Consider the following 72,089-nt stretch of genomic DNA (forward strand, 5'->3'; position numbering starts at 1 on the left):
CCTCCTCCATTGCCTGATCTGGCGTTGGACTCGCATTCTGGGTTTCCCACCCGTTTTCCCTAAACCTTCATATATACTTATACACATTGTTCATTTTTTCATATTCATACATGCAGGGTATGCCCTCTTTCAGGCATACCGACAAGCTAGGCCAAGGCACACATTAGGCCTTGGTAGTTAGGGTATCACATTTCCAAGTGAAGGCTCTGACTACAAACTAATGTAGTGCACATTACACTTTATCCGTTTCCTCACCTGGCCATACTGGTTGAGGAAAAGGACCCCAAGTGACGTTGTACAAGTCACTTTTGAGTCAGTAACAGGAAAGGGAAATCAGTGACTCTTCCTAGCAGCACCAACCATGCTGGTCCCGGGTCTGCCGATGGGCATGTGGAGATTCCGAAACATGGCAAAGGCACATGCAAGGAGGGGGGCGCAGTGGAAGTGATCTGGCAGGTGCGCAGCCACTGGATGCCTGTTAGATTTAATAAATTCTAAATGATGGGTCCTATGAAAAATAGTAGCAACTAAATTTAATCCTAAATGTTCAATGATGACATTTAATAGTCACATAAGAGAAAACCCTAACAAAAAGGCATCATGGTGGCTTTGCATTTAGCACTTAAGCCTGGCAGCATTAGGTTTTGAATCCAACCCAGGATACCTCCTGCATGAAGTTTACACGTACTCCCTGTGCTTGCATGGGTTTCCCCTGGGTACACATGTTTACTCCCACAATCCACAGATATGCTGGTAGGTTATTTGGCTCCTGTCTGCACTGGCCCTAGTATGTATGCATGTGAGATAGGCACCTTAGATTGTAAACTCCTTCAGGGCAAGGACTGAATGTATAATATGTAATGTAATACATGTACAGTATGTAAAATGTAATATACAATATATAAACTGCTGTGCAAACTGTTGGTGCTATATAAATACATGTAATAAGTATCGTAAATAAATAGGTAAATGCCATTACATTAAGTAGGCTGGTAGTCTAGAATAGATCAGTGGTGGTCAACTTACTTTATAAAGGGGGTTATTCTATGGGAGATGGTCAGAGGCTAACAACCCCTTGTAGGGGACTGGGTACATGCTTCAGAAGGGAGTCGTTGAGAGGAATCACAATACTTGAGATCATTGTTATTACATCCCCTTTCATATTACATTTCCCATATCAATGCTTCCACATGTGTGCTTCCTACAGCCCATTAAAAGGCCATAATTGATATTTGTCTCAGGAAGTTTCATTATAAAAGATCAGAAAAATAAAATAAAAAGAGAAAATGGATGGACAGCACAAAAAAAGTAGAATAGTGTAAAATATAAAGCAAACCCACTATAAGCCAGTCTAAATTAAGGAAAATTGTTATCCATACTTACCGTAATTTTCCTTTCCTGGATCCTCCCATGTCAGCCTACTATGGGTCAGCTCCTCCCCCTCTGACCCCTCCAGGACCACCTCTTTTCTAGCCCATAAAAGGGCGGCTGTCTGCCCATACCAGTGTTCAAAAAAACCCTGCCTCGCGATGGATAAACTGGGTGGGAATCCTCCGGCTGACATGCGGAGGATCCAGGAAAGGAAAATTACAGTAAGTATAGATAACAATTTTCCTTATTCCTGGACCTCCCCATGTCAGCCTACTATGGGATGTACCAAGCAATATTATGAAGAGAGGGAAAATAAAAAATAAGCCAAACCCTCAATGCAACTCAAAATTTTTAATGGGCAACAGCCGCCGTAATAATCGTAGAGCCAAATGTTTCCTCAGGCGGACAAGCCATATTAAGCCTGTAATGCCTAATAAAAAGGTGTTGGGCGTGCTCTGCAAACTACCTCAGGGGCGACCTTCGTGTATGCCCAGGATGCTGCCATACCCCTCGTCGAATGTCTGGAGGAGGAAGGCCCAGCGTTTTGTATGCAATATGCATGGTCTTGACAAACCAGGAAGACACAACTCTGGATGTTGCTGGCATACCCCTTTTTAGGCCTCATTGGAAAAACCTACAGCTGATCTTGTTTTCCAAAGCTTTTAGTCCATTTCAGGTAGGTTGAAACCACAGAGACCAGGTCTAACCTACTCCACTCATCAGCTGTATCCTCCGGAAAGGCTGGGAGAATGACCTCCCAGTTCATACGAAATTATGTGGCCAGGTAGAAAGCTCGGTAATCAGCCTAAAGACTCTTGTCTGGGAGCACCAAACAATATGGTTCTTTAGATGAGAAGGCGCACAACTCGGAGACTCTTCTGGCCGAGGCCACGGCTAGTAAAAAACAAAAACAAAAAACGTTTAAAAGAAATAATGAACAAGAGAAAGCTTGATCAAACGGAGGAACCAGCAATGTTCCCAAGACTAGTGTTAAGTCCTCTTTTGGAAAAAACTATTTCAATGGAGGTCTGATTTCTATGGCTGCCCCTAAAAATCAGATCACTAATGGATGTAGAGCATATCTTGCTCACGACATAGCCGACAAGGCAGGGATTTGACTCTTCAGGGAATTATAAGCTAACCCTTGGGATCCAAGGTCCCAACCCCTTTCCGTAGTATTCCAGATCCGGCGATAAGCGACATTCGTTCTGACGAGCCTGTAATAATGTCATTAACTTTATCCTCCTACGGTTCGGGTGTCAGGCCCCACTCTGCAGAAGGAGATTTTGACAAGGAGGCAGAGGGATTGGTGAGCCCAACTTTATCCTCCAAGCCAGAGGGAACCACAGCTCCCTGAGCCAGTAAGGTAGGACTACTATTGCTGTGACCCTTTCTCGCCGAATCTTCAGCACGATTTTGAGAGCCAATGGAAGCGGAACACATACACCAAGGGGAAGTTCCAAGACCTGGACAGAGCACCCTGACCCAATGCCCGTTGATGCTAGGTTCGGGAGAATAAGCAAGGCAGTTGACAATTCTCCAATGCCATAAGATCTATCGAAGGCGTCCCCCAGACCCTGAAGAGCTTGCGTAGGTACTTGGGGTTGAGGCCCCATTTGGTGTGATCCGCAAAGCCTCAACTCAAGCGATCTGCTAAAACATTGCCAGGCCCTGGGAGTTAAGATGCTGTAAGAGAGCAGAGATTCTTCTCTGTGCATAGGAAGATTGACATGCCACCTGAAGGAGAGGGCGACTTCTTGTGCCCCCTTGATGAGACACATAAGCCACCGTAGTTTTGTTGTCCAAGACGGTTCCATTGGTCTTGAACCTGCTGTTCCAGGCAGTGTGCGCCGCAGCCTGCCAGACTGGCATTGGTCGACACCACTATTGGTTCTGAGGCCTACAACGGAACTCCGCGGGAAAGATTGCGAGCTACTGACCACCAAACCAGGGACCAGATTATTGGAATTGGCAGACAATCCCACTGAAGAAGAAAGTTGCATTGAAACCTTCTGCGCCACCTGACCCACGGGACTACTGGAACTGTGGCTGATAAAACCCCCAGATACTGCATGCATTCCTTCAGCATCATAGAAGGCCTGGCCATCACTGCTTTGTCTGAGACTGGCTCTCTTGGACCTTCCTCTAAGGAAGAGAAACACGACCCCGATCCGTGTTGAATTGTACTCCTAAATACTCCAAAATTTGGGTCAGATGCATCTGGCCCTTCCGAAAGTTGATCAACCAACCGAAATGAGCTAGTGTTTTGCAGGTGAAATTCACATGAACTAGAAGGAGCTCATTTGATGGACCCGGAAGTAGCATGTCATCTAGATAATGGGATATTTGCACTCCCTTGACCCTGAGAGTCGCAACGACAGCAGACAGTAGCTTTAAAAAACGTTCTCGGAGTCGTGCAGAGACCAAATGGACCACCCTCGTTTTGGATTTTAGGTGTTTACATGTTTAAAACAGTTTTTTTTGCTAGAAAATTACTTAAAACCCCCAAACATTATATATGTTTTTTTTTCTAACACCCTAGAGATTAAAATGGCGGTCATTGCAATACTTTTTTTTGCACCGTATTTGCGCAGCGGTCTTATAAGCGCACTTTTTTTGGAAAAAATTCACTTTTTTGAATAAAAAAAAAAAAAAAAAAAAAAAAAAACCACACGACAACAGTAAACTTAGCCCAATTTTTTTTTTATATTGTGATGCCAAGTAAATTGATACCCAACATGTCACGCTTCAAAATTGCACCCGCTCGTGGAATGGCGTCAAACTTTTACCCTCAAAAATCTCCATAGGCGACGTTTAAAAAATTCTACAGGTTGCATGTTTTGCGTTACAGAGGAGGTCTAGGGCTAGAATTATTGCTCTCGCTCTACCGGTCGCGGCAACACCTAACATGTTTGGTTTGACCACCGTTTTCATATGCGGACACTACTCGCCTATGCGTTCGCTTCTGCGCACGAGCTCGTCAGGACGTGGGGTTTTTAAAAAAAAATATATATTTTTTTGTATTTATTTTACATTATTTTATTTTATTTTTACACGGTTTAAAAAAAAATAAAAAATTGTGTCACTTTTACTCCTATTACAAGGAATGTAAACATCCCTTGTAATGGAAAAAAAGCATGACAGGACCTCTTAAATATGAGATCTGGGGTCAAAAAGACCTCAGATCTCATAATTTACACTAAAATGCAATTAAAAAAAAAAAAAAAAAAAAAAAAAGACATAGAAAAAAATATGCCTTTAAGAGGCGTGGGCGGAAGTGACGTTTTGACGTCGCTTCCGCCCAGCAGTGTCATGGAGACGAGTGGGTGCCATCTTAACCTCACTCGTCTCCAGACACAGGATGGAGACAGATGCGATCACCTCCGCCGACGGCTCCGGTAAGTGGCAGGAGGGGGGCGCCCCTCTCCTGCCACCGATAAAAGTGATCTTGCAACGAATCCACCGCAGGGACCACTTTTATCAGAAAGCCGGCCGCTGCACGAAACGGGGATACCGGGGTTATGGCAGCTAGCTGCTGCCATAACCCCGGTATCCCCCTTCAAAGTTTGGACGTACATCGTCATGCGGTGGTCCGGAAGTGGTTAAAAATGAAAATGAGAGCCTTCAACGGAAGGCCTGAGAAAGCGATGGTGAGATGCGTCTATGGGGACAAGAAGATACGCATCCGCCAGATCGATGGAAACCATCCAGTCTCCTGACTCCACAACCGAAACGATCATTTCCAATGACTCCATTTTGAATGGTGGAACCTTCATGTAAGGATTCAGGACTTTGAGGTCAAAAACTGGTCCGAAACCCCCTGAAGCCACTGGGACCAAAAACAGAGGGGAACATACTCTTTGACCCAATTCGTGCCTTGGAACCAGAAGGATGGCCCTTGCTGCCAACAGCTCCCCTATATATCCTTGCAAACATTGCCTCCTTTCCAAATCCATAGGAAGTCCAGTTACTATGAACAAGGTCTGAGGGGGCCTTGTTCTGAACTCAAGACGATAACGTGATCGAATGACGGCTACAATCCAGGCATCATGTAATTTGTCCGCTCAAACCCCCCCTGAATTGGGCTAGTCTTGCTCCTACTTGAGAGGGTTAAGCGGAGACAGCTTCAGAAGGACTTATTTGAAGCCTTAGGCTCTGTTTCTACTACCGCGAGTTGTGCGACCTGACACATGCAAAGTCGCACGACAAGTCAAAACCCATGTATTTCAATGTCTCCGTTCTAATTGGTGCGACTTAAGTCGCAGCCACTCCAAAAAAGGTTTTTGCATTACTTTGTTCCGACATCTGTGCGACTTGTTCTCACAGGTCGAATGACATCTCATCACAAATCGCACAGCAAAATCGCAGTGTAAATCACACGATCTTGAGGTTGCAGCAGTGGAAACATAGCCCCAGGAGCATAGGCGTGCACACAGGGTGTGCCGGGTGTGCCCAGGCACACCCTAATCCCCCATGCGCATTAGTGTTATTGTTCTGTGTAGCAACAGGAACATGGGAAAGATCTCCCTCTTACCGCCTCTGCCATAAGAGAAGTGTTTATCCTTTTCTCTTTCACTGTGCCAGCAGGGAGATCAATGTGCCAGGGTCATATAGATGTAGATACATACACATGCATGTATGTTTGAGCTTAAGGGTGCACACCCTAATGCATTAGGCTGCGCACACCTATGCCCAGGAGCTTTGTTGGCCCTGGGCTTGGAAGGTTTCTGGAGGGTTGAACCAGCTCCCCTCCACTGTCTGAAAAACTGTCTAAGCCTTGGCCTCTCTGAATCCTTCTTTGGATCCCTTGTTAAACCGAAAGGGCTGCTGTGTCTTTTTCTCTTCTGCGGGATTAGGCCAGATCTGCTGCCGGAAACCCGCTGAATTGCTGATTCTAAGTCTTCCAGAAGAGTAGCTTCCCGTCAAATGGAAGCTAACACAGACGGTGCTGAGAAGCCTTTTCAGCCGACCAATGCTTCAAACATAAGGCTCTGCGGGCTGTGACGGAATGAGCCATTATTTTTGCTGTCATCTTGACCTGGTCGACAGCCACAACTCTACAGCAGTCTTAAAAACTGCAAAGGAAAAGAACTGCCACTTCCCAGACTTTCATCCAAACATCCATCCGCTACCCACACTCTAAGGCTGGATTCACCCCATGCACTCCCCGCATTCCGCAGCAAATCCACAAAACGCATCAAAAAATGCACAGGTGCGAACCCAGCCCAAGTGCTGCTGCCACAGAAGTGACTGCTACCGCCGGTCTGCAGGCTGCTGCTGCCTTTTTAGGTCTGCGTTTATTTTGCGATCCATAGGATCCCTAAAAGACTGAATCCTCCAGTGGAAGCGTAATGTGGCGGGCGAATACACATAATGAAGCATCCACCTTAGGCGTAGTGTCCAAAGGGGTACAGCTTCAATACTCCATTATGCACATTGAGCTTCTTCTCAGCCCCGCCCCCACTAATCGTCAATTACTTTTTTAAATTCAGAAATGAAATGGGAAGGAAGGTAACGATTTCTTGAAGTACAGGTAGTATCTTTGCTGTCTCTTTGAAGGCGACGATTCTTCCTGCCACTTCATTGCATCCTTAACAGCCTCCACCAAGGGGGTACCAGTGCAAAAACAAACTTATGCAATTCTGAGACCATCTCAGCCACAGATGGATCCGAATCGCTATCGACTTCAGAGTTAAAATGCATTGAAAACACACGATCTGAATCTGCAGATGGTGATGATACAGCAGGATGAGCAGGATTCCTTGAAACACTCTTTAACCCTTCCTTGACTGCCTGCTTAATGTAGGATTTAACCTGGCGTGCTTTCACAGCATTGTCCTGAGCTGTCTGATGTCTTGACCTCTCTTGGCTCGGGTCCAAGCGACTAAAGTGAGGTAAGAGCGAGGGAGATCTGGAATGCTGGGACAACAGGCATCTATCCAGCTGCATGCGACTCTGCGATTTGTCATGTCTAGTCCCTTTGTTACTCTTTTGAGGCTGGAATGCTGATTTGGAACCTCTTTGCAGGAGTTTATCTCGCAGTGGGCCCTTCTCTCTGTAAAACACAAAGGATGTGCCCTCTTTTAAAAAATAAACACAATTAAAATAAACTTCTCCATCCAAATCTTCAGTGCTAAAGCAGCTAGGCAGGCAGGCAAAATTCCCCAGTCCTAGAAGGTACAGGATAATAAAAATACTCTGACAGACAAGTAACACAGCAGTAAGTAATGAGAGACCTGGAAGGAGGCTTACCAGAGCAGAGTAGCAGATTGACCAGCTGGAGACTGAGATCAGCCTAGAGGACAGAGCCTGCTGCAATCAGCAGTGAGCATTCTGGTGTTTGCTAGGCAACCCAAAGAGGAAGCTACCTCTGACCTCACCTGCACAACTCTGAGCTGCCTGAAAGGAATACATGTGGAGGCGGTGAACTACAAGTCCCAGCGAGGCAAAAACCACTGCCTGAACACACAAAAACATGGAAGGAGAGAGCATGCCTAACGAATGTATATATAGTAATTTATACTGCCAGTGACCTTTGCCAGAAATACACAGTCATTTATACTGTACCATACAATCCCAGCACCACGGGAACCAACCTCCTCAGGAGATTTACAGCCTATATAGAGGGGTCTTCTGAACCGGGAGAGGCTGAACCCAACAGGATGGATGGAGAAGAAAAAAATAAATTAAAATAAACTTTAAAAGGCATCCAGAGCAAGGACACAAAAAAAAAAAAAAAAAACACTGGTGTGGGCAGACAGCCACCCTTTTATGGGCTAGAAAAGAGGTGGTCCTGGAGGGGTCAGAGGGGGCGGAGCTGACCCATAGTAGGCTGACATAGGGAAGTCCAGGAAAATATTTTCCTTTACAGGCCAGAGTAAGGGCCAAGTTTCTTGGACTACTGCCTGCAGGGGCTCTGAGGGATGCACAATAAATGCCAAAGAGCCGCACACATGGCCTACATGGTCTTGTTGGTAGCACTGCTGCACAAAATGCATTCTGTAGATAACCAATGTCTTTTCTGTCAATGTTTTGAAATAAAACATGCTGGATTCTGGACATGCCTGTGAACAGACTATCTTTCAGATGCCCATATAGTGCTGAACAAAATGCTAAAGTCTGTGGCTGTTGCTGTAAAGGAGGAGGGCCAGGTTAACGCATGCGGTACAAGTAGTTTGTACGGTTCTGTCCATTGTGGAAGCTTTGCAGTTCTATCTTAGTTGTTTTTTTGAGTATCATTGAAGGCCATCCTGTAGTAACCATCTCTACAACCTCAAGCCAGGCATGCCTTATGTTGAATGCATCAAAATATGCAGCCAGTGAAGAACTGTTCAGAAGTGGACTGCTGCTGCTGTTGCATCTTTACTGGGAACAATAATGTGGAAGTTTTTTTTTTTTGTTTCACTGGAAGACAAATCCATTGGCTTCTGCAATGTGTGTGTTAGGTGTGGTTGTGGCTGTGGCTATTTAATGACACGTTTGTTGACTTTAATTGACGATACATCATATACAACACTATTACCTATTAACACTATAAACACACTCAACAAAACCTGCTTTCACTACCTCTGCCTCTAATTTCACCAGCATGTTGCTGATAATGGAACACATATATTAAAGACAAGTTGACAGGTCACACTGCTTCATTGTTCCATCTCATTATCAACACCAGCTGCAAGGCTACACTGGTATTCTACTATTGTCAATCTTCCATTAGAGACCATTTACAAAAGAACATGCACAGAAGAAGCAAAAGCACATTACCACATATCCACTGGCATGTTGACTGAATGCTCTCTAAATTGCTTTAAGCTGCTGGAATCGTGTTCTTTTTACCCGATGGAACTGCGCGTGTCCCTTTTTGCCAGATGCATTTTCCATTGAAATCAATTGTTTTTCATCATACAAATGTCAATGTGCACTCATGCACCTTTTGATGTTTACAATTGTGTCAGTGGAAAATTCATTTTTCAAGTAAGGATGTATGGAAGTGTGGTTTCAGTTTAATTGTGTGGAAAGTAGCCACCAATCACTACTTTTTCACCAAAGCCATCCTATCACTCCGTGTGAAGGTCTACATCTGTCAGCGTATGAAACAGCACAGTCAGGGGCAGCACATATCTTTCAGAGCCTACATAAATAACTTGTAACCACTAATAAGTATTTTTAGAGGAAAGACTTGTTAAATCTCCAGATATTTCCTTCTTCTCCACTTACTCCCTACAGTGTGACTCCCCATCCAGAAAAGCAGAGCCTGTTCACCTACAATAAAGCAGTTACAAAATTAAGCACCACCATGCAGAACTTCACTTCATGAGCTTTGGAGAGAAAAACCACATGATTAATGACCTCTTCTCTTCAACAGCAAATCATTGATTGGCTTTTCCTTCACTGTCTAAAATGAGCATCATCATTAGACAGCTCCCCCAACATTGCAAATGCCCTGCGATTTGGTGATTTTTACACAACCTGTTTTCCCCACATCTGATTACATTCTAATACGGATCTTGCAAATTTCAAGCGTGCAGGAAGTGTTAGTCCTGGTCAGGTCATTTTGCTTACGCTTTGTGGCTATGCAGAGATTTTTTTTTTAAACAGGATGTATATAGCGCCAACGGTTTGTACAGTGCTTTACAAAATAGAAGCCAGTTTGGTTACAGTACAATTTAATACAAAAAGAATTCAGATGGCCCTACTTGTGAGAACTTACAATCTGAAAGGGAGGCCAAAGTGATACACAAGGTAATAACTGTTAGGGATGAGCTGATGGACAAAGTAAGAGTGCAGTTTATTAGGTAAGATAGATCTACCTGAAAAGGCGGAGTAGGAGATAGTAGGAGAGATTATGGTTAGAGGTTCCAAGGGATGGGAGAGACTCTGGAGATATCCTGGAGGCAAGCATTGGAGGAGGAGACAAGGAAGTTCAGTTTCATAGTTGGCAGGGTTGAATAAAGACACCAGTCCATCTAGTTCAACCTGTGTGGGTGTGCGTATGTGTGTGAGTGTGTCTATGTCAATACCATTTTCCATATCCCCTATATTGTGTTTGCTAAGGTACCCATCTAAAAAAAAGTGTTTCAATTATCGACACTTCATGCTGACACCACTGATGGAAGTGTCTAACAGTAAAGAACCCCTATGCAGTTTAAGGTTGAAACGTTTCTCTTCCAATTTAATTGAGTGGCTGTGTGTCTTCTTAAGCTCCCTGCAACTGAATAGTTTCCTCCCTATGCTAGAATCATCATTGAGGTATTTGTATATTGCTATCAAATCCAGTAACGGCTGGTGCTCAAAATTTTTGGGAGGGCGCTTAAGCAAACTGAAAAATTCTGAAAAAAAACCCCATCAATTACAGCCTCACTGTGCCCATCAAACGCAGCCACTGTGCCATCAAACGCAGCCACTCTGCCATCATATGCAGTCACTGTACCCATCAAATGCTTCCACTGTTCCCATCAAACTCTGCCACGGTGCCAAATGCTGCCACTGTGCCATCAAATGCTCCCACTGTGCCCATCAAATGCTGCCTCTGTGCCCATCAAATGCTCCCACTGTGCCCATCAAATGCTGCCTCTGTGCCCATCAAATGCTCCCACCTAGCCATCAAATGCTGCCACTGCGCCCATTGAATGCAGCCACTGTGCCCATCAAATGCTCTCACTGTGCCATCAAATGCTCCCATTGTGCCCATCAAATGCTCCCACTGTGCCATCAAATGCTGCCACTGTGCCTATGGAATGCAGCCACTGTGCCCATCAAATGCCACTGTGCCATCAAATGCTGCCACTGTGCCCATCGAATGCTCCCACTGTGCCATCAAATGCTGCCACTGTGCCCATTGAATGCAGCCACTGTGCCATGAAATGCTCCCACTGTGCCCATCGAATGCAGCCACTGTGCCCATCCAATGCTGCCACTGTGCCCGCCATCTGCCCGGCACTTACAGTGTCTCGGTGGGGCTCCTCGATGTCTTCCCCCCATCCTCTCCTATGAATGGACGCCTGATAGATGTCCAATCACAGCGGCTGTCGTTTCAGCCAATCAGGTGACGGGTAACAGACCCGAGCACCTGATTGGCGGAGAGAAAGTTCAGTGTTAGGAAGGCGAATATTCATTCGCTTTTCTAACACAGCTGGGTGAACTGCGAGCGCCAAGCATGGCACTCGCTGTTTACATTTTTTGATGCCTATTAGAGCCTATGGCGCTAATCACGCGCTTCAAAAACACCCCCCCGCTGCTGTAATTCAGGCACCCGGAACCCTAAGAGAGGCCGGACGCTTGAATAGGGGGTGGCAGCGGCGGCCATTTTTAGATTCATGCAATGCATGAATCTATCTATTGGTGATAGAGGGGGTGGCTGGAGAGACGGGGCGGTGCCCATGCGCCCTTATGAACGCATCTCCACTGATCAAATCTCCTCCCATGCGTCTCTTCTCCAGGGAGAATAAGTTTAGTGCTCTAGTCCCCTTATTTGCATTGTTGTCCTCTGGACTCACTCCAGTTCCAGCACATCCTTCCTGAGGATTGGAAGCTGAAATTCAAAACAAACCATAGATTGCAAAAGATAGTAGGACAAACCCCATCAAATTCTTCAAATGTATTAATAGTAAAAAGGTCAGGTCTGAGCACACATGTGGTATCCCCGTACTCAGGAGAAGCAACAGAATGTATTTTGGGGTGTAATTTCACATATTCCCATGGCATGTTTGAGCAATATATCATTTAGTGACAACTTTGTGCAAAAAAAAAAAAAAAAAATTGTCTCTTTCCCGCAACTTGTGTCACAATATAAAATATTCCATGGACTCGACATGCCTCTCAGCAAATAGCTTGGGGTGTCTACGTTCCAAAATGGGGTCATTTGGGGGGGGGTTTGAACTGTCCTGGCATTTTATGCACAACATTTAGAAGCTTATGTCACACATCACCCACTCTTCTAACCACTTGAAGACAAAACCCTTTCTGACACTTTTTGTTTACATGAAAAAATTATTTTTTTTTGCAAGAAAATTACTTTGAACCCCCAAACATATATATATTTTTTTAAAGCAAATGCCCTACAGATTAAAATGGTGGGTGTTTCATTTTTTCTTTTCACACAGTATTTGCGCAGCGATTTTTCAAATGCATTTTTTTGGGAAAAAAACACACTTTTTTAAATTTTAATGCACTAAAACACACTATATTGCCCAAATGTTTGATGAAATAAAAAAGATGATCTTAGGCCGAGTACATGGATACCAAACATGACATGCTTTAAAATTGGGCAAAAACGTGCAGTGGCAACAAAATAAATACATTTTTAAAAGCCTTTAAAAGCCTTTACAGGTTACCACTTTAGATTTACAGAGGAGGTCCACTGCTAAAATTACTGCCCTCGATCTGACCTTCGCGGTGATACCTCACATGCATGGTGCAATTGCTGTTTACATTTGACGCCAAACCAACGCTAGCGTTCACCTTAGCGCGAGAGCAGGGGGGGACAGGGGTGCTTTTTTTTTTTTGCTTTTTTATCTTATTTTTCAACTGTTACTTTCATTTTTTTTTTTAATCATTTTTATTGTTATCTCAGGGAATGTAAATATCCCCTATGATAGCAATAGGTAGTGACAGGTACTCTTTTTTGAAAAAATTGGGGTCTATTAGACCTTAGATCTCTCCTCTGCCCTCAAAGCATCTGACCACACCAAGATCGGTGTGATAAAATGCTTTCCGAATTTCCCAATGGCGCTGTTTACATCCGGCAAAATCTAAGTCATGAAATGCTCGTGGCTTCCGGTTTCTTAGGCCATATAGATGTTTGGAGCCACTCTGGTCTCTGATCAGCTCTACGGTCAGCTGGCTGAATCACCGGCTGCATTCTCAGGTTCCCTGTTGAGACAGGAGAGCCAGAGAAAGAACACGAAAGATGGTGGGGGGGGGGCATTCCCTCCCACTGCTTGTAAAAGCAGTCTAGGGGCTAATTAGCTGCTAGGATTGCTTTTACATGAAAGCCGACCGCTGGCTGAAAAGAATGATACCAAGATGATACCTAAACCTGCAGGCATCATTCTGGTATAACCACTCAAAGACATGAATGGCGTACCTGAAGACAAAAAAATGGTTACCAATAAAACACAGTAAACGGTAAAGTATAAAAAATTGCATACCTGAAAAGCAAACATGATAAAACATAATAACAATAAAACATTGCAGAATAGAATACAGTAAAAAAGAGCAGAACAATAGAGAGAGAATAGAGAGAGAGAGAACAATAAAACGACAACTATTTTTTTTTTTTTATATATATATATATACTGTATATATATATATTTTTTTTTTTTTTTTTACACTTTTTTTTTGTAGCTAACTTTTATAACTGTAACCGGTTCCAGGTTCGGGTCTCTCAAAATGCGATGGCATCTGTGAAAGTGTGCCTAGTCTGTGCAATGCTGTACCCTACGCTAATACTCAACTAGTGCATGGTAGCGTTCAAAACATTCACCAATGCAAAGACCAGGATTGTCAGGACAGGAGGGACAATAATAGCGGGTGTCACGCCTATATCCGCGCTTGCTGCAGACACGACATCTTTTTTGGGGGGTTCGTTGAGTAGGGGTACTCGGGAGGACATAAAGAAAATGCCTCTCATGCAGCCGACTGCATTTGGTTGGGGATGTGAATGGGGGAACTACGGGCGCTGCAGAAGTGGTGGGTTCCCAATTAGGATTGGCGAATGCAGCAGGAAGGGCATTATGGGCACGACGGGCCTGTGTTTGTCTTCTTGGTGGCAGCGGGACACTACTTGTGCTTGCCACCTCACCAGCTTGAACTGCACTTATGGGACTTGCCACGTCACCAAGTGTTACTGCAGTGCTGGTTTGACTACGACCGGGGTGTACTAGGCCGCTGGTGCTTGCCAGTTCACCAAAACGCTACCAAAAAAACTGTTAGCGATCACAGGGATCAGGCCTGACTCTGCGAACGCTGCAGTTATGCGTTTAGTGTTTTGTAAGTGACAGTGATCGATCGATACTGCACTTGGGTGGGCTGGGCTGGGCCGGGCGGAGGGGCAAAACACAGGTGCTAGCAGGTATCTGGGCTGATCCCGCTAACACTGCGTTTTTGGGAACCCTAAACTGCTGGGGACGCTAGTATAGATCCGATCGGATCAGATATTGATCCGTTCAGATACTACACCACTAAGGGAGGTGTACGGTGCGTGCGTGGGTGTTAGCGGTACTGGCACTAACCTGACGCTGCCTGGGGCTGGTGCTTGCCAGTTCACCAAAACGCTACCAAAAAAACTGTTAGCGATCGCAGGGATCAGGCCTGACACTGCGAACGCTGCAGTTATGCGTTTAGTGTTTTGTAAGTGACAGTGATCGATCAATACTGCACTCGGGTGGGCTGGGCTGGACGGAGGGGCAAAACGCAGGTGCTAGCAGGTATCTGGGCTGATCCCGCTAACACTGCGTTTTTGGGAACCCTAAACTGCTGGGGACGCTAGTATAGATCTGACCGGATCAGATATTGATCCGTTCAGATACTATACCACTAAGGGAGGCGTATGCTGCGTGCGTGGGTGTTAGCTGGCGCTAATCTGACGCTGCCTGGGGCGACGCATCTCACCGCCGGGCAATCAGGGGGCTAAACCTTTATTCGGTAATAAACGGCGGGTTCCCTGACACTATAAAAAATAAACAAACTAACCAGCGTCACCCGTAACAGTTATACGGTGATCAGTGGTGAAAGGGTTAACTAGGGGGCAATCAAGGGGTTAAAACATTTATTAGATAGTATATGGGGGTCCCTGTCGCTATAAAATGCTGACGGCGAACCTAAATATTTACCTCCCTAACTAGCGTCACCAGTGACACTAATACAGCGATCAGAAAAATGATCGCTTAGCGACACTGGCGATGGGGGGGGGTGATCAAGGGGTTAAAACTTTATTGCGGGGGGTTAGGGGGGTATCCTAGACCTAAAGGGGGCTAACACTAACTGCCCTACCACACTAACTGTCACAAACTGACACCAATGCAGTAATCAGAAAAAAAAAAAAACTGCGATTGGGGGGTGATCGGGGGGGGGGGGGGGCGATCGGGGTTGTAATGTATGCCTGCCATGTTCTACTGTATGTGTTGTGTTGGTGCACTCACATTACAGTCTTCTCTCCTCGGCGCCGGAACGGAAAATGCCGAACCAAGGAGAGATGACATCATTTCCTCTGCCTCCGGTCGGCAACTGGTTAAGTGAAAATTTCAAATAACATTCTTTCAGCGAATGTATAAAGATTTTTCATATGAATATTCTTGTCTGAAAATTGATCCATGTGGCCAGCATAAGGCTCGGTACACACCTATGCAGTTTGCTTGTGATCTGTTTCTGCAGTGCTTTTTGATTTTTGCACACGTGATTTTGCTGCAATTTGCGTTTTTGCATTTTTTTGGCCAATTTGTTGTTGGGCAGATTAAAAAACACAAATTGCTGCAAAAACGCATTACATGCTTTTCTGCAGCTTCTCCATTGAAGTATATTGAACAAAAAAAGCACAGTTTTGCATTAAAAAAAAGTCCCTGACCCTTTCCAAACACGCAGTGGCTGAAAAAAGCATAGATGTGAACGTATCCCATAGGAAACCATGTAAATGAACTGTAGTGCGTTTCTGCAAAAAGCACCAAAAAACACACATAGATGTGAACCAGGTCTAAGACGTTTACAAAAATAATGGGGTTAATAAAAATTAGCCCTTTATAGTACAAAAAAAGCAGATAATCACTATTGTAAGGGGTTCATTTTTTTACTGTAGAACTGTGAAAGTAATATTTACAGTAGCGATTATTTGCTCTTTTTGTATTATAAAGGGCTCATTTTAGGGTTTTTTAACCCCATTATGTTACTGGCCGATTAATCGATTATGAAAATAGTAATCGATTATTCTCATAATCGATTAGATGCCGATTAATCGATTAGTTGTTTCAGCCCTAATATTGACACAGCCCCAGATGATCTAATATGGTCCAGAAATATTTAGACAGAATAATGGAGAATAGAGCACCTTGACCAGATGGCATACACCCATGTATTCTAAAAGAATAGAGCTCTGTCATTTCAAAGCCATTGTTTCTAATTTTTGGCACTCTTTAATGACTAGAATAGTACCACTGGATTGACGTAAGGACAATGTGGTGCCTATATTTAAAAAGGGATAAAAATCTTTACCAAGTAACTACAGACCTCTTATGCCGCGTACACACGAGCAGAGTTTCCGGGAGATGGGAGCTTGTCACCGTCGGAACTCCGTCATAAAAACCTTCAGAGTTTATTCCGACGGCAAAACCGGTCGTGTGTACAGGGCATTAGTTTAACTTTCATAGTCGGGAAGATACTGGAGAGTTTAATAAAAGACCACATAGATGAATTCTTGCTGGAAAAAAAATACTGTAATTTAAGCAACAGACAGCATGGATTCATGAAAGACAGAAGTTGTCAGACAAATTTGATTTCATTTTATGAGGGGGTAAGTAAAACCTTGGACAGAGGGGTGTCTGTGGACGTGGTATAATTGGATTTTGCAAAAGCGTTTGACAGTTCCTCACACACGGCTCATGTGTAAGGTAAAGTCTACGAGTTGGGAAAAATCAGTTTGTAAATGAATGGAAAACTAGCTAAAAGACCACATTTAGAGAGTAGTGTTAATCATTCTTACTCTGAATGCTCTAAGGTTATCAGTGGTTTTCCCCCCAAGGTTTAGTGTTGGGACCCTTACTTTTTAATATATTCATCAATTATATTGGGTCTGGGATTAAAAGTACCATTTCAGTCTTTGCAAATGACACTAAGTTATGCAGTGGAATAACGTCCTTACAGGATGTCTCCAAGTTACAAGCCAACCTCAATGCACTGCTTAATTGGGCAACTATGAGGCAGATGAGGTTTAACCACTTGACGCGCTATAGTCGAATGACGGCCACAGCACGGAGCGCGCTGTGATCACGAGTCACTGAGACTCGGGTGATCACCGATCCGAGTAAGGGACCGGTTCCGGCCCCTTACCATGTGATCAGCTGTCAGCCAATGACAGCTGATCACATGATGTAAACAAAAGCTCAGTAATCGTTTTTTTTTTCTCCTCACGCTGACAGCGTGAGGAGAAAAAAAAGCCGATCACCGGCTCATCTGCAAGGGACATCGGTCCCGAAGAGGAAGAGGCAATCATGCCTCATCTGTGCCATCTGCCATTGCCACCTGACAGTGCCCACAGTGCCCACCAGTGCCACCTATCAATGCCCACAAGTGCCACCTATCAATGCCCACCAGTGGTGCCAATCAGTGCCACCTAGCAGTTCTGCCTATCAGTGTAACCGATCAGTGCCCATTATTGCCACCCATCAGTGCCCATCACTGTCACCTATTAGTGCCCATCACTGCCACCTATCAGTGCCCATCAGTGCCGCCTCATCAGCGTACATCAATGAAGGAGAAAAATTACCTGTTTTAAAATTTTTATAACAAAACTAAAAAAAAAAAATTAAATTCGGTCTTTTTACATTTTTTTTAACAAAAAATAAAAACCACAGAGGTGATCAAATACCATCAAAAGAAAGCTCTATTTGTGGGAAAAAAATGATAAAAAATTAATTTGGGTACAGTGTTGTATGACCGCGCAATTGTCATTCATAGTGCGTCAGTGCTGAAAGCTGAAAATTGGTCTGGACAGAAGGGGGGGTTTAAGTGCCCAGTAAGCAAGTGGTTAATGTTGAAAAATGTAAAGTTATGTCCTTGGGGATCAAGAATATGAATGCATCATAGATACTAGGGGGGGTACAACTGGGGGAATCAATGGTGGAGAAGGATCTGGGTGTTTTGGTAGATCATAAGCTCAATAATAGCATGCAATGCCAAGCTGCGGTTTCCAAAGCGAGCAAAGTCCTTTCTTGTATTAAGAGAGGTATGGACTCCAGAGAGAGAGATATAATTTTGCCCCTGTACAAATCATTAGTAAGATCTCATCTGGAATATGCAGTTCAGTTTTGGGCACCAGTTTGCAAAAAGGATATCAGGGAACTGGAGAAAGTGCAGAGAAGGGCAACCAAACTGATAAAAGGCATGGAGGAGCTCAGCTATGAGGAAAGATTAGAGGAACTGAATTTATTCTCTCTTGAGAAGAGGAGATTAAGGTGGGATATGATCAACATGTATAAATACATGAGTGGTCCATATAGTGAACTTGGTGTTGAGTTATTCACTTTAAGTTTATCACAGAGAACAAGGGGATGCTCTTTATGTCTAGAGGAAAAGAGAGTTTCCAAATACAGAAAGGCTTCTTCACAGTAAGAGCTGTGAAAATGTGGAATAGACTCCCTCAAGAGCTGGTTCTGGTCAGCTCAGTAGATTGCTTTAAAAAAGCCTGGATTCTTTCCTAAATTCACATTATATAATCGGGTACTAACATTTATAGGTGAAGTTGATCCAGAGAATATCTGACTGCCTCTCTGGGGATCAGGAAGGATTTTTTTTCCCCTGCTGGAGCAAATTGGTTGATGCTTTGTAGGGGTTTTTGCCTTCCTCTGGATCAACTGTGGGTTTCGGATTGTGTATATAGGATTGTATGTTTTTTCCCCCCTTTATAGGTTTAACTAGATGGACTTGTGTCTTTTTTCAACCGGACTAACTATGTAACTGGACGGTGTATTTATGATGTGGCCAGACCAGAGTTTTGTAAAGTGGTAGAATTATAGTTTTATCCCTTGAGTAAATACCCTTTTTAATGCATGCTGATATTCTGCATGCTTTGTTTGCTGCAGCTTGGCACTGTATGCAACTGCTGAGCCTGTGATCTACTAGAACCCCCAGATCTGTTTCCATCCTGGTGTAGCACCCTCTAGTGTGCTAGATGTAGATAGGTTGGTTGTTAGTGTAAGTAAAAAATAGTTTTAGCTCAGGGCTAAGCCTGAGCTGTGTAATCTGTGTCAGGGCTACTTTAGGTTAGAGCTGGATGACTCATCAGGCAGCTCTCTCTGGCACTTCTCCCTGGTCTGGAAGTTTGCAGAAACTTACAGAGCTGGAGGGTGGGAGTAAGGAGGGGCTGCCTGGAATATTTATGGGGGCCTCAACCAATCTACAGCAAAAAGGGCCTGGAAGGGGGCAGGTTCATAAGCCATAACATAAGCCATGCCAGCAGGGGAGCTGGGTGGCAGATGGAGATGGAGTGCTGAGGAGGCTGTGTCCCTTAAGGGCGCCCCCTAGTCTGGAGGGGGTTGAGCTCAGGGCTGAGGCTTGGGTGCTGGAAGGATCCTACCAAAACACACAGAGGAAGCCCTTCCTGGTGGCACAGGAGCAAGGAGAGAGGAAAGCAGGAGCAGGTGAGCACGTCTGGGAGATCTCCTGAGAGTACACTCAGAGGATGCCCTTCTTGGTGTCACAGGAGCAAGGAGAGAGGAAAGCAGGAGCAGGTTAGCACATCTGGGAGATCTCCGGAGAGTCAGCCGGGAGGCTGGTGAGTGTCAGTCTGGAAGACTGTGGGAGGAAGTTAGCCTGGGGGGCTAGTGAAAGGGGCAGCTGCAGCCTGGAGGGTTGGCAGTGCCTGAAGAGGTGGTGCTGGGATCAGTAACCACAGGAGTATTGTAAGCATCCCATAACTTCCCATCCGTATGCAAGTTATTAGCTTAAAAAACAATACTAAAAAAAAAACAGAGCCACAGACTGTTCTCTGACTCAAGTGTGCCTGTGAAGATTTGGTGTGCACATACACAAGCCTTCCCTTATCTAGATGACAGCTGACTTCCTCATAGAATGTTGGAAGACTGGTCTGGCGAGAATAATCTTTTATAAATCCATGCTGATTACAACTAATGATACTGTTTTCATGTGCAAAATCTTGAATATGGTCCCTTATCATCCCCTCCAATACTTTGCACACTATTGATGTTAGACTGACTGGCCTGTAATTCCCAGGTATGTGTCTTTGCCCTTTTTTGAATATTGGTACTATGTTGGCTTTATGACAATCAGATGGTACTATTTCAGTTCTTAAGCTGTCCAAAAAAAATAGAAATAATGGTCTGGCTATTACCTGGCTAAGTTCTTTGACCACTTCAATACCAGGCACTTTCCCCCCTTTCCGCCCAGGACAATTTTCAGCTTTCAGTGCTGTCACACTTTGAATGACAATTGCGCAGTCATGCAACACTGCACCCAAACTAAATTTTTATCATTTTCTTCCCACAAATAGAGATTTCTTTTGGTGCTATTTGATCACCTCTGGGGTTTTTATTTTTTGCTTAAAAGACTGAAATTTTTGAAAATTTAGTTTCTGTTATAAAATGTTGTTTTCTCCTTCACTGACGGGCACTGATGAGGCAGCACTGATGGGCACTGATGGGACGGTACTTATGGGCACTGATGAGTTGGCACTGATGAGGAGACACTAATATGTAGAACTGATGGGCACTGATAGGCAGCACTGATATGTAGCACTGATGGGCACCAATAGATGGCACTGATGGGCACTGACAGGCGGCACTGATTGGCACTGACAGGCGGCATTGACGGGCACTGACAAGCGGCACTGATGGGCACTGACCGGCGGCACTGATGGGCACTGACCGGCAGCACTGATGGCCACTGATAGGCGGCACTGATTGGCACTGATAGGCAGCACTGATTGGCACTAACAGGTGACATTGATGGACCTTAATAGATGGCACTGATGGGCAGCACTGATTGAACAGGTACTGACAGGTGTTAATGCTGGGCACTGATTGGCACTGTGATGGACACTGATTGGCACTATGGTGGGCACTGATTTGCACTGTGGTGGGTACTGATTGGCACTTTCTTGGGCACTGACAGGAGTTAATGACGGGGCACTGGCTGGCAGCTGCTGGGCACTGAGTGGCAGCTGATGGATACATTTGATGGGGCTGTGCTGATAATCAATGTGCTGATTATCAGCACAGATCCCCCCCCCTCTGACAAGGAGAGCCACCGATCGGCTCTCCCTGTCAGTGCGAACCAAGGAATGCCATTTACCAGACCTTCCTGGTTCACGCAATGTACAGCTGTGATTGGTCACAGCTGATCACGTGGTAAGGAGCCTCCGTCAGAGGGTCCTTATCACAATCGGAGATGCAGTGTGTCAGACTGACATGCCGCACTTGCGATCACCTGATAACTCCTGACAAGTTCTCCTTCATAGTGATTGGGTGTGCACCTTTCCTCCAATCAGCTGTCTTGGCTGTATGCCCAGATTTCACTGCAGTGTTGAACAGGAAGAGAACATCTAACACAATATGAACTTTCTTAACAGTATGTAAAGCTGAAGACAACAGATATACATGTAAAACTTATGTAGGAAGATTTCTTTCATCCCTATGTATCATCTGAGACTGTTCACTGGGTATATGTTAGGGTTTACATCCACTTTAAGGTGGCAAAATTTGGACTAATAGTACAGCCTACCCTTGCTTAGCTAACCTGTGATCTTTTCAATAGTTGGTTGTCCAATCTCTCCATGCATCAAGGCATGGTGCAGCAGAAGGATGGAGGATGAGTCATCAAAGAGGTTGTAAACTCTTTAAAAAAAAAAAGCTAAAAAAAGAAAACCCTGTAAGATAAAGGCATAATGAGCTAGCATGCATCGCATACTAGCTCATTATAAAATACTTACCTTAGAACAAAGCCTTCCAGTGTCACCCACACACCGCTGAGACGGCTGACATTTTTCCCGGAGTTTCTTCCGACTTTGTGGGTCCGGCGCTGTGAGTGGCCAGAGCTGCGAAGGCGCTGCCGTTCATGTCACAGGGCTCAGAAGTAACAGCACCTGTAGCCGCTCCTTCAGAGCGCATGCGCCATTGATGTCACTGGCTGCATATAATGTAAATATCTCCTAGGAGATATTACTACACTACCTATAGGTAAATGTCTGCAGAGGAAGTTTACTTCCTCTCTAATTATTCACATGCATATGTAAATTTCAGCTTAGGATATTTAGCTCTGTAATGGGCTATAAAGAGCTGATAAGATATGTAGGTTATGTGGAAGAGAGCCCAAAGCTCTACCTAATGAATAAAAATGAGAATAGAAATGATTAATTAATAATATTACAAAATTACCTGATTAAAAAAAGGAAAACATTTTTAAATGCCTGATTTTATGTTAGGTAAATAATTCACCATCTCAGACCGTCCTCGGGCATCAAGGTAATATTTATTGCATATGCAAGAGAAAAGGAGAGCCCGGAACAGCAGCATGCAATGCCTAGGTGCAGGGCGTGCATGACTTTGGGAGCAGTAGGGTTAACCAAGCTGGTAGGAGGGGTTGGAGTTAGCTGAGGGGGAGGTATTAAGGGAAGCCTTAAATGGGTAATCCCGCCCTGGCGGAGTAACAGAAGAGTGGAGGAAAGTTCAGAGCAGCATGGCAGAGATGGAGGAAATGATGGAGCAGCTGAAGGCAGAAGCGGCTGTGAGAGGGGCGGCCTGGCTACAGGACACGATCGCGGAGGCCATCCAGAGAGCGGGGCCAGCTCCGAGCGGGGGTGAGATCAGCACCAGCAGGGCGCGGCGTTCACGGCCACCCGAGCGGTTCTCCCCTGAACAGCGGAGGACGGATCAGCGGCAGCCTAGGGGTCCGGCCGGACTCCCGGTGGGCCCACCGGCTAAGCGAATGGCGGGAGGAACAAGCGGAGGAGCGAGGGGGTCCTCAGCACAGCGGCCTGGAAGTGGAGAGGCCCGGGGAGCAGCGGTGCGGCCTAGGACCAGAGCGGAGGCGAGCGCAAGCCCCGCCCCCAGAAAAAGTATGGAGGAAGCACGGAGAGGAGCACATGGAGGGAGGCCTGGGCCTGCAGTTTTCGCGGCAGGGCATCACAGGAGGAGTGATCGGGGTCGGCCTGTTAGGGCAGCTAACCCGAACATCAGCAGGGCTGAGGCACAGTACGCCGGCCCGGAAAAAGCGAAGCAGAAGTCGGATGGCCGGAGAGATGCGCTGAGGCGGGGACAGCAAGGCCAAGCTCCAGCGGCAGCCACGGTGTCCAGGCCGGGTGGGCCCTCATCATCAGAAGAGGAGGTGGAGGAGCGCCATACAGCCCAAGAGTGGTCCGAGTCAGAGGAGGAGCCAAACCCGCCGTCCAGGAACACATCAGCGGTGGACACCAGAGGGTCGGCTGATGAGGTTACGCCCGTGCAGCCGGGTGAGTCACATTTCACACCATTTAATCGTGTTATACCTAGTACGGGGCCCAGTGGGGTAGGTACGAGCGGGGTTCATAGTGTAGAGGGATCGGAGGGAGGCAGGGAGTCCTCTGGTCTACTGGGTTTCCTGGCAGGTATAAAGGAGCTGGTGAAAAGATTTGAGACTCCCGCAGGACCGGTGGCATCCGGGATACCGCCGGTCGGGGGTGCTGGGGCATCAGGAATAGCGGCAGTGGGCACGGGAGCGGTGGCAGCACCCGTGGCGGTTGTACCGGTGAATGAGAGCACGCAAGGGACGGCAAAAACGGCGGCGGTGGTTGAGGCTGCGGGTAGGCAAGACATAACCAGGTTGGCTGACGCCGCAAAATGGGAAGTATATGTGTGCTATGAGGGACCGTTAGGGTCGCATTTGAAACAGGAGGTGCGTGAGAAGTTGTGGAAAGGTGAGTACGTGGAAATTTTTTCGCTGCTACCGTTGGAGAAATTCAACCTGGATAGGGTGAAGCCAGATGACTCCAAAAAGGAGGATGAAGAGAAGAGGAGGTACCGCTTGATACCGAGAACGTTTGCCAACTGGTTGCAGGCGTTTGCGATTATGGCAAGCGTCATCGGGGAAAAGCAACCTGAGCATTGCTCGGCTCTTTTCTGTTACCAGGATGCGATTGGAGAAGCGTATAGGGTCTATGGGGGTACAGCATGGCTAAGGTACGATGAGCAGTTTCGGCAGCGGAGGGCAGTGCGGCCGGCATTACGGTGGGACCATAAGGACATCAGCTTATGGATGAGATTGATGACTACGGCGAGGGCCTCCAATCAGTTTTTTCAAGGGGGGACCGGCGCCCTTCGGCACAGGGACAGTCGGTCGGAAACAAGAAGGGGTTGTGCTGGCAATACAACACAGGGAGCTGCAAGTTTGGCGCCAATTGTAAGTATAAACACGAGTGTTCAGGATGCGGGGGGTCTCACCCAGGATCTAGATGTTTTAAGCAGGGCAAGGGCCGTCCAGGAGAGGCTGCAAGCAAAAGGGAGGACCCCGGTGAGAGTGGAAAAGATGCGACCATTTCTAAGTAGGTATCCTGACAAGAAAGCTGCGCAATTGTTGGAGGAAGGTTTTTTCGGTGGGTTTCAGGATCCCATGCTCATTAACGGTTATCCCCCCAGTGTCACGCAATTTAAAGTCTGCAATGCAACATCCGGAAGTAGTTAGGGAAAAACTGGGGAAGGAGGTTGCATTGGGGCGCATGGGCGGTCCATTCCCGGAGGCGCCATTTAAAGATTTGGTGGTTTCGCCGCTGGGGGTGGTTCCCAAAAAGGAACCGGGCAAATTCAGGCTTATTCACCACCTCTCCTTCCCTAGAGGGGGGTCCGTTAATGATGCCATAGATCAAGGGGAGTGTTCGGTGACTTACACTTCATTCGATGCGGCAGTGGGATGGGTACGGCGATATGGGAAAGGGGCCTTGATGGCTAAAGCGGATGTGGAATCCGCTTTTAGGCTGTTGCCGGTACACCCCGAGAGTTTTCGGTTATTGGGGTGTCATTGGGACAATGAATTCTATGTGGACCAATGCCTACCCATGGGTTGCTCGATATCGTGTGCGATATTTGAGCAATTCAGCTCATTTGTGGAATGGGTGGTACGAGAGGTGTCGGGGGTGAATTCTATAATTCATTACCTCGATGATTTTCTCTGTATGGGTCCGGCTTCTTCGCGCATCTGCGCTGTGCTCCTGGCCACACTGGAACACATTGCAGAAAAATTTGGCATTCCATTGGCTGCTGATAAAACGGAGGGACCTTGCACGGTCATCACGTTTTTGGGCATTGTCCTGGATTCGGAGGCGATGGAATGCAGGCTGCCGGACGATAAATTAGAAGACCTTAAAAGGGAAATAGCAGGGCTTTTGGGATTGCGTAAAGTACAGCTGCGGACGCTGCAATCGGTCCTGGGCAAGCTTAATTTTGCATGCCGCATATTACCCATGGGGAGGGTGTTCAGTCGCCGGCTGGCGGCTAGCACGAGTGGAATCAAATCGCCAAAACATTTTGTGCGTCTAACCGAAGCGCACAGGGCAGATTTGAGGGTGTGGCATTCCTTTTTAGAGTCTTTTAATGGTAGGGCGTTTTGGATGTCGGGTCCAGTCAGCAATTTTGACTTGGAACTGTTCACGGACGCAGCGGGTTCCACGGGTTTTGGGGCATTTTTTCAGGGCCAGTGGAGCGCTGGGCCTTGGCCTCAGTCCTGGGTTGAGGCAGGATTCACAAAGAATTTGGTGCTACTGGAATTGTTTCCAGTAGTACTGGCAGTGGAACTATGGGGTGCATCATTCAGGGATCTGAAGGTGCGATTCCATGGCGACAATATGGGGGTAGTGCAGGTGATTAACAGGAGTACGGCGTCCTCGCCGCCAGTGATTAAGCTGCTGCGGCATTTGGTCTTGCGCTGTCTGCAACTAAATGTGTTTGTGCATGCTGTACATTTACCGGGGGTGGAAAATGTCATCGCTGATGCGTTGTCTCGCTTCCAGTGGGACAGGTTCCGGGAGTTGGCGCCGGATGCGGAACAACAAGGGGTACCCTGTCCCGAATGGCTGTGGGAGATAGCATTTGCACCATAGCAGGATGGATAAAGAAGTCGGTGAGTAGGGCGACATGGGCAGCATACACGAAGGTATGGAAGGAATGGAGTGAGTTTGCAGATAGTGTGGGGGAGGATCCAGCTGGTCAGGACATGCGTTTGCTGGTACTGTACTATATATCGAGAAAAATGGAGGAAGGTGTGTCCGCATTAATGGTTAACAAGAGGGTAGCTGGTTTAGCGTTTCTTTTTAAGCTACAAGGTAGGCCAGATTGGACAAAGGATTTTTGGATAAGGCAGGCACTGAAGGGTTATAGGAAGTCGATTTCTCGACGAGATGCCAGGAGGCCAGTGACGTTTGAAATCCTGCAGGGGATAGTAAATCAGTTGTTTCAGGTGTGTACGTCCAGTTATGAAGTTGTGTTGTTTACGGCAGCCTTTTTATTGGCATTTTTTGGGGCATTTCGGATAGGGGAACTGGTCAGCCCTTCTAAAACCACACCAGGGGGGTGGATGTATCAGGAGATGTCATGGGGTGATGAGGGTTTGAAGTTGTGGCTACGGTGCTCAAAGACTGATCAACTAGGTAGGGGGAGAAGGGTTGAGGTGTATCCAATTGCGGGATCACTATTATGCCCGGTAACAGGGGTCAGGGAAATTTTGAAGGTCCGTCCTGCGATAATGGGCCCCTTGTTGCTCCATAAGGGGGGTGAGTTCTTGTCTAGATTTCAGTTTGTAACGGTTTTTAATAAATGTATTAAGGGGTTGGGGCTGGCAGAGAAGGGTTTTTTCGTCTCACTCCTTTAGGATTGGGGCCGTTACGGAGGCAGCCAGAAATGGTATGGACGTGGAAGCAGTGAAGCGAATTGGGAGGTGGGAATCTAATAGGTTCCGATCATACGTGCGCCCACATATGGTGGTAAACTTGTAGTAGGTTATAGGGGCTTGCGGTTTTGGTAAATGGGGGTAACAAGCAAATGTGGAACAAAACCGGGGCTCACGGTATGGTGTTTTTTCTTTTGTGTTCTTCTATTTTCAGGTGCAGTGCCGGGGATGGTATGGATAATGGGCCATTCCTATGTGGCTTGGGGGGCTCGGAGAGGGGACGCCCGCAAGGAGGGTAGGCAATTGGGTTTTAGCAAAAGGGAGGCCTGTGTTAAGGGGTTGGGGATCCCAGGCATGTTGTGGGGTAGATTGGTGCCGGAAGTGCATCGCTATGCACAAAGGGACAGTCCCCCGGACGTATTAGTCATCCATGTAGGAGGCAACGATTTGGGCTTAAGAGCCTTGGGGGCATGAGGCCTACAAGACGGCATACAGAGAGCACTCCGGGTGTGGAGGGGCACCCATGATTAAGGTGTTATTCCTGGGTGCTGTGGCGGGCGTTGGTCTGTGCAAAAGAAGGAAAATTACTAAAGTAAGAGTTGGTTTGGCAGAAAAAGTTGATATGGGTCCTTATGGTGGTTCCCGGTTAACGGAGGTTAGCCGGGAAGTGATAATGGGGCACTGCGGTCATTGGTTAGTCTCTGTGCCAGCTTGTCGGCTTGAGGCCTATGGTATATATTTGATGGGGCCGCAGTGCAAGTGTGTTATGGACATGTTTTGATTATTAAGAGATTGCGCAGACCAACGCTTGAGATATTCAATTGCAGTTAATGTAAATATGTTTATATTTCTAATTAAAAGATTTATTTGTTTAAATAAAGTAGGCTGCTAAGGCCTTTTATTACTCCAATCTTGGTGTGGTCTTAGTTATTGGGGTAATGGGGTAAAAGATGGGGGTAAGAGGGTATGTTAAGCATATCTGTTATCCAACAGTCAAGGAGAGCCCGGAACAGCAGCATGCAATGCCTAGGTGCAGGGCGTGCATGACTTTGGGAGCAGTAGGGTTAACCAAGCTGGTAGGAGGGGTTGGAGTTAGCTGAGGGGGAGGTATTAAGGGAAGCCTTAAATGGGTAATCCCGCCCTGGGGGAGTAACAGAAGAGTGGAGGAAAGTTCCCGCCCACCCTCCCCTTTTTATCGGTGAAGGGAATTTGCGTTTGGAGGATGGTGTTTTATTCTCTTACAGGTTGAAGACGAGGAGAGATCCTGGTAGAGCGGGCGTTGGTCTGTGCAAAAGAAGGAAAATTACTAAAGTAAGAGTTGGTTTGGCAGAAAAAGTTGATATGGGTCCTTATGGTGGTTCCCGGTTAACGGAGGTTAGCCGGGAAGTGATAATGGGGCACTGCGGTCATTGGTTAGTCTCTGTGCCAGCTTGTCGGCTTGAGGCCTATGGTATATATTTGATGGGGCCGCAGTGCAAGTGTGTTATGGACATGTTTTGATTATTAAGAGATTGCGCAGACCAACGCTTGAGATATTCAATTGCAGTTAATGTAAATATGTTTATATTTCTAATTAAAAGATTTATTTGTTTAAATAAAGTAGGCTGCTAAGGCCTTTTATTACTCCAATCTTGGTGTGGTCTTAGTTATTGGGGTAATGGGGTAAAAGATGGGGGTAAGAGGGTATGTTAAGCATATCTGTTATCCAACAGTCATGAATAGCATTACATCTTCATGCTGTCATCGTCATTTCTAAGGAAAATACTGTGGTACATGTCTTTTTTATAAGCCCTGGACACCCCCCTTTCTTGTCTTAAAACATGCCCAGTCTCATGTATTTTCAACTTTATTCTGGACGTAACAGGAAAGGTGGAAGTGTCTGTTACAGACTGTTATCTTCATCTAACAATGGTTACAGGATACTGACTTGAAAACTCCCCAAGTCAACACAAAAATACAGGATATATGCAAAACTGCAGATCTAGACATATTATATTGCTGAGTCTACATATTGCTGACTCCATATTATCTATAGTTTATTTCTAGGCCATGATAAACAAAATGGCGTCTTTCATAACTGACATTTAAAGTATAATTTCTCTAACATCTCCCCCCTTTTATACTAATAATGTCAATACTTCAAATATCCAGGTTATTTTATTTTACCAGGTATTATCATTTAGACAGATAAGTCTTTAGCGAGAGTTGTAAATTCATCATCAGGTTCCGAGTTTAGTTCCGTGTTGCTCTGATAACCATGTTTTATCAATAGCTTTCCGTACCTCACCATTTTCTTGGGGACCTGTATAGTATATGTGTGTTTTTTGAGGTCCTGTAGCAGCTTCCCTTGCGGTCTTTGTCTGTTAGTGCATTTCCTAGAGTAATTGGATCTGTTCCCTTTCTGTGTGCTGTACATTTACAAATAGCCACTTGTGTTGGTTTCTGTACATTTTCTAGAAGGGCCAGGATAAGATCTCTATGTGAGATTGGTTTACCTGTGGACGTAATCATACCTCTATTTTTCCATTGCTGGGCAAATATGTGTATAGTAGAAAAAGCGTATTGGCTGTCTGTATAAATATTTATTTTCTTCCCTTCCCCTAGACTACAGGCCCAGGATAGGGCAATAATTTCAGCTTGTTGTGTAGAGTAGGAACTGGGAAGGGGTCTGGCTTCAATGACCTGGTCATGTGTTACTATAGCGTATGCCGTTTGATGTACCCCTTTATCGTCCTTTTTACAAGACCCATCAACACAAAAGGTAATGTCAGCATCTAGAAAGGGAACATCCGTGAGAACCCACAATGAGGTGCTTTACCTTCGTAAATGCATCCTCTGCTTGCACATTCCACTGAATGGAATCTTTTGCAGCCATTAATGAACCATAGATGAGATCAGAAAGAGGCTCCACCTCCGTAGCATAATTTGCTATCCATGCTCTACAGACATTTGCCATGCCAAGAAATGACATCATTTCTTTTTTGGTATGTGATTTGGGGACTTGTAGGATGGCCTCTTTTCGGATCTCATGCAAAAAGTCTACCTTCTTGAGATAAAATGTAACCCAGGCATTTCTCCTTTTCTTTCCACAGTTGTAATTTGTCTTTGCTGACCTTTTGACCTAGGTCTGCGAGGAAATGCATCAGAACCATGGTAATTTTACATACATTACTACCAGAATGTCATCCACATACAAGAGAATTTAACTCACACTGGGAGGTACAAACCGAGACAAATTATTGGACATTCTTTGTGAGAAAGTAGTTGGACTTTCACAATATCCCTGGGATAACCTAGTGTATGTGTACCTCTCTTTTTTTTTTTTTTTTTTTCCGTGTACATAAATGCAACCCAGACCTGACTGTCTTTGTGTAAGGGAATGGAAAAGAAGGATTACTGTTATCGATGACAGAAAATACCTTGTTCTCTGGGTAGAGCTCGTTCAGGAGGACATGCATGTCTGGGACCACCGGGGCCCTCGGTAATACGACCCCATTGACTGCCTGTAAATCCTACACGAGTCTCCACTCATCTTTCTCTCCCTTATGCCTCCTATACCTCTGAATCCCTCTGGATTTTAGTTTCTCATCTGTCAGTTGGACCCAGTTCGTGATAAGTTCTCCTAGCTCATGCCATGATACCTTGGGGTTCCAGGTGACCGAAACATGAGGTACAGTATCCTGCCTGTATATTTGCAGAATAGGCTATGGTAGGAGACAAGTAGCCACGCTATTTCCTTCCTTATCACAGTACAGACATTTTAATAGAACTTCAGTGTTACTGAGACTCATTAACTGTTTCTCATAGGACTTATCGGGCCCAGAGGTCTTTCTGTAGTACATGGTGCAATAGAGGTTTGTCTGGACCTTATACCTTTTCCTCACAGACTCTTCATCAATTATTTCTGCCAGGGTTTTGGGTATATTTAATCCCTCAGTTTGCAAATTCCAGGCTGTACCAGTATCAGGGCTCATTATCCACGGCTGTGATTTGTTTTTCACACAGCCGATGGGCTCTGAGACCTCCCTCCACTGGTACGACAGAAATATCAAGAGCGTGCAACATGTCTCTACCCAACAAATTAACAGGACATTTAGTCAAAATGACAATTTTACACTGATCCTTTTTACCTGTCTGTGGATCTTCCACAGTAAGGCCTTCAGACATGACCTCCTGGTGCATCAACCCATTTTGCAGATTTTACATATACTACACCTTTTTCTTTATTTTTTTCATATCCAGCGGGTGTATTAGGGTCCTACAAGCCCCAGTATCACAGAGAAATGTTAGCCATCTACCCTTCACAACCAAGATTATTTCTGACTTGACTTTAGCATGCAAACAAGTTTCAACAGCGCACACATCCAAAATTTCAGATTCTTTCTCATCATTTTCTTCTGTATCTCTCTCTCTGCAGACATACCAACATCTAGTCATGCTTCTTCCTCTCTGTTTGACCTACATTCTTTTACCAAATGACCTCTTTTACCTCACAGGAAACACTCCCCTCTCTTTTTTTTTTTTTTTCATAGTCCTAAATGCGGGGCCTTGTTCAGGTGTTTCCCATCCTTCTGTTCTCTATCCTTGCTATAAGAGCATTTCTCCTGTTTTCTAGTGCTGCATCATCATGAGGCAACACAACTCCCTGGTTGTTTAATCCACTCCAATCTCCCACTAGATGATGCCAGTCGGGACCCAGGATCTGTCTGGTGACCTGCTCTATTTCCCTCCCAATAAGATGATAGTTAGCAATCATTCCCATGATACCATCCCTGATTTGAGCTATGTTGACCTTGGGATGTGGTACCCCTTCAGTAGTTTTTTAACATCCTCAGGGGTCCAGGGGCGATAGACCATCATAGTGTTGGGGACTACTATACCTCCTACATTTTGTCCTGCCCTAGGTTTGGGAACTTCAATTAGTGGAAACTCTTCCTCTCCACATTCTGTTTGTTCCCCTGCTGAGGGGGATATCAATTGGTTCACCAGGTCCCCGAAAAATTTTGTAACAGTTGCTGTAAAGGGGGTCCCTTGTGGACTCCTCTGGACAGCAAGAGTCATCTTGAGAGGGGGTTTAGCTGCAGCCATAGGAGAATCGGTTGCATCTGCGGGTGACCCAGGTGACCACGGGGGAACAAAAAACAGTGGAGAGTCAGGTTGCATTTGGTTTGTTAAGTTTTGTTCAGTCAATACTTGCTGAACTAAACTTCAGAGGACGGTCATATTATTGTCCTCCTCTTTGTTCAAAAACATAGTCTTTTTATGGTTTTCTGAATTTAACCTATGGTTAGCCTCCTCAAGCCATTTCTTTGCCCGGGGAAGGCCTAATTTCTTCTGTTTTCTTATTCTCATGCCGGCATCATTTTTAAGCTTTCTACACAGTATTACACAACAATCCTTATTTAAAAATGCATCAAAATCATACTTTGTTTTCCACATTTTTAAAAAATGTCACATTCTCTTTGTCTAGACTACACATATACTTAACATCTTCATTCATACTAACAGATTTTCCATGGATCATACCTACTTTGTTTATCGTGCACACGGAGCTCTTTTTTTGTTAATGTCTTCTCACAATGACACAACACACGCACACAGTATCTTATCACTTGCAATCACTCACAGACTTTCTAGTCATGATATATCACTTCTAGATTACTGATCTTGTGTATTGCTAAAACACTGGTGTCTTAGAGAATTACAGAATTACGAGGAGACTGAATTCTCCCGACTGTTCTTTTATCGTTACTTCACTAACTTGTAGAGAGCATTTACAGAATTACGAGGAGACTGAATTCTCCCGACTGTTCTTTCATCCTATCAAAACATTTAATATTTCAGTCCTTGATCCAAGGGTATTTATGTGCCTGCTCAGGATTAATACAACATATGAGGCTGGCATGAACACTGCGGTCCGCCAAATGTCCTCTGTTTGTTACCTGGAAATCTATCAGGCCACACCCTTGTATCAACGGAGGGGGGGGGTTTCTTTATCTGGAAGTATTTTTGATCCAAGGGTATTTATATGCCTGGAAATCTATCAGGCCACACCCTTGTATTAACGGGGTGTTCTTTATCTGGAAGTATTTTTGATCCAAGGGTATTTATATGCCTAGAAAGCTATCAGGCCACACCCTTGTATCAACAGGGGCTTCTTTAGGTTTTGATCTAGGAGTATTTATGTGTCCCCAAGGGATTTTCTGCAGTTTACAAGGCTGTCTGGATCTAAGATCCAATCGACAAATTTCCTTTATCTGCACCCGGATATTAGTATGGGACCATACCCCTATATCAAATGACAATTAACCAGAAGAAACAAACAAGAACACACAAGAGAGAACACCCGCAGTGCTCGACTGCCGCCAGGTCGCCCTGAGCACGTCTACCCAAAACGCGGGCTAGTCACTAGGTCTGCCCATCCAGGATGGCCACAGACAGATCTATATGGGGAATACGTGACCACTTATTTCCCCTCAACAAGAGTAAAGCAGATAGGACAGAGACAGATAAACATTCAATCAATCTCTATATTGTATGTATATATTCAAATCCCTTATTCATCAAATTCCTAATCAAGTCTAACACAAAAGGTTAATAATAAAATAAAAATAAAAATCTTACTTTGTCCCGAGAGCGGTCTCTTGTGCTGATCCGGTAAGTCGCTGCCCGGGAGGCACTAGTTCAGCGGACCGGCCTCTTTTTAACATCTAATTTAAGACGGAGGACTTACAGTTTTGCCGTACGGTCATCGGTCACTGTTGGCCAGTGCTTCTCGGGGGACTCCCGGCTCCTCGAAGGACCAAATTGTTAGGTAAATAATTCACCATCTCAGACCGTCCTCGGGCATCAAGGTAATATTTATTGCATATGCAAGAGAAATGAATAGCATTACATCTTCATGCTGTCATCGTCATTTCTAAGGAAAATACTGTGGTACATGTCTTTTTTATAAGCCCTGGACACCCCCCTTTCCTGTCTTAAAACATGCCCAGTCTCATGTATTTTCAACTTTATTCTGGACGTAACAGGAAAGGTGGAAGTGTCTGTTACAGACTGTTATCTTCATCTAACAATGGTTACAGGATACTGACTTGAAAACTCCCCAAGTCAACACAAAAATACAGGATATATGCAAAACTGCAGATCTAGACATATTATATTGCTGAGTCTACATATTGCTGACTCCATATTATCTATAGTTTATTTCTAGGCCATGATAAACAAAATGGCGTCTTTCATAACTGACATTTAAAGTATAATTTCTCTAACATTTTATAGTCCTGATATTAAAGCATTTGTAAAGTCAAGCGTTTTTTCTTTTAAAATGACAAACATGTTATACTTACATGCTTAGTGCAGTGAGAGCGGCCCCGAACCTCCTCTTCTGGGGTCCCCTATTGATGCTCCTGGCTTCTGCTCTTCTCGGTGTGTCACCATGGGAAGCACACCTGTGGCACACCTGCGGGCTCAATATAGACACAGACAGCGAAGCTCGGTCCCACCCCCTGCTCCCTTCTCACAGGATTTGACTGACAGTCAATAGCTCCCACTGCTCTCAGCAGAGCTTGTGAAAGATGGGAGAAGAGGAGAGATCCACTACAAACAGGCACAGTGCTGGATAGAGATCGGGCTCAGATAAGTATAATGGGGGGGACGATACACATACCAAAACATTTTATACCTTAATGCAGGGAATGCATTAAGGTAAAAAATATTCAGGCGTCACAGCTTTAAGTGCAGAAAATCGATAACTTCTGGTAATGGAGTTACTAGAAGTATTACTAAAGGTATAAATTACTTTCCACTGCTATTAAAATCCTTTCAGACATCAAACGGAAAGAATAAAAATGTACTAAATGTTGCCCTCTGCTGAATATGCAATGATTTTAATTATTTATTGTATTATTATTTATCATACTTCATACTTTATCATACTTTATCATACTTCATTACACATAAGTTAGGTCACAATAAAAATAAAGTAAAAACTGTGTTTACATTCTCCCCTCCAATTTCCCACAATGCTTTCCTGCGCATGTACTGCAGTCTGATATAGAGAGAAATAGGTCTCTGGCAACAGCTCATTCAACTCAATGGCACAGCTACAGCTGTCAACTTTCTGCAGATTTGGCCTGTAAGATAGTGTTCCCTTTGTAATATACCTATTCTTTAATATCCTATACCCTCAATCATTTCTGTATTAATATACTGTATATCTTAACTATTTATAGAGCACCAATGAAGCATTTCTCAACCACTTTACCACAAAGGAACCATTTGAATCATTTTTGGTCTCAGGGAAACCCAGCTAAAGTGAAGGCATTGGTGGTAACTAAGTGGAAGGAATTCCCCTTACATTGGTGGTCAGGGAAGAATGCTCCCCTACAGTGGTGATCAGAATGCCACCCTTCTTAACAGCTAAAAAGATTATTGGTGTCATGCAACTGGCTCTGCCATGTGGCATTGTACTCGAGACTATGCAGGCACCATCAGATGGGAGGTCAATCAGCCACAGCTCAAGGGACCTTTAGCACCCTCTGGAGGAACCCTAGGGCTCCAAAAAGCCCTGTTTAAGAATGTTCCAAAGCCAGTGTATGTAAAATCATTTACATCAGTTTCTGCCCTATAAGCAGCTTGCAGCCAGATTTTTCTACCCAGAGCTTTAATTCAGTGGGAACACGGGGAAACTCAGTTCCAGCACCACCAGCACTGAATGTGTTAAAAGGCAAGGGGTGCAAAGGTGTGCTGGGGGTTCTATTCTTGTCTATTGTTGTTAGCTGCTGGAGGATCTATTGTTGTTGGGGAGGTCTATTGTTGCTGGAAGGGATCTACAATTGAGGGAAGGGGTCTATTGTTGTTGGCTACTGGAGGGTCTATTAATGCTGGCTGCTGTGAGATCTATTGTTGCTAGTGGGGTGAACCAAGGTGCGGTGCTCAGAGGTGGGCAGGGGATGGTAAAAAAAGCATTTTTTTTCCTATCTGTGTTACCATCGGTATAGTAAGAGAAAATCTCTCTTACAGAGCCCTGGATAGCAGTAAAAACATGACAGGAGTTTTAATCCTTCCTCACTCTGTCCAAAACAAAACAAAAAGCTTTGGTTTGCCAAACACTTTAGGCCCCTTGCAGATGAGGCGGACTCCGCCAAGTGGATCCAGATGACAGATCTGCATAGCGGAGCTTACACAGACACAGACCGCTCTTCTCTATGGGACGATCGGATGCCCGGCTGTTATCCGATTCAATCCGCCGGATGGATGGGGAACGGATACCGGCGGGTGTCAACGGACACATGTACACTGACATCTGCCGCTCCATAGAGAACTATAAATGGTCTGATCAGGTCCACCTGAAAAACTGACAGGCAGAACCAATCGGTTTGTCAGTGTGAAAGGGGCCTTAAAGAGTAACTCTGCTTTTGTTTGTAGCCAAGGGTTTGCTAATATAAGGCATTACAGTTGTTATGGTTGCAAATGAGTTTGGCTCCCTCTAGTGTCCTTTTAATGCTGTTAGGACTTTCTGTTAATTCTTGAGAAGCAGCGCTGCAAAGCATAGTGGGAGATGTAGTTTGGAAGAGGAAGTGACTCTGTTAGCTGGATCAGCCCTGAACTACAATACAGACAATGCAAAGCGCGCGGCACTGCATGCTGGAAGCAGTAATAAAAGGAACAGTGCGGCCATTTTTTGCTCTCTGGACGCCTTTCAATACCTGCCAGCAGGAGGTCTGTGTGTGACCAGGAGATAGGGCACCTGCCTATTTCAGTAAAGTGCACTGTTTGCTGTTTGCTGAGTGAGTTACTTACAGGCTGCTGGTGAGACTTGTAGTTCCACGGAAGTGATTCTGCTTATTTACAGGCCATTTAAAGCTGAACTCTGGGGTTTGTCATTCCCTGTGCTGTAAAGTTAGTAATGTATTACACTCACACATAAGGAGGAAGTTATAAGTGCCATATTTCTTCCGTCAAACAGTTATCAACGCATCATTTATTCTACAGTTTGCTTTCTTTTCTTTTGCCCTGTTACAAATACTGCAGCTTAAAACTATAGGCTAGCCGAAGATAACTGAAGCCAAGGAACTTTCATCATCTTTTGCAAAGCATCACGGTTCTATTTTGTAGGTTCCACATTGAATTACAACCTAGGGGGAGCCCTTGAGTACAGATTAAATATTGCATTGTATTATTGAATGTAAATAACATTACATTGCAGTTTTGGTGTGTGTATTGAGGCTTCAGTGGGAAGATGTTTAGTATAGGTTTTGGAGTATACTGAGCACTTGTACCATTGTACCCCTGTCTACATATACTCCCTACGGTGATTATTGAAACCACAGTTTCCACATCTATATTGATCGTTATCAACTGTTATTTATTGTTTATGTTTAATCACATTGTTCATTGTGTTTAATATTCAATCCAGTAAACATTCTGAATGGTTCAGTGGCATTGTGTGAGATTCTCATTGATAACATCTTATTACAGCTTGGAACCCAAGGTGTCAGAGGTAAGAGTGGATCTGCAGAGTCGGGGGTGGCCAGTGGGGTATAGAGTCAATCAGCAGCCCTCATGGGGGTACCACTACATTTGGAGGTCCCACCGAGATATCCCATCTCGAGCAGATCAGTTGATGAGTCCAGAGTAGAAGAAGTCATGGACTCAGCTACGGCCATCGAATGGAGCCAGGAGTATGGGAGCCAGTTGGGGAAAATCACAGTTCTGAGGCTACCAGGAGTCCAGTGGTTCGATAAAGAGGTACGGCAGTTGATGAGAAAGGCTGTCCCAGAACAGGGGTCCTACCTCTTGGACATGACCTGGGGGAAGATTTTACCTATGCCCTTCTAGAGTGGAAAGAGGACATTCCAGCAGTTCAAGAAGGCAGTGGTGAGTCTACCAGAAGGCCTGGATGGCCATGTGATAATAATAATAATAATAAGGTAAACAGAGTAAGCATAGTCAAAACAAGCCAGAGTTCAGTAACCGAATCGGGTAGTCAGCCAAGCAAATGTCAGAGAGACAGAGATTAACGTAGTAGTACAGCAAGCAGGATCAGGAGCCAGAAGGAAAATCAGCCGAGCAAGTCTTCAACACGAACGCAGGAGAAAGTCTCTGTGATGTTGACAAAGGCAAAGGCAGAGATCAAGTGAGCTGGACGGCTTTAAGTAGGCGGGACTGACGAGCAGAATCAACAACAGGTAACTGTGGAGAGAGATGGGAGCTGGCAATTAGCCGACAGCTGAGCGGCCAGCTCAGAGAAGGAAGGGCTGAGCCCAGCCCTGACAGTACCCCCTCCTCATTGACCCCTCCCCCTTTGGAGGACCACCGGGCTTGAGGGGAAAACTTCTGTGGAAATCATGGAGGAGGTTAGGGGCATGTACGTCCGAGGATGAGACCCAAGAGCGTTCCTCCAGACCGTACCCCTTCCAATGCACCAGGTACTGTATGCACCTATGGGAGTCAACAATGGATTGTACTTCATACTCCTCATGGTTTTCAACCTGTAAAGGATGAGGATGTGGCACAGAGGTGGTAAAGTGATTGCAGACCAAAGGTTTCAATAAGGAGACATGAAACACATTTGAGATGCGTATACTAGGAGGAAGGTCCAAGGCGTAAGCCACAGGGTTAATCCTGCAAAGGATACAGAAAGGCCCAATAAACCGAGGTGTGAACTTCAAAGAAGGAACACAAAGTCGGAGGTTGCGAGATGACAGCCAGACTCTGTCCCCAACCTGGTGCAGGCAGGCGTCTGCGGTCAGCATGGAGTCTGTACCTATCGTTAGCATGTTGCAAAGCCTCCTGAACTTGTTCCCAAGTGGAACGAAGACCACGGAGATGTTCCTCTAATGCAGGAATACTCTGCGGAACAAGCGAGTCAGGCAACATGGAAGGTTGGAAACCATAATTCACCATAAATGGGGACAATCGGGAAGCAGAGTTCAAGGCACTGTTGTAAGCAAACTCTGCCTACGGTAATAGGTCTGACCAGTTGTTATGATGGTCAGAAATATAGAAACGTAAGAATTGCTCCAAGGACCACTTGGCTCGTTCTGTGGCCCCATTAGACTGTGGGTGATACGTAGAGGAGAAAGCAAGCTGAATTCCCAACTGTGCACAAAAGGCTCGCCAGAACCGGGAGACAAACTGACTAACCCTGTCCGAGACAATCACCTTGGGTAGCCCATGTAAGCAAAAGATCTCCCGAGCAAAAATGGAAGCCAGCTCCTTAGAAGTGGGCAACTTCTTAAGTGGAATACAATGACACATCTTTGAGAACCAGTCAACCACCATAAGGATAACAGTGTTGCCTTGGGAGTTGGGCAACTCCACAATGAAATCCATAGACAGGTGGGTCCAGGGCCTCTCTCCATTGGGTATGGGTTGTAGGAGGCCCATTGGAAGGTGTCGTGGAGTCTTACTCTGAGCACACATGGAACAGGCAGCTATGAAGGCAGTTACATCAGCCTGTAGACTAGGCCACCAGAATTGTTGGGAAATGGCCCAAACGAGTTGATTCTTCCCAGGGTGGCCAGCTGCCTTGGGAGAATGGTAAGTCTGGAGCACAGCAGTACGGAGACTCTCTGGGACAAAGCAGCGGTCACAAGGTTTCTCAGGAGGAGCATAGACCTGAGCAGCAAGAATTTTGTCACCCAAAGGAGAAGTAAGACTGGTGCGAACCGTAGCCAGAATACGATCAGGAGGAATCACAGGAACCGTAACCGACTCCAACTTGGAAGTGGAGTGCCCTTACATTCTTAGTACCGGGTAAGAATGAGACAATGTAATTAAAACTCGACAAGAAAAGAGCTCATCGCGCCCTTCTTGGAGAGAGCCGCTTAGCCCCAGACAAGATTGTGAGATTCTTATGGTCAGTAAGAATGAGAACCGGCACAGTGGTACCTTCAAGGAGATGTTTCCATTCTTTCAGGGCTAAAATGATCGCCAACAGCTCTCTGTCACTGATCTCATAATTGCATTTTGCAGGTGACAATTTCTTGGAAACGTAGCCACACAGATGCATAGCACTCTCAGAGTTAGGATGTTGAGACAGAAGGGCGCCAACTCCAGTCTCAGAAGCATCAACTTCTAGAAAAAAAGGCAATGTAGGATCAGGATGTGCCAACACAGGAGCAGAAACAAAGGCAGCCTTGAGACTCTTAAAGGCCTTAATGGACTTCGGAGACCAACTCTGTGGGTTACCACCCTTTCTGGTCAGGGGCTTGACCAGAGACGAGAAGTTACGAATAAACTTCTGATAATAGTTGGCAAAACCCAGGAAATGCTACAAAGGACATAAACCCACGGGTCGGGGCCACTGTAGGACTGCCAAAAGTTTCCCTGGGTCCATCGAAAAACCAGCAGTGGAAATTGCATAGCCCAGGAATTTAACCTGTTCACGATGGAACTCGCACTGCTCCAGTTTACAGTAGAGATTGTTTTCTCTTAGTTTCTGAAGCACACAACAGACATCTGTGTGATGGCTCTCCAGGGACTTGGAAAATATGAGGATATCATCGAGATAAACCACCACACATAACTGCAACAAATCTCGGAGGACATCATTAATAAATTCCTGGAAAACTGCCAAGGCGTTACAAAGGCCAAAAGGCATTACGAGGTACACATAATGACCTGCTCTGGTAATAAACACAGTTTTCCACTCCTCACCCTCCTTAATCCACACGAGATTGTATGCCCCTCTCAAATCAAGCTTCGTGAAAACCATTACTCCCTTGAGGCGGTCAAATAACTCTGTAATCAATTGAATCGGGTAGGCATTCTTAATCGTGAAACGATTGAGACCCCTATAATCAGGTACAGCAAGCTTTGTTGCAGGTGATGGAAGCACGGGCCACACACCAGGTTGAATTATTCGGAAGTGCTATAAGTGCGGTGTTTCAGGACACTTAAAGAACTAGTGCCCACAAAAGGAAGTGAATGCTGAGCTTCTGCAGGAGTTGGTGAAGATGTTAAAAACATTACTGAAAGATCAACCGGCGGAAAACTCCAGGGGGTCTCAGTGAGGGAGCCAACTGAGAACCCCGATGGGAAACAGAGCTCCAGGAAGCAAAGGAAGAGAGGGGCCAGAACGAGGCCATGGAAAGGAAGAATGGTTCAATCACCTGGGCCATACCGACAGTCAAGTAACCCGGCACCAGGGTCAGGGAGCCAGGCGAAGAGGGTCAATGCTTTACTGTCCCCTAGGACCACAGTTAAGTCCTACCAGAACACTCCTAAGAAAGTTTGTCATACTGGCCCAATTCAAAGAGGTCTAGCGACACCACTCAGGGCCCCAGTCAGGTCCTACCAGAACACCCCTATGAGAGATTACCGGCCTGGTCCTATTGAACGTGGTCTGGCAACACCAGTTAGGGCCACTGTTTAGTCTTCACAGAACAGCAAGAAAAAGGAGAATCATAACCCTAATCGCACTCGGGGTACCTCTGCCAATTTCCCCTGAAAAGCTAGTGGGGCCATCCCCGATTGTAACAGTACAAATTGAGGGAGATTATACCAAAGCTCTACTGGACACAGGGGCGCAGGTCACACTATTGTATCGGGACTTTTATGACAAACACCTGAGTCACATTCCCCTCCGCAAACTGGAAGAGCTTGAGATCTGGGGAATTGGAACCATCAGATGCCCATATGACGGCTACATTCCTATCCAGATATCTTTTGGGCCAGCAGCAGCTGTCGGAAAAGAAGAAGCTTTCAACACTTTGGCTGTCGTGTGCCCCAGACCACCCGGGGCTGGGCGAAATTCCATACTGGTGGGGACTAACACTGACCTAGTGAGAAGACTGCTGTCCTCAGTACTGAACGAAGATGGGTCCACCAAAAATAAGATTCACCCGCAGTTACTGAAAGCTTGTCGGCGAGTGGCAAGAGAGAAGAAGGCCCCGAAAGGAGGAGTGGGGCGGTTGTAGAAGTTGGAGACTAAAGAGAGGGTACCCCAGCCGAGGGAGGTTGCTCATGTAAAGGCCACCATCAAGCTGACTTGGGATCAACCAGGCCCATTTGTGGTGTTGGATGAGCAGGCTGGAGCAGTTGGATTGGAAATGGTTCCTGAGCTGGTTCCTACCCGAGATCTGCACAGAACGGGAAGGAAAGTACCCATCGAGTTGAAGAATGTGACTGATAAGCCCATTAAGCTGGGAGCCCGTATGTTGGTGGGGCAGGTTGAGCGCTGCCACCCCTGTAATCCCTGAAGAAGTTAAGGGCTTGAAGAATGGCCGGCAGTTACAGGCGGAGTTCCAGCGATGTGCAGAGGTCCTGTCTCCTGCTTGGCAGAACAAGATGAAAACACAACTGATGAGATGTGAGAAGCTGTTTTCCAAAGACGATTTCGATGTAGGATGTGCCAAAAGTGCCAAACACAGAATTCGCCTTCAGGAAGACAAACCGTTCTGAGAACGGGCCAGGAGAATACCTCTCAGTGACCTGGAAGACTTAAGAGAGCAGCTGGCAGAGTTGAAAAGGTCAGGAGTCATTCAGGAATCTCTGAGTCCTTATGCATCTCCCATTGTGGTAGTAAGGAAAAAGAATTGGTCGTTGCGCATGTGTATCGAATATCGGACTCTGAATCGACGCACCATCCCAGACCAGTACATCACACCCCGTACTGAAGATGCCCTACACTGCCTTACTGGAGCTAAGTGGTTTAGTGTGCTTGATTTGAAGAGCGGTTATTACCAGATTCCCATGCACCCAGAAGACAAGGAGAAGACGGCATTCATATGCCCATTAGGATTCTACGAGTTTAGTCGAATGCCTCAGGGCCTGTTAGATGAAATATTGAAAAGAAAGGAGGAGGAGAAAAAAGCTTGTGTATCAATGTAATACATTAAAATAAAATCAGATGGTATAAAAGGATTGAATACAGATGTACACATATTAACACACATGCATGTATGCTAAGGGTATGCTGTGGTATGCTGTGATATGCCGTGATATTTTTGCTTGAAGAATTGTTACCAGCAATAGAGTAATCCAACGAAAATGATCAGAGACTGTCTGATAAATAATAAATGATTAACGATCGAATTAGGATTGGAAGGGCTTAAAAACGATTAACTGGAAAAGGATTTTTTTTTTTTTTGTTTTTTTTTTTGTTTGTTCTCTGCATCTATTGGTGGTCTCTTGGAGTTGTGTGTACAGGAGAGGAGAAAAAAGGGAAAAGGATCTTGGTGATATAATTCTAGACATATTTTGAGAGGTGTTCGTTTTTTTTTTTGTTTTTTTTTTTAATGAGGGGTAAAATGGCAAAAAGTGCCGGAGTGATAGCTAAATCACCTCAGACTAGCTTAGGCCCTAGTTCCGGCCCCATGAACAGATATTTATCACAAGGAATTGGGGAGGGAGAAAGACAACCGGGTATAAAGGGCCGACAGACAGACGCTAAGGAGAAGAAGGAGAAAAAAGAGAAAAAGGGTCCAAATAAGACAGCAGTTGAAACCAGCCTACTTTCAGAAATCAGAATGGAACAAGACCTAGAAGTGGAGGGTGAAGGAGAAGGAGGAAGACCAACATGCAGCTCAATTACCAACAAAATCTGATATGGAAAAAATGTTTGCGGCCCTAGAAAACTCTTTGAAGACAGAGATGACAACAATACATAAGGATTTGGGCCATATCCTCTCAAGAGTGGAAGAAGTGGAGATTAAAGTAGATTCCCACTTAAAAATGATAAAAGAGTTGAGAGGTGAAATAAATATATTAAAAAAGGAACAACAGGAACAAATCTATAAAATAGAAGATCAAGAAAATAGAGAATGAAGGAAGAATCTGAGAATCCGAGGCCTCCCTGAGCCTACACAAGCAGAAAATTTAATAGAAACAATGAATACTCACACACAGAGTACTCAAGCGGCCGTGGATTGGGTGGGCATTCCACTCAACGCACACCACACTCTCAAGGGGAGTCTCGCTTTTAATAGCCAAAAATACTCATTTCGAGCTCCAGGACTCAGTGATTGACCCTCTGGGTAGATATGTTTTCTTAAAAGCTAATCTTCACGGGGATCTGATTCTCCTTATGGCATTTTATGTCCCACCACCATTTAACTCTGCTGTTATTGCCTCTGGGTTTGATTTTATGACTCTACATCCTAACACCCCGGCTATATGGTTAGGTGACTTTAATAATATTCTAGATCCAGCCTTAGACAGACTCAGTAACTCATCTGCTGAACCAGTGATATCACACCCTACAAGATTCACTAGGCTTTTATCAGATTTTAACCTAGTAGATACCTGGAGAACTAGGAATCCCACAATTAGACAATACTCCTGCTTCTCCGCATCACACCGCACTATGTCGCGTATCGATCTTATATTAGTCTCCAAAATACTCCTCCCTAGATTATCAGATGTGGGCTTCTCTCCTAGATCCCTCTCGGATCATTGTCCCTACTGGGCCACACTTACTGTCCCGCACAACCGCCCGCCAGCGACATGGAGGTTGAACCCCTTCTGGTTGACTATACTGCCGGAAGATGATGATCTCTCGACGGAATGGGGAAATTATTTTCTAATTAACGAAGGTTCTGCCTCAGTACAGCTGGTGTGGGAAGCATATAAAAAGCATGCCCGTATGATCCTGACCAACAGAATTAACAAACTCAAAAGAGTTTCAGAGACAGCAATAATTAAGGTGGAGGATAACTTCTGAGATTCAGAGAAAGCGTTTCTAGAGGCCCCCACTGCCGATAGAGCTGATAACCTTAAACTATGCTCAAGGGTGTTGACCCAGCTGCAATACGAAAAATCCAAATGCAAACTCTTTTTCCATAGACAGCGGTCATTTGAACATGGAGAGAGGGCAGGGAGACTGTTAGCCTACCTAGTGCACAGCGAGGATAGGCCCCCCGTGGTGATCTCACTGCGTTCCTCTGACGGAGTCATAGAAACTGAACCATATAGAGTAGCAGACCTCTTTAAGGAATTCTTTAGTAAGCTCTACACATCAACAGCCCCGACAGATACCTCCCTAATGGAGTCATTCCTGGGGGAATTAACAATTCCCCAGTTATCCGTAGAACAGGTTGAGGAACTAGAGGCTCCATTGACACCAGACGAGATCTCCAGGGCACTGGCGGAACTCCTCGGTTCTAAATCCCCGGGCTCGGATGGCTTACCGCTGGAGTTTTACTCCACCTATTTGGAAATATTGATCCCTAGACTACTACAGTTGTACGAGGCCATATTTGAAGACTCCAAACTGCCAGCATCCATGAGAGAAGCTACTATAGTGTTAATTCCCAAGCCAGGGAAAGATCCACTCATCCCTGAGTCATATCGCCCTATATCTCTACTCCAAGTAGATATCAAAATCCTTGCAAAAATTTTGGCTATCCGCCTCAACAAAGTAGTCCTCTCCCTAATACATTGTGATCAGGCGGGATTTATGCCAGGCAGAAACACATCCTTCAACCTCAGGAGATTATTCATAAATCTGCAGGCCACCCATGAAAACGTAGGGTCAAGAGTGATTGTTGCTCTGGACACAGCCAAAGCGTTTGACTCGGTGGAATGGGGATATTTATGGATGTGCTTGGGCAGGTTCGGCTTCGGCTTCGACTTTTATACCAATCTCCATTGGCGAGGGTGCTGGCGAACGGGTGGCCATCTGAGCAATTCTCATTATCCAGGGGCACGAGGCAGGGGTGCCCTCTGTCGCCTCTGCTTAATGCCCTGGCGGCAGAGCCCCTAGCCATAGCCATCCGGGCGCACCCGGAGATAAAGGGGCTTCGTAGGGGAGAAGTGACAGAAAAGATCAGTACATATGCAGACGACACCTTACTGTACCTTGATGACTCGGAAAACTCCCTGCCTCTCACACTAGACCTAATAGAACAGTTTGGCACATTCTCCAGCCTCAGGATAAACTGGGACAAATCCCAGATACTATCCCTTGACAGCTTCCCAGAACCCAAAGACAGAGCCATGCTGCCCCTGCAGAGAGTAGATACTATCAAATACTTAGGTGTAAGGACTACAAGGGACCCAGCTGACTATGAGGCACTCAACATAGCTCCATTGTTTGCAATACTCAAGCACAAAACACAGGTGTGGGCTCGCCTCCCGCTGGGGGTGATGGGACGAGTAAACCTAGCTAAAATGGTTCTCCTGCCTAAAATATTATACATGGTTTGGCACTCGCCAATTTACTTGGTGCTTAGGCATTTTAAATTAATGGAAGTTATTATGAAGCCATTTATATGGGGTAACAATAGACATAAAGATAAATAAAAAACACAAAGTGCTGTGATGGTTAATAGCTAATAAATATACACATCAAAAAAGTGAGGCTGCTATCAAAAAAAGTGTTCAGAAATACTATAAAAATATATGGATAAAATGTGTTTGAAGCGCTTCACAATGTGATAAAATTCATGAAAAATTGGCTCTTAAACACTGGTAGCCATATACTAAAAATAATCCAGCAGTGGTAAAAAAATGCAATCTAAAAAATATGTGACACCATGTGCATAAATATATAAATAAATAAATAAATACTAATGTGTTGAATATAGAGTCACTTCTAGTGATAATCCACAAAGCGTGAATAAATAAATCAGACAACCAAAATCACATGACAATTAGCTTTTAGTCCCAAATAGCAAAGTTTTTGAATAGCACACAATTGCTTAATTGGAGTGCTTTTTGGCAGTTTTAGATGACAATGTTACTTTGCTTTAGTCACATCAGATGTAACGATCCCCGTCAGACATCATATGTAAAGCAGATAAAAGAAAGATATCATTGCGCAATGCTCTTAATAACAGGTACACAGGCAAACATGTGTTAGATCCACTCACGTGCGCCCAATAGTGAAAGGCATATGCAGGTGCAGCAGTCAGCCGCCTCGGACACAAGCAGAATCGCTGCAGTACACAGCTAGATACTGACAATCTGCATAGAGCATCCTTGGCTCCTCCTGTGTACCTGTTATTAAGAGCATTGCGCAATGATATCTTTCTTTTATCTGCTTTACATATGATGTCTGACAGGGATCGTTACATCTGATGTGACTAAAGCAAAGGAACATTGTCGTCTAAAACTGCCAAAAAGCACTCCAATTAAGCAATTGTGTGCTATTTAAAAACTTTGCTATTTGGGACTAAAAGCTAATTGTCATGTGATTTTGGTTGTCTGATTTATTTATTCACGCTTTGTGGATTATCACTAGAAGTGACTCTATATTCAACACATTAGTATTTATTTATTTATTTATATATTTATGCACATGGTGTCACATATTTTTTAGATTGCATTTTTTTTTACCACTGCTGGATTATTTTTAGTATATGGCTACCAGTGTTTAAGAGCCAATTTTTCATGAATTTTATCACATTGTGAAGCGCTTCAAACAGATTTTATCCATATAACAATAGACATAAAATCTCCTGGCACAAACTGAAAAATCCTACAGACTTAGCGGGAATGGCTCTACCTGACTTCAACGCTTATTACATCGCAGCTCAGTTGTCCCAAATTTTTCACGTTGACAAGATAGATAGAGAGAGATTTCTGCACTTTCTATGCCCTAGGTGGTCCCAGCTGTCACAAGACCCGTTGGTCGCAATAACAGGGCGAATCACTTGGGAAGACAGAAATGCTAACCGTAAATCATTACTGTACCATTATGGTAAGATCTGGAACTTGGCCATGGATAGACTTCGCTTGCCAGTAATAAACAAATTTACTCCCCTGTGGCACAACATGAATATCCCAGAATTTAAATTAATCCCTAACAGCGAGGTGTGGAGCTCAAGGGGGATCATCTACATGTTGCACATTACTCACAATGGCAGGCTAAAAACCTTTGATAGATTGAAAACGGAGTTTTCACTACCAAACCAGATGTTTTTCAGGTACTTGCAGCTGCGTCACGCCTTTCACTCACAGTTCCCGTCGGGTGAACTTAATCTAGTTAACAACCCATTAATGGAGGCAGTGAAATGTCCTGACCCGAAAAAACTAATTTCTCAATTCTATTTAATGCTGACGCTGCCGCAGGCAGCTTACGCCCTGAAATCTAGATGGGAGGGAGAAGTAGGTACACTGGCAGATGACGAATGGAGTGACGCTCTAGATACATGTAAATTAGTGTCTCCTAAATTGTCCGACCGATTAACTCAAATTTTTCTGATCCATAGATCATACCTTACGCCACTTAAATTATCAAAATACAAGAGCAATCAATCAACAATGTGCCCAATGTGCAATCAAACCATCAGTACTTTTTTTCATTTACTGTGGAAATGTCCTCAGATTCAGGTATTCTGGGCACAAGTGGTACGCTTCCTCCATGACACCATGGGCTCACCTGTAACACTCCAACCTAAACTTTGCCTCCTGGGAATTTTATCAGACCCAGAGATAAATAAATTCCAAAAGATATTTATACATGAAACACTTTTTTCTGCACGAAAGGTAATCGCTAGAGTATGGATGAGGCCTAATCCTCCAGAGATTACACACTGGTTAGCGGAAGTCAACAACACTTTGCCTTATAAGAAACTTGTTTACTTACATAGAGGTTGCCCCTCCAAATATGACCAAATATGGGACAAATGGGCTCAGTCACCAGACACCTGCACATGAGCAAAATAAGGCAATGGGGTGCCCCAGAGGCCAGTACTCCCACACACCACACATGCAGAGCTGCTGCAGCGGGGACTGGCCGGTCTAGTGGGACACAACAAATCAGTTATTGTATGTATACTATGGGAAAAAAATGTGGCATGACATGGGTTGTAATACTGTACACGACTTTATGTGTATATTTTGGGAACTGTTTTTGATGTTTACCTTGTACACAATACTTTTTTTGTTTAATAAAACTTACGTTTAATGGAAAAAAAGAAACAATGAATACGATTTTTAACCCTATCTTAGGAAAAGAAGAAACCAATATAATAAAAATAGAAAGAGTACACAGAATAAGAAGACCCCAAGGGCTCTAAATGGAGAAACCAAGAGATATAATCGTTCGATTTAAGAATTGGGAAGAAAAAATCAAATTTGGATGAATCTGAAGAGAAAATCACCAATTGAATATGCAGAAAATAAGATACAAATTTTTCAAGATTTATCTCAAGAAGCTAAATGGAACTTGAGCTTAAGAAAACAGTGCTATAGATCTATAACGATAACGATTCACTATTATTTAGAGGAGGAGAGGGATGGAGGTGGGAGGGGAGGGAGTGGGATGGGGGAAAGGGGAACGAAAAGAGAAAAGAAAAAGAGAAAAAAGAAGAAAAGGAAAATATGGAAGAGGCAGGGAGGAGAGGCTGGGACCTACGGTGTGTTCAGGGGTCCACTCTTTCTTAATATAGGAGAGAAGGGCCCAGTGCGCCTTATAGATTTCGGCCATAGGAGAGTAGAGGTGGCAAGGGTGCCCCACAAAATAAAAGTTCTCTCTGCTCTGGAGACCATGAGGTCACATTACCAACACCAGGGTGGGGGTGGGGGGAGGAAAGGGGAGGGGGAATGGGGGGGATGAGGAAGGGTGAGGGAGGGAGGAGGTTTATTTGTATAAGTCGATACAGTGCCCAAGTACCCTGGAATAAAATTAAGGTTCCTACACGTGTCGACCCGGGGGGCCCCCCTCCCGGTCCTCTGGTTGGACCGGTTGGGGGGACCCTGGGAAGACACGTGGGGATTAAAAAGGAATGGAAAATACGAACAGTGTAAAAATGTTGTCATATAATGTCAAAGGATTAAACTCCCCAGGGAAGAGAAGCATAATGCTTCGAGAACTGGAAAGAAGTAAGGCTGAAATAATATTTCTACAGGAGACACATATTACCTAAAAGTCAAATATCAAAATTTACACAAGAAATATCCCAACATGGTTCTACGGAGATTCACCAATAAGAAGGGCTAAAGGAGTGGCTATTGGAATGGGGAAAAACCTTTGTTTTACAATAGAACAAAGAAAAGTTGACCCAGAAGCAGGGGCGGACTGACAACTTATGGGGCCTCCGGGCAATAGGAGATTATGGGGCCCCCAGGCAATCAGAGATTATGGGGCCACACAGTATACACACACACATTATACACATACATGTACACACAGTATACACAGACATGTTTCTATTGGCTGAGAAGGTACTGGAGAGGTGGGGCAGCTATAATCTCAGGATTTTTAGACCAAAAGGATGTGGGTAAGGGGCATTTCAGAGACAGATGTAAAAAAAACACAGATTTTTACATATTGTCTCTGGTTTTACTGAGGCTGGCAACCCTGATGGGGCCCCCTAGTGGCCCGGGGCCCTCGGGCAGTGCCCGAGTGGCCGAATAGTCAGTCCGCCCCTGCCCAGAAGGACAATTCCTCTTTCTTATAGGTTCCATACAGTGTATAAAATACACACTTGCTAATGTATATTGCCCCAATATAAACCCTAAAAAATATTTGATGGAAATATTAAAAGATTTAATGGAATTTAAACAAGGTAAAGTAATACTAGCAGGAGACTTCAATTTCCCCATGGACCACAGATTAGATAGTACCTCCAATGCAATAGACAGAGAATTAAGACAACTAAGGAAATTAAAAAAAAACTATATGAATACCAATTAGTAGACCCATGGCGAATACAACACCCAAGTACAAAAGGCTATACTTTTTAACCAACTGCACATGGAACATATTCCAGGCTGGATTATATCATGGTAGAAAATAGAAACTTGGAAGAAACATCAGAAACAAAAATAGGAATAATAACAGTTTCAGATCATTCCCCAGTAGTGTTGAAAATTAAATTGCAAGGAGAATCCTCTGGGAAAGTTACATGGAGAATAAACGAAGATATAATTGAAGACAGGGAAACGGAAAAAATTATAACAGAAGAGATCAAAAATATTTCCAGGAGAACTATACCCCAGAATTATCAAAAGCAATTATTTGGGAGGCACATAAGGCCGTCATCAGGGGTAAATTAATATCTATTGGTGCAGGAAAAAAGAAGGAAAGAAGAAAAAATAAGATGAGAATTATAAAGGAAATACACGAACTGGAACAAAGGCATAAAAAGCAATTAGAAAAGGAAACATATCGGACTCTAATCCTAAAAAGAGAACAATTAAAGGAATGGATGGAACAAGAAGAGAGGAGGGAATATAACAGAGTACTACAGGAGAGATTTAAATGGGGTAACAAGCCAGGAAAATATGTTTCAAAAATGATAAGAAAAAAGAAGTCTCTAAATTACATCGAAAAGATCAAAAATGAGAAAGGAGAAGTGGTAAACAAAACAACGGATATTGCATTAGCCTTTCAAAAATATTTTAGCTCATTATACGCGATAAAAAAACAGGAGACACATCTTGAAGAAGAAATAAGAAAAAAGAAGATACAAGACTATTTAAAAAAAGCAAATTTACCAAAAATACAACTTGAGCAATTAAAAGAACTGGGGAAAAAAATAACGCAAAAGGAGATCAAACTGGTCCTAAAAGAAACTCCAGTAGGAAAAAGCCCAGGACCAGATGGGTTCACGATTAAATATTATAAAAAATTTCAAGAACAACTGATCCCTAAGATGCAAGAATATTTGAATAACATAGGAGATGAAGAGGAAGTAAGACGAGAATCACTATTAGCCTACATTACAATTATACCCAAAGAAGGGAAAGACAGAACCAATTGTTCAAGCTATAGACCTATCGCTCTATTAAATGCTGATACAAAACTCTACACTAAAATTTTAGCCACTAGACTAAAAAAATTAATACCACTTTGGATAAATCCCGACCAGACTGGATTTGTACTGGGGAGAGAAGGAAGGGATAATAGTCTAAAAACAATCTTGATGTTACGCAGGGGTAAACCAAGTGAATCCCCAGCTCTATTCCTGTCAAAAGATGGAGAGAAAGCATTTGACGGGATAGACTGGGGATTCATGATGGACACGTTGCAGCATTTGGGATTGGGACCAAAAATGATGAAGTGGATAACAAACTTATATAATGGTCCAACAGCAATGGTAAAGGTCAATGTTAGCCTCTCACCTTTGTTTGAGATGCAGAACGGAACACAGCAAGGATGTCCGCTTTCCCCATTATTATATGTATTGGCATTGGAACCATTTTTGGCGGCACTCTGAAATAATCATGACGTGAGAGGAGTGAGAGTTTGAGAAAAAGAGCACAAAATCGCGGCATATGCAGATGACATCCTGATGTTTGTAACTAACCCAAGAGTGACTCTACCAAATATAATGAAAGAAGTAAAAGAATAAGGGGAACTATCAAATTTTAAAATAAATCCGATAATAACAGAAATATTAAATATTGGATTAGGGAAAAGGGAAGTCCTGACCCTCCAAAAAGAATTCCCATTTACATGGGTAAAAGAAGAACTAAAATATCTTGGAATTAAACTAACATCAAAGGTTGAAAAAATCTACCCGGCAAATTATATTCCATTAATTAATGAGGTTAAGGAATAAATAAAATTAAGTACACAACCAATATCGTGGATTGGAAGAATAAATATGTTTAAAATGATGATACTACCAAAAATAATATACAAATTTCAGATGTTGCCAATAGGGATTCCACAGAGTTTCTTCAAGATAATAAAAATAATATTGATAAAATACATATAGCATAATAAAAAAAAACGAGAATTGAATTTGCACAAATCACAAGGAAAAGGGAACACGGAGGATTAGCAACTCCAGACATAAATTGATATTATAAAGCAATAGTTCTGTCACGCATGATTGAGTGGACAAATGGAAATAGTGAAAAAAAGTGGGTGGAGATGGAAAACACAATAAGTAAGACCACATTGTACAAAAACGTATGGATACCACGAAAGTTTAGATTAATAGATCGGAAACTCACGAAATAACTAAAAACGTTTTTAAAACTGGGGACACAGTACACGTGAAGAATGATTGGACATACAACTCACCATTAATGGCACTCACGGGAACAAATTTCTTTATACCGGGGAAGGAGATATTCGCCAGACGAGATAAGAAATCCACAATTGAAAGATATTATCACAAAAGGTAGGATAAAAACACGATTAGAACTAGAAGAAATCAAGGGGTGGAAGATAAGTGAATGGAATTTGTATCAATTAAGACATTTAGTAAATACATTACCACATCCACTAAGAGAAGAAGAGAAATTAAGCCCCTTGGAAAAACTCTGTTTTACCCGAACGCCACTGAAAAATGGAATATCAAAAATCTACGGAATATTGACAGACTTAGATGGACAAGGAAGACCCGAATACATTGAACAATGGGAAAAAGAACTGGATTCAAAACTAGAAGATCAAAAAGTGGAAAAGATGATGGGAATGGGATATAATAATGCCTGGGATATGAATACCATTGAAATGAGTTATAAATTCTTAGCAAGGTGGTACTTGACACCAGTGAGAACCCATAGATACCAACAAGAGAAAACATCTTTGTGTTGGAGAAACTGCAATCAAAGAGCAACAATGACACATATATGGTGAGAGTGTCCAACAATAAAGGACTACTGGCAAGAAGTAGTAAAGAATATAAGGGAGATAACTGGCGAGAGAATGGAACAAAATATTGCAGTGGCTTCTATCCTTAAGGCTTCTATCTCTAAGTGATTCTTTCTACAAGTTATATGCACTGCAATCTCTGCTTCAAGTTCTGCCTCACCTGAAAATTCCTTCTCTGTCTCTTTACAGGTATGTGTCAGCTCAACCACATCTTCCACCGTTAAATGAAATTGGGATCTGCTTGCTGTCTTTGGTATGTGTCAGCTCAACCACATCTTCCACCGTTAAATGAAATTGGGATCTGCTTGCTGTCTCTGTATGTGTGTCTTTGGTATGTGTCAGCTCAACCACATCTTACACCGTTAAATGAAATTGGGATCTGCTTGTTGTCTCTGTGTGTGTCTTTGGTATGTGTCAGCTCAACCACATCTTCCACCATTAAATGAAATTGGGATCTGCTTGCTGTCTGTGTGTGTGTGTCTTTGGTATGTGTCAGCTCAACCACATCTTCCACCGTTAAATGAAATTGGGATCTGCTTGCTGTCTTTGGTATGTGTCAGCTCAACCACATCTTCCACCGTTAAATGAAATTGGGATCTGCTTGCTGTCTCTGTATGTGTGTCTTTGGTATGTGTCAGCTCAACCACATCTTCCACCGTTAAATGAAATTGGGATCTGCTTGCTGTCTCTGTGTGTGTGTCTTTGGTATGTGTCAGCTCAACCACATCTTCCACCGTTAAATTAAATTGGAATCTGCTTGCTGTCTCTGTGTGTGTGTCTTTGGTATGTGTCAGCTCAACCACATCTTCCACCGTTAAATGAAATTGGGATCTGCTTGCTGTCTGTGTGTGTGTCTTTGGTATGTGTCAGCTCAACTGCATCTTCCACCGTTAAATGAAATTGGGATCTGCTTGCTGTCTGTGTGTGTGTGTCTTTGGTATGTGGCCTTCTCTATCTGTTGCCCTGTGTGCATAACCATGACGTTGTTTTTTTTTTGCTCTGGACTATCTTACCTAAGTTTTATGTGTTGATCTTATCTTGGCCTCTGGCCTCTTGCTATTCTGACTTTAGAAGCAAAAAGTCCACTTTGATTGTTAGGCATTCTTATATTCACTCATGATTAATTAACGAATTTCAACCCCACTCTTATAACAGTATAAATTTGAGCATCCTTAAGGGGTCAGCACATTGCTGGGGGAGCACATTGCAGTGGCTTCTATCCTTAAGGCTTCTATCTCTAAGTGATTTTTTCTACAAGTGATATGCACTTCAATCTCTGCACTTCAGCGATTGCACAAAGCAAACAAATATAGCAATCTGCACTGGAAAGCACCTAACAGACTGCAGGTGACCCTGTCTCTCTATTAAGCTCTCCTTCCACTCTGTAACATGCACTCTCTACCACTGCTTCTGACACTCGTGTCCTCTCTCCTTAAACTCTCTTACCTTCACCCCCCCTCTCCGCCCGCCTGCTTATACATATCACCCTGCCTTCTGTCCTCTCCCTACTACTGCTCCTACCAACTCTTGCTCATTCTATATCCATATACTGATAAAACCTCCAGTACTCTGAGACATGCCCCTTCACATAAATCACATTCCCACATTACCTCCCTCACCCTCCTGCTTCTCCTAATCTCTGGTGATATATCCCCAAACCCTGGGCCACCATCATCTGTCTTTGCCCAACGCTCCCACCCCCCTACACCCTCTGGCAGGAGCCGCAACCCACAAAACTTGGTCTCTATTCCTCTTTCCAAAACCAGCCCCCCCTTTTCCTGTGCCCTTTGGAATGCACGTTCTGTCTGCAACAAACTCACCGCCCTTCACGACCTCTTTATCACAAATTCCTTTAACCTACTGGCCATTGCTGAAACCTGGCTTCATGAATCAGATACTACTTCGCCTGCTTCCCTCTCCCATGGGGGCCTTCTCTGGACTCACTCCCCCAGACCAAGTGGATGGAAGGGAGGTGGAGTGGGAATCCTTCTAGCCCCATGCAGCACCTATCAGGTACTTCACCCACCTCCCTCTCTGACACTCTCCTCTTTTGAGGCACATTGCATTTGTCTATTTTCGCCCATTTCTCTAAGAATTGCTGTCATCTACCGCCCCCCTGGACCAGTATCAGCCTTCCTTGATGACTTCTCTGCCTGGCTACCCTACTTTCTTTCTGAAATCCCCACAATTATTCTCGGGGACTTCAACACCCCTGTTAACACTAACACTACTATTACTTCTAAACTTCTCAGTCTAACCTCATCGATTGACCTGAAGCAATGGATACAGGCTCCTACCCACTCCAACGGCAACACGCTTGACCTTGTCTTCTCCTATCTGTGCACTCCGTGCAACCTTTCCAACAATCCACTCCCACTCTCTGATCACCACCTTATTAGTTTTGCTCTCTCCCTGTCTTCCACCTCCTCTCCCTCCAACCGCCTAAGAGTTACACATAGAAACCTTCACCACCTCAACCCTTCTCTTCTCTATTCTGCTACTGATCACCTCTATGACAAAATCTCACCTCTGTCCTGCCCCAACCTAGCCACTTTTATCTACAACAGCTCACTGTCTTCCTCCCTAGACAAGCTTGCCCCCCTCACTACACGCAGAATTAGGCCCGACTGCTACCACCCTGGCAAACAGATGACACCAGAAGTCTCAGAAAATGTAGCCGCACTCTTGAGCGCCTGTGGCATAAGACTAAGATCTAGAAAGACTTCATACAATATAAATCTGCCCTCCTAAAATACTATTCCTGCCTTCACACTGCCAAACAGAACTACTTTATCACACTCATTAACACCTTCTCATCCAGTCCACGTCAACTATTCTCTACCTTCAACACTCTACTCTGTCCTCCACTGCCTCCACCCACCAACTCACTCACTGCCCAGGAGATTGCCAATCACTTCAAAACTAAGATTGATACAATTCATGAGGAGATTGCCAATGCGCAAAAACCTCCCCCATGCAACACCCCATGTCCACAGATACAATCATTACTTCCCTCATTCAACCCTGCTACTATTACTGAGGTTGCTAAACTTTTATCTGACACTCATCTAACCACCTGCCCCCTGGATCCTGCTCCCTTGCAAATGCTACGCTCGCCCTCTGACTCAATTCTACACTCTCTAACTCACATTTTCAACCTCTCCCTCTCTTGTGGCATCTTCCCAAACACTCTAAAACATGCGCTAGTCACCCCCATACTTAAAAAGCCCTCACTGGACCCCACCAATCTCAACAACTTATGTCCCATCTCCTTATTCTCCTTCTCCTCCAAACTTCTTGAAAGACAGGTCTACAACCGACTAAGCGACCCTCTGACCATGAATAAACTTCTTGATCCCCTTCAGTCCGGTTTTCGCCCTCAACACTCCATGGAAACTGCTCTCCTTAAACTCTCAAATGACCTACTAATGGCTAAAACCAGTGGACACTATTCTGTACTACTTCTCCTGGATCTCTCTGCTGCCTTTGACACAGTAGACCACCCCCTCCTCCTCAAAAAACTCCACTCCTTTGGTCTCCGTGACTGTACTCTTCACTGGTTCTCATCCTACCTATCCCACGGCTCCTTCAGTGTCACTTACAACTCTACTTCCTCCTCTCCTCTTCCTTTCTCCGTTGGGGTCCCCCAAGGTTCTGTTCTTGGACCTCTCCTTTTCTCAATCTACACCACCTCCTTGGGTCAGTTGATTGCCTCCCACGGCTTTAAATATCATCTCTACGCTGATGACACCCAAATCTATCTCTCCACCCCCCCAGCTCTCTCCATCTGTCTCCTCACGCATTACCAACTTACTAGCAGACATATCAGCCTGGATGTCACATCACTTCCTCAAACCTAACCTATCCAAAACCGAGCTCATAATATTTCCTCCCTCAGGTGCCACTTCCCCTGATTTCTCTGTCAATATTAACGGCTCAACTATCAACCCATCTCCCCACGCCAAGGTCCTAGGTGTAATCCTGGACTCTGAACTAACCTTTCGACCCCACATTCTATCACTATCCAAAACTTGCCGCCTCAATCTCCGCAACATCTCTAAGATACGCCCCTTCCTAACCAATGTCACCACAAAGCTTCTAATCCACTCCCTGGTCATCTTCCGCCTCGACTACTGCAACTCCCTCCTCATTGGTTTACCTCTAAATAGGCTATCCCCACTTCAGTTGTTTCGGAAATATTTATACCACACTTAAACGATTAACGATACAAATATCAGTGATTAAACCTTTGTCTATATAAGAATAAAAACGAGCGATAACAGGGAAAAAAAAATAAACAATTACATTTATTTACACAGAAAAGAAAGTCAGAATAATTACAATTTATCATATATCTCCAGTGATGTCATAAGTACATTGTTACTCTAGGCTGCAAAGTTAATTTAGGCCGAACTCAGAAATGGTTACAATGGTCATACACAGGATATACAATATCATAAGACAAATCCTAGGATACAAAAAGGTTAGAAAGAAAGAAGAACAGAGATTCCAGTATACATTACTCAGACAGCATATCCCCTAGATGGTCTCGGGCTGGACAGTGTAAAACCATTTAGCCCTCTCTCTCTTTTATATGCATTCTTCACCAATCAACAGATGCAACATATTGATTGGGTCAGAGATGTCTCAAAGTCTGGTTGGCTACATTTGAATCCTCTTTGCTAATTGGCTTACAGCTGCCTTAAATTCTGATTGATCACATCTGAAGCTGTCTGAAAGTTCATGCTCGGACATTGCTGGAACATTGCGACCCCTCGGTGCCTAACAGTCTAAGAATTAATGAACAATCTCCTTTGATCTCCCAGCCCAAACAGTCCCGACAGTATTATGTTAATGGCCCCCTGGTGAGTTGATGCCTTAAGGTCTGTAAATACTCTTTGATCCAATCAACACCTGGGAGGCTTCTCAGGTTCCCATCAATGTAACTACATTCCTAAGGTGAGCTATGTTCTATCATGATATTAAGAAACATATATCTATATATAAATATATATACCCACACATAGATACACACATATATACGTAGATATATATATACACATACATACATCCTATGGGGCAAGGCAGTTTAATTGGAGTCCTTGCAATGGTCCACTTGAACCTCATTGATATAAATATGAAATTCAATATCTCCATCACACAGTCCATCATGAACGCTGCTGCCAGGCTCATCCACCTCACAAACCGCTCAGCGTCTGCTACACCCCTCTGCCAATCCTTCCATTGGCTGCCACTCAGGCACCGAATTAAATTCAAGATACTAACTATAACTTACAAAGGCATCCACAACCTGGCCCCCAGCTACATCTCTAACCTAGTCACAAAATACCAACCTAATCCTTCTCTTCGCTCCTCCCAGGACCTCCTGCTCTCAAACTCCCTTGTCACCTCATCCCATGCTCGCCTTCAGGACTTCTCCAGAGCCTCTCCCATCCTCTGGTATGCTCTACCCTAATCCGTCCGATTTTCTCCTACTTTATCCACTTTCAGACGATCCCTGAAAACTCATCTCTTCAGAGAAGCCTATCTGGCCTCCACCTAACAAGTGTACATTTATCTTCTCAATCAGCACATCACACACAGGTATTACCTCTTCTATCTCTTGTCCTTCCCTCTTAGATTGTAAGCTCTAAGGAGCAGGGCCCTCTGATTCCTACTGTATTAAAGTGTATTGTATTTGTACTGTCTACCCTCAAGTTGTAAAGCGCTACGTAAACTGTTGGCGCTATATAAATCCTGTATAATAATAATAATAAAAATATTTGGACCTGCTTGTTCCATGATCATAAAATTCCAAAGAAACAATATGTGAGAACAATGGTCCCAAAACTCCTGAATGCCGCAAAGGGTCTGATCCCAAAAAAATGGTTAAAAAGTGAAAAACCAGATATAAGAGAGTGGTATGAAAAAATGGATTACTAAGTGTATCAGCTTCTGGGAGGGTTGGAAAAGATTTAAAACCTTGGACATATATTTAGGCAAGATGAAGGAAGGAGAAGGGTACTGGGTCAGAAATTTAAGGGACTTGAGGAAAAAAAACAGATAGAAGAGGGGGGGGGGGGGGGAGAAGGGGATGACAGAAAGAGAGACAAGAAATGGATAGAGCAACAGGAGCTTTTCTTTGTAATTAAAATAAATGAAATATTTTGAAGAATTAATAAAGATAATTTTGAAAAAAACCACGATGATGTGAAAAACGAGATGGGACAAAATTGAACTGCAAAGTTGAAATAACGTCTCTCAGAAAACTTTCGCTGAAGTGGAGAAAAAAAAAATCTTGGTAGTGACTGATCATTTCACTCGCTATGCACAGGCTTACCCTACTAAGGACCAGAAGGCTAGCACCGTAGCCAAGGTGCTTGTGGAAAAGTTTTTCATGCACTATGGACTACCTGTGCGAATTCATTCAAACCAAGGGAGAAACTTTGACAGTCGTCTAGTCCACCAGTTGTGTGCTTTACTGGGTATCAAGAAGTATACCACGCCATATCACCCTCAGAGTGACCCTCAACCTGAACGATTCAATCGGACTCTATTAAACATGTTGGGAACTTTGACCCCAGACAAGAAACAGCATTGGGGGAACCACATAGCAGCACTAGTGCATGCTTACAATTGCACAGAGAGTGATGCCACTGGTTACTCCCCTTACCGTGTTATGTTTGGGAGAGAAGCTCGACTCCCTGCTGACCTGGCTTTTGGCACCTTGATGATACTTGTAATGAAAATGTAAGTGTTGGATAGTTTTGCCTTAACAAGATGTGGTGTGATCTGTAGAAGTAGTGTAATTGTAGATGTAGTTTAATTCTGGGTTATTAAAAATATAGTATTCAATATCAGTCATGCACATATGTTCTTTCATTAGCATTTGAAAAGGACAGAGCCAGTTTGTAGGATCGAAGTGACACCTAGATGCCAATAAAAGTTCCCATTAGAAGTAAACTTCCCGAGGCCTCAAAGAAAACTGATAGTCATCTTGGCTACGTGAATCCGCAGGGGGCATTCGCAAGACCCCGGCCAGTCTGCAAACTTTGATTAATATCAACAGAGCTAAGGAATCTATTTTATCTGTCATAAAAGCTAAAATATTAGCGGCAGAGAGATGAAAATAATTCCTTTTGATCGTACACGTGATGGGTTACGTGTACATGTAACTCTGTATTTTTAGCATGTGTGGAATCCTAGAGAACCACACAAAATCGTTATATGGCACCTGATTGCGGCAGGCAGGCAGTGATTAGTACTGTCACGATCGGACTGATGCGCTGGTATCGGAAATCCTATCCATGACCCAGCAATCAGCGCCGTTCTGGGCCAATTCGACTTTGGTAATTTTAGAACACAAAACATCCTGTGGGTTGAGACAGAAACACCCCCCCAGGGTTGATTGGCCAAGGGCTAAAGTCCAGCCCACATCCATATTTCAATAAATTGGGTAGCCCGAGATATGGACATCATTCTTCCACGAAGCCAGTTCGAAACTGGAGAGTTCCCACATGTTCCAATATGCTTCTACAAGATGATAGACTTTGGTAAAGTTTATTTCTGTTTTTATCCCTTTTTAATTTCATAGCAAATTGCCAATTTGTGTGTCTTTCTGCATTTTTTGTATCTTTTTTGGTAAATCCTTTTTCTTTGTATATCTTATATGCACTGTCCACTTTCGGGATATTAAATGATAAAATTAATAACTGACTTCTGTGTACTAAACTAGGACTCATATGTCTGGAGAGGTTATTATATTTTAGTGCCTAAGTACTCGGTCTAAGTTACGTACCAATCGTTATGCAATTGCACTGCGTGTTGGCAGATTGCATGCAGATTGTATGCTAACAAATCTGCCAGACAGAGATCTGTGTGTGTGTTGACTCAGCAGACCAGTCTGCGGACAAAGTGTTGGGTGGTGGCAGGCTATCGTTTATTGTGTGTCTGGTGTGTGGGTGTGGGGACAGTGGGAAGAGTGATTAACACCGGGGTTCAAGCTTGCAGGATAGCTGTGGGAACCCTAGAAGCGTGTGCTAATTGTTAGACTGCTCCCCAACCCTAATGCCCCGTACACACGGTTGGACTTTGTTCGGACATTCCGACAACAAAATCCTAGGATTTTTTTTCCGACGGATGTTGGCTCAAACTTGTTTTGCGTACACACGGTCGCACAAAGTTGTCGGAATTTCCGATCGCCAACAACGCGGTGATGTCAAGCACGTACGACGAGACCAGAAAAGGCCAGTTCAGAACCAAGCGTGGCACCCTTTGGGCTTCTTTTGCTAATCTCGTGTTAGTAAAAGTTTGGTGAGAGACGATTCGCGCTTTTTCAGACTCGTGGCTTTCAGATCATTTTCTGCGGTTCAGTTTGTGCTTGTGGGTTTGTATCTGCTCTTCAGTGCGTGCAAGCAAGTTCCGCGTGACTTTAAGTAGTCATTGTGTTCTTGTTCGTTCGTTACTGTTTTTCAGGTTGCTCTTCACAGGCCTTGCTGTTCTTCAGTGCGTTCTGTTACTTCGTTCTGAGCAGCCGACCATTTTCTAGCCATGTTGCGTATACGTACTCCTCGTAGAGTTCGTGCTGTGTGGGGGCTTGGTGTTGGGGTCCTGACCTTGACACAAGTCCAGTCCATGAACAGGGTGGGGAGGTGGGGAGTTCATGGACCAAGAATTGGTTGCTTCAGCGTGACCAGTTCTCTCATATGCCTTTGCTCCGTGAGATCCGTGAGAATAATCCTGATGATTTCAGGAACTTTCTCAGGATGACGGACCCCGTATTTCACCGTTTGTTGGCTTCGCTGACCCCTTATATTAGCAGGCAGGATACCTGCATGAGGCAAGCCATCACTCCGGAGCAGAGGCTGGTTGCTACCCTGCGGTACTTGACGACAGGGAGAAGTCTGCAGGACTTGAAGTTCTCGACAGGCATCTCCCCCCAGGCTCTGGGGATCATAATCCCAGAGACCTGTTCTGCCATCATACAGGTCCTGCAGAAGGAGTATATGAAGGTAAGATTTTTATCCTTTAATCTCACATTTTTTTGTATTTAATGATTGATAATATATTGTATTTCTTTCCTCATTCCCTAATTACCATGATTGGAATATGTTGTGAATGTCCCCTTTGTCCTCATGCATGCTGGATTTTTATGTAATTAATTTTTTAGTCCTTCATACAGATTGGCCTTCAATAACCTCCCCAGCATGTTCTCCTGCCCCTATATTCACCTCATGTAGTCACTTAACAATGTATTTTATCAGCTCCATAGTAGTGCTTTACCCCAAACACCCCCTAAAATGTTTAGAAATGTGATTTGTGCTTTAAATTCAGGCAGAGTGCCAGAGACTTTTTTTTTGTGGTGTCCCCAAATCATTTTTATTAACCCTCCCTCCCCCCAACTGCTAAGTCAGCTGATCCCAATTCTCTATCTATCCTCAATCATCTATCTGCTGACTTTGCCAAACCCATACACACTATACCCATCTCTTTTGTGCTAAGATTTATGGATGAATTACCCAAAGCATGTAGTGCAAGGGCCTGCCTGTCTACTTTCAAATGGTACTGTTTAAAGTTTTTATATCCTATTATTATCTTGACAGGTAATAGCAGAATGTCCAAATGTCCTAAAAAGTGTACAGTGTGTATTTATATCTTTGTATTATGACACTTCTTACCTGTCCAGTGGGCTGCCAATAGTGTAACTAAGGAGGGGCTGTTCCAAGTAATACCCTGTATTTAGGCATTCATCTCTCAATGAAGTGGAGAGGGTTACCTGTCCAAGATTTCCCCACCCCCCATAATGTTAGAAATGGCCCATAAGAGGGGGGGGGGATATGATAGGTGTACCTTATACTTTGGTGTTGTTAAATTCCCCTTAATAAATGCTACCTGGAGGTTGGCCAAGAATGTTTGTGTCTAATCTGCTTGCCATGTTTATGTGCAAAAATATTAATTTATTTTTGTTTTCCTCAACAGTTTCCTTCCACGCCACAGGAATGGCAGACTGTGGCCTCACACTTTGCCCAGCGGTGGGACTTTCCTAACTGCAGAGGGGCAATTGATGGGAAACACGTCCACATCGTCCCACCACCCAACTCGGGGTCGTACTATTTCAACTATAAGGGGTTCAATAGTATTGTGATGTTGGCGGTGGTGTCGGCTAATTACGATTTCTTGTATGTGGGGAAGAATGGCCGGATGTCCGATGGTGGAGTCATCGCCCAGACGGAGTTCTACAGGCGTCTCCAGAATGGCAGCTTGGACTTGCCACCTCCAGAGGACAATGTGGAAGGACTCCCATTCATCTTCGTTGCTGATGAAGCGTTTGCGCTGGGGGACCATCTTATGCGGCCATTCCCTATGAGGACCCTCACCCCGGAACAGAGGGTTTTTAATTACCGGCTGGCCAGAGCCAGAAGAGTGGTGGAGAACACATTTGGAATCCTGGCCAGCCGGTTCCGCCTATTTCTGACACCCATCCATATGGCGGAGTATAAACTTAATCATATAATCCTGGCGTGCTGTATTCTCCATAACTTTTTACGCAAACATTCGGCCAACTATGCTGGCTCAGTTGGGCCTGAGGCCGGAATGATACATGAAACAACACTGACGGCGCTTGAAAGTGGCCGTCCCGGCTTGCCCTCCCTGAGTGCCCGTGATGTCCGGTTACGATACCTGAAGTTCTTTGCGGGTAGGGGGGCCATCAATATGCCAGCAGATTTGTGAAGCCTTTATCAAATAAAAAACCAAAAAAAGAAAATCTTTGTGGACATTTACTGCTTGTGTTTGTTTGAGCTGACCCTGACAAAAATGTGTTGAGTCCAGAAAATGGCGTGATTGTGTAACCTTATACAAAGCACTGTTGGGTGTTATTTACTAAAGGCAAAGACACTTTGCACTACAAGTGCACTGAAACTGCACTTGTAGTGCAAAGAGGATTTGCCCTTAGGAAATAACCCCCATTTTCACAGAAAACACCAATTACATCACCAACAAAGTGTTTTAGCGTTGACACAATAATCCACACATTCTTGCTTAACAATCTCTTTAATACCTGCACAATCACATGTGCATTTAGAAAAGGTTTTTCGAACAAACCAACATGTTTGTTGTATAACAATTTTTGGGGTAGCATTATAAAACAGATATATGTCCATTTAAGATAAAACAGGCATGTGTAAAAACAACAAGAAAGACACAAATCTTGAACTTACAAAGTTCACATTTGGTAGAACTTGAAGGCAATATCAGACATGAGTATTTAGGAACTGTGTTTGATATTGCGTTCAGATGGGGTGAAGTCACCCCAGGAAAAGCCAAATTTGGAAGATGCACACAAATTTCCCAATGTCAACATGTGCTAGCTGCCATCACGGGGGATCAAGGGACGTGTTTTGGGGGAGAAACCCCTTCCTCTCAGCTACTTTATTATTGAGGAAGGGGTTGCACCCCCAAAACGCGTCCATTGATCTCCCGTGATGGCAGATAGCACATGTTGGCACACTGTGTGCATCCTCCAAATTAGGCTTTTCTACAAATCTTTAAAACATTTTGAACATTGGAGCACACAAAAAAACAAAGGGATTGGGAGGGGTTTTAAACTCGCCCCAAAACATCAATGATGTTTTTATTTTTTAGAATAACATCATTGATGTTTTTCTTGAGGTTTTCCAATTGTAAATTACACCCCATGATCTCCCCGATCAGGATCTGGGCACTTTCTGATGTGAAAGGATCTGGATCCACAACATCACGATCACCTAAAAAGAGAGAAACCCCCCAAAAAAAGGTATCAAAAATATGCCGGCATCCATCTCTTACCTGAGCCTGTGGTGGCAGACACTCACCTGTTGTGGTGACTAGTTCCACCACGTCTTCTTCCTCCTCCTGCACTTCTTGGGTTGGGGGTATTTCCCCTTCTTCCAGAGGTGGGGGGTCTCTGGTCTCCTCGGATGAGGAGTGTCCTCCGAGTCTTTTCTCCCCTATGTAAAACAAAAATGCTATACTTAGCACACAGTGATTTGATGGCAGAACTATAAATAGGAAACATTGCTTGGAAGTGGGGTACAATTGTCTATTTTGTCAGAGTTCCAAAATGTGGCATTTTCAGTGTCCTTTGTCAAGCTTCAATACTTTACCTGTTTGGTACAAGCTTCACAGATGTAGCCCCCCCCCCCCCTATAGTATACACTGGAGCACCTGTGTGGCCCCCTAATAAAAATGGTGTTCTTGTGTCCCACACTAGTACTCCAGTGTCCAGATGTGAAAACAGCTGCTGAGTGTCCTCTCCTTACACAGAATCTAGTTTGCATTTCATTCTAGTAACAAAGCCATCTACACAACCAAAATAGTTTCTGACAAGTAGGGCGTAAAAATTGTGGCCAAACACATATGGCCTAAACAATGGTGTTTTATAGGCCGAAAGAAAAATGTTTGATATGAACGAATAATGTATCCATGAACATGAAATTTGCCATTTAAAAATGTACACTTGTAAGAAAAGCACATGGAGCAGCACGAACGTAAGAAACATAAAGAATAGGAACACAGGACAACTACTTACTTTTTTGCAGCACTCTCCGGATCTTTCTGTACTGCTCATGTTCTCGTAATTTCAGGTCCGACCACCGTTTCCTGAGCTGATCTTTCGATCGACGTACCCCGAAATTCCGGTGCAGACTCCTGACCACTTTCGCAATTATCTTGGCCTTTCTGACATTGGGGTTGGGGTAAGGTCCATACTTTCCATCATAGTCGGCCTTCTTCAGGATGTCCACCATCTCCAACATCTCCCCAAAGGACATATTTGAGGCCTTAAATCTCCTTCTGGATCGTGACGTTTCAGGCTCCGGGCTTTCCTCCTCCTTGTTGCTATAATTAGCACGCACCTGCTGTGTATCCGCCATGTGCTCTTCCCCCACTGCGCAGAACGAAAAGGGGCGGGGAATAGACTAGAAAGAACATCAGGGGCGGGCGGAGTTACACGCATGCACAGTGTGTATAAAGCGTAACACGCGTGCGTATTACGTACGATCTGTGAGTGGAGGAAGGAGCATCGAAAGCGCCGATCGTGATAACGAAGGTAAGATCTAAACTTGGGCCTATACTGCTTCGAAATTGAAGCCTATATTGTAACAAGATTAGGAGAGTTTGGCCTGACCTTAGGGTTTGTCTTGTGTTGTGTCTTGCAGAGAAAATGGATGGCTTCAATGACCACAAATTCCTCCCCCTGTTCATAGACAAATACAGGGAGCTGCCCTGTCTGTGGCAGGTGAGACATCCTCATTATAATCATAAACAAAAGAGGCAGGCAGCGCTGGAGAAACTGCTGGAGTTGGTGAAGCCGGTGGTCCCCACAGCAACCATCCCCTATTTAAAAAACAAAATTGGTGGCCTGAGGAGCACTTATCTTAGGGAGCGCAAGAAGATCACAGATTCCCAGAGGTCCGGAGCTGCAGCAGATGACTTTTATGTCCCCAGGCTGTGGTACTATGAGAGACTGTGATTTCTGTCAGACCACACTGAAGTCAGGGAATCCCTCTCAACCCTTCCTTCCACTCTTCCTTCCACCCCAGCTGAGGCTTCTGATGTCCAACCTGGGCCTTCCAGCCAGGAAGAAGTGGAGGAGCCCAGCTGGAGTCAGGTATAGAATTCCTCTACAGATTTCTGGACAATAAAGAAATGATGTTTCCTAGATGTTATTATTGATCACTAATTGCTGATTGAAAAAAAGTGTTTTACATATCAATAGACAGTAGTGGGCAAAAATAATTGGGACAAGAATGAAAAATGCTGGGCTCAGAAGGATAGTCTGTTATATTTGATAACATTCAATTTGCAACAGTCAGGAGGTGAAAATTGTGTGTGATTGATGAATAAAAAACTAAAACTATGTCCCTTTTTCATACACAGGAAGACCTCAGCCAGGAGGAGATTGTGGAATGTGGCAGTCAGGAGGAGGCTGGGATTAGTGGCAGCCAGGAGGAGGCGGGGCTAAGTGGCAGCCAAGAGAAGCCTGGGACCAGTCGCAGCCTGACTGAATCGCAGGTTCCTCCCCTCCGCCTTCCATATAAAAGAACGAGGAAGGCGACTCCCATGCAGGATTCAGCGCTCAGGCTCATTCAGGAGGCTTCTGCGTCCCTCCAAGCCTTACCCACTCCTGAAGAGGCCTTTGCCTGCATGGCTGCCACCAAACTGCAGGGCATGCAGGAGGGTCAACGCCTCCTGTGTGAGCAACTTTTTTATAAAGTCCTAACTAAGGGGGTGAGTGGGGAACTAACACCCAAGACCGACGTGATTGAGTTGGACCATCCTCCTCCTCCTCCTCCTGCTGCCACAACTCCACCACCAGACCCACCGCGTGGAAGGAAGCGTGGAAGGAAGACCAGAGAGTGATGACCCTGGGTTCAGTCTGGTCTGACAAAAGCTGCAGTCTCTTGTATGACCACAGCCTGGGGACACAAATGTCATCTGCTGCTTTCCGGATCTCTGGGACTTCTGGACCAGACTGCACTCCCTTAGATAAGGACTCCTCAGGCCACCAATTTTGCTTGAAAATAATTGATGTCTGCCCTGGGGGTCCAAGGCTTCGCCAATTTCTGAAGTTTCTCCAGCGTTGCCTCCCTCTTTGTTTAGTTGTGAGCCCTTAATAAAAGTTTTATTTTGGAAAATTATACTCTCCTATGTTTGTTTTCATCCAAAAAGGACAGTTTGTTGGTGACGATTCAGGTACATTTCTAACATAAAATGTGAAATTAACAAGGGACAACAACACCAAACAATCTCCTACAGATTAAATAGAACAACATATCAATGGTGTTGTGGTAACTTGACACAAAAAACACACACAAAAATTTTCAGGAGTACAAATAAAAATCACAAAAACAAAACATAAGCCTTGAAAAAAATACAAACCAAAAAAAAAATAATCGGCCTTAAAAACAAAAAAAAACAACACCAAAATAATGATGTCAGATGTGACAAATCAAAATATATTGAGGGAATCCCGATAAATAGTAAAGAAATAAGCTTGTGAGAAGTCTGTGTGAATATGAGCAGCAAAAATACTTAATTCTTGTCACATTATAAAGAAGAAGAGAGTGCGCTGTATTAAACCATTTTTAACATTGCAGCGTGACGAAAGTGCTGTATCCATTGCGAACGCTAATTTTACCAGACCGAGCTGTTCCGTGTCGGAATTTCTTCTGAGCATGCATGGCACTTTGTGCGTCGGAACAGGCCACACACGGTCGGAATTGACGCGATCGGATTTTGTTGTCGGAAAATTTTATATCCTGCTCTCAAACTTTGTGTGTCGGAAAATCCGATGGAAAATGTCCGATGGAGCCCACACACGGTCGGAATTTCCGACAACACGCTCCGATCGGACATTTTCCATCGGAAAATCCGACCGTGTGTACGGGGCATTAGAGTGCACCAGATTGTATGTAAGATTCATATCTGCCTGTGTGTGGTCAGCTAGCTGGATTGGAGTGGAGTCTCCCTCTAGTGGTGGCCAAAGGTAGTGTGGGCTGTGAAGGTACCACAGACAGTCTTACATGCGCAGTATAAGTTCCCCCTTATTCCCTTAGTTCCTCATATACCCCAGTCACGGAACACATGTCGCAGTTAGCTAGTCGCTGTGGGCATGCGTATCCGTGACAATACTCCCTTAAAATCACCTAAGGGATACGTGAATAGACTGCGGGAGAACCTGTGACAAGCCTATAAGAAAGCCATGGAACATGCTGCTACTAGAAAGTCTTGAAATAAGTGGAACTTTGATTCAAGAGTGAAGATTCAGGACTTCCAACCAGGTGATCGAGTGCTACTGAAAAATCTGGGAGTACCTGGAAAACACAAGCTGGCAGATAGATGGAGGCCACAGCCTTATATTGTGTGTAAACAACTTCCTGGTTTACCGGTGTATCAGATCAGACCTGATGGTAAGAAGGAACCAATGAAGATGTGGCACAGGAATCACTTGCTACCACTATTAGACGCAGTGAGGGTGCCTCAAGCACCTCTATTACTTCCTCCAAAGCCAACTCCACCTCGCACACACTGGCTGATGAAATGGAAGAAGAAGATGAGGAATTTGGAGAAGATTATGTGTATTCCCGAACCCCTAGTTCAGTGTCCTCATCAGAGGAGAAAGAGGGTGATGAAGAAGATGAGGAATTTGGGGAAGAATATGTGTATTCTCGAGTTCTTGGTCCGGTGTCTTCATCTTCATCAAGAAGGAGGAGGAGTGAGGAGGATGATATGGTGACTGTGCCTACCTGGTTTTGGCCTGTGGAAGAAAGTTCAATAGCCAGTCCTCTGAAGAGAATACGAGAGAGGATCAAAAAGATGGAAACTAGTACAGCATTGCCACCACAGTCAAAAGAAACAGTCAGAGTAGTACCCCAACAACCAAAAGAAGCAGTCAGAGTGGTGCCTCAACGACCAAAAGATACTGGCAATGTGGTACTTCAGCAGCCAATGGAGACACAGAAGACGGTCCGTAGGTCACTTGGGCCAGAGTTTCAGACAATGTTACCTCAGCAGGATGTGGAAAGAACCAAGGCTGTAGAAGTTGTTCCTGACCAGGAGACTAGAGATTCAATGGGTTTCTCCAGTGAAGTATTGTCAATTCCTGATATTGAGGAGCCCTCACAAGTTCCTGCAACTGCAACCAAAGACCTCTCCACTGACTTGAGTGTTTGGACCGATATGAAGGAAACAGACAAAAACTCAGTACAGCCTGCTGGGACATATTCACCCATGCGGTTAAGGCGGGATGTGCACCCTCCCAAGAGACTCACGTATGACACACTGGGAAAGAGTTCTGAGGAGCAGATTCATACCATTCGTAGGCCAGCTCCTGAAGCTACACCTCCCACTATTTTTGGGTAGGGGGCGACTCTGCTCTAACCTCTGCCACCAATGGGTGGGACACGGCAATTGCCCTGGCCTGTTCAAAGACAGATTATGAACTTACTGATAGTGTGTACAAATGGTTCCAGAGAAACCCAGAGGTGTGTCAGCATTTGTTAAATTTGGAGTGTAATTAGAAAGAAAATCATTAATAATCTACTCTTTCTTTTCAGCAAGATGAAGTGTTGATCTTCATGTCTTTGGGGACCAAAGAGTTTAAGTGGGGGGAGTGTGTAGCCAAGGGTTTGCTAATAAAATTCATTGCAGTTGTTATGGTTGCAAAAACGTTTGGCTCCCTCTAGTGTCCTTTTAATGCTGTTAGGACTTTCTGTTAATTCCTGAGAAGCAGCGCTGCAAAGCATAGTGGGAGATGTAGTTTGGAAGAGGAAGTGACTCTGTTAGCTGGATCAGCCCTGAACTACAATACAGACAAAGCAATGCGCGCAGCACTGCATGCTGGGAGCAGTAATAAAAGGAACAGCGTGGCCATTTTTCGCTCTCTCTGGATGCCTTTCAATACCTGCCAGCAGGAGGTCTGTGTATGTGACCAGGAGATAGGGCACCTGCCCATTTTAGTAAAGTGCACTGTTTGCTGAGCGAGTTACTTACAGGCTGCTGGTGAGACTTGTAGTTCCACGGAAATGATTCTGCTTATTCACAGGCCATTTAAAACTCTGGGGTTTGTCATTCCCTGTGCTGTAAAGTTAGTAATGTATTACACTTACACATAAGGAGGAAGTTATAAGTGCCATATTTCTTCAGTCAAACAGTTATCAACGCACCATTTATTCTACAGTTTGCTTTCTCTTCTTTTGCCCTGTTGGATTACAAATACTGCAGTTTAAAACTATAAGTTAGCTGAAAATAACTGAAGCCAAGGAACTTTCATCATCTTTTGCAAAGCATCACGGTTCTATTTTGTAGGTTCCACATTGAATTACAACCTAGGGGGAGCCCTTGAGTACAGATTAAATATTGCATTGTATTATTGAAAGTAAATAACATTACATTGCAGTTTTGGTGTGTGTATTGAGGCTTCAGTGGGAAGGTGTTTAGTATAGGTTTTGGAGTATACTGAGCACTTGTTCCACTGTACCCCTGTCTACATATACTCCCTACGGTGATTATTGAAACCACAGTTTCCACATCTTTATTGATCGTTATCAACTGTCATTTATTGTTTATGTTTAATCACATTGTGTTTAATATTCAATCTAGTAAACATTCTAAATGGTTCAGTGACATTGTGTGAGATTCTCATTGATAACATCTTATTACAGCATGGAACCCAAGGTGTCAGAGGTAAAAGAGGATTTGCAGAGTCAGGGTAGCCAGTGGGATAAAGAGTCAATCAGCAGCCCTCATGGGGGTACCGCTACATGTTGATAAAACAAAACAATCTCCTCTGGGTGATCTATGTATATTGTAAGTTTTTTTTTACCAACTTTGTCCCAGATTCCTACATGTTTCTGCTCAGCAGAAATAGCTGTTTGTTGGCCATGCCCAGCAGACTGATTCTGAATGACATTCTTTATAATCAGTTTCTGAGAAAAGCTGCAGTGTCTGCATCCCTTTGGAAGTAATTCATCACTAGGATGTCTCTCATCAAAAAATACATTTCTGTTGCAGAGTGCCTAAAATCTAACTTGTATCTTGCAGAAGTCTGAGAAAACCAGTGAGCCAATCACACAAGCAGGAAATTACATTTCTGGGG

The sequence above is a fragment of the Aquarana catesbeiana genome, linkage group LG07 (genome assembly GCF_042186555.1).
Source record: "Aquarana catesbeiana isolate 2022-GZ linkage group LG07, ASM4218655v1, whole genome shotgun sequence".
NCBI classification, from domain to species: Eukaryota; Metazoa; Chordata; class Amphibia; order Anura; family Ranidae; genus Aquarana; species Aquarana catesbeiana.